Below are 61,089 nucleotides of genomic sequence, written 5' to 3'. Positions count from 1 at the left end.
AGCAAGTACTCACCAGCATCAGCATCCTCAGGGCACCACCAGCCCTGATTGTCCCTGCCTGGGCCCCCAGGGCTCCCCCACAGCCCAGGACCGCACGTCAGCCCCCAGGGCCACCAGCCCCTGACCCAAGAATGCCACAGCAGGGCTCCCCACAGCCCTGCCAGGCCACGGGCCTCACTGAGCTGCGGGCCCAGGAACCTCCCCATAAAATAGGTTTGCTCGCTCTTCATCCCCTCCCTCAGTTGCTATTATTCCAGTTACCAACGTACACTTACCAACGTACACTAGTGTCTTCCCTTTTGTCTCTGTTCCGCAGTAATTTATTGTTGTAATGTAGGACTGAGTGACAATTTCTAAGTGAATTTTCTTATAGGAATGCCAAAGGCTCACATAGCAAACTAAACATTGTGAACTGAAACAGCCAAACCACTACAGCATAAGGGCTAACACTCCGAAGGCTCCCTTTGCTACTGCACACCATGGTTTTCAGCAGCTCCATTGAACCCACAGGGGCCTTACCCTTCCAAAAGGGCTGAAAATGGTGGAGAATCAGACACAGACAAGTAATTAATCGATTTGTAAAGACTAACAAATGGTTGAAAGGATTGCTGTAAGAAAAAAAACAACAAACACCTTCTTACTGTAAATCGCTTTCCAATTTGTGTATTTACAGCTGTTTTAAGTCCCTAAGCATGGATCCACATATTTCTCAAGATAAATATTGCCATAGTTTTTATTGAAGTGATATTTGTCATTAAAAATTAATTTGACTAATTTTCCCTTTCTACAGGGCTAATTGCCCAGAAATCCACTCTGGACAGACCTTTGTGCCCCTCTCTTTGCTCCCAACAGCATTTCACCTCATGAATCGCATCGAGGTTTCCACCATCACCACTACTTTGAGAAAGCATTTCTTGGTGTTGCCTTTTCCGGTGTGTGATTGCCCACGGAAACCAGATGGCATCTCCTCTGCTTCACCACAGTTTCTAAACCCAATAGACTTTTTAAAGCAACGACACAAGCACGATCAGTGCGAGTACTGGCACTTAAAGCCACTTGAGACAAAAGGTTTGCATTAGTTCCCCCCTGGGTGGCCTTGCTTCCATCACCTCTCACGCAAACACCTGCTGCAGAATCATAGAATCACAGAATATATTGGAAAGGACCTTTGCAGGTCATCTAGTCCAACCCCCCTGCAGTGAGCAGGGACATCTTCAACTAGATCAGGCTGCTCAGAGCCTCATCAAACCCAGCCTTGAATGTCTCCAGGGATGGGGCCTCCACCACCTCTCTGGGCAACCTGTTCCAGTGCCTCACCACCCTCACTGTAAAGAACTTCTTCCTAATGTCTAATCTAAACCTACCCTGCTCTAGTTTAAAACCACTGCCCCTCGTCCTATTGCTACATGTCCTTGCAAACAGCCCCTCCCCAGCTTTCCTGTAGGCCCCCTTCAGGTACTGGAAGGCCGCTGTAAGGTCTCCCCAGAGCCTTCTCTTCTCCAGGCTGAACAACCCCAGCTCTCTCAGCCTGTCTTCATAGGAGAGGTGCTCCAGCCCTCATCTTTGTGGCCCTCCTCTGGAGCCACTCCAACAGCTCCATATCCTTCTCGTGCTGAGACCCCGAACATCTCACAAGCCCTGCTTGGGCCTCCACCCTACCCAATACCCTCCTGCCTCGTTCTTCGCGGGCATAACCCGCCGCCGCCGCCATTGTGCCACAAGCCTTTGCTCTGACAGACTGACGGGCACGCGAGGCCGCCGGCGCCTGCGCGCGCCACCGCCTAGTTCTTGGCCCTCCCCCAGCCCCTCCCCACTGAGGGCAAACCGCGCTTTCCACGCCCCCTTTGCCCACGGTGCCGCCTCTGCGCCTGCGCCGCTCCCCGCCCGCCAATCCCCCGCTGTTTTTTCCGCTAGGCGGGGCGAACTGTCACCTTCCCCACATCCCATTGGCTGCCGGACGGGCCAGGGCGGGTGCGCGCGCACCCCCCTGTCCGTCCCCGCCCCCCCTCCCCTGGCCGGGGACTTCTTCCCGCTGTGCCACCGGCCCAGGGGTCGCCAGCCCGTCCCCCGACCCAGCCACGCACCCCCAGCCGCCGCCGCCGCGGCCGCGCAGGGGGGCCTGCCCCAAGCTGGGAAGGAGCCGTGGCTGCTAGGGCTGCAGCGTTACCCCTTCGGTATGTTGGTGGTGGTTGTCTCTGTTTATCTCCCCCCCACACACCTCACCCCCGCAGCTCCGGGGGCCGCAGCCGGGGGGCCATCCCCCGGACCCGGGAGGGCGGTGTCCGGCCGGTCTGCCTGCCTGCTCGCCCTGCGGGCCCCGCGACCTGCGGGCCGTAGTGCGGCGGGGCGGCCTTGCGGGGTGGCGGGGCGGCAGCGCGGCCGGGCGTCCCCGGGGCCTGTGCGATGGGTTTCTCCGGGCCGGCTGCTCGTTTCTCGGCTGGGCCTGGGGGGCCGTGTGGTAACGGCGGGGGTTCGCAGCGGTGGGCGGGTGACCGCGGCCTCCAGGGCGTTCTCCGGCATCAGGTGTGGCGGGAGGTGAAGCGCTCTCCCCCGCTGCTGGCCGCTCCTTCCCGAGTTTCAAGTAACTTTCCTCGTCAATGGGCAGCGAGACCCGCCCGCGTCCCGGCGACGGAGCGGGGTCGGGCGCCGGGGGCTTGGCAGCGGCACCGGGGATGGGGAGCACAGCCGCCGGCTGCTTCTGCACGCCCGAACGAAAGGCAGCTCTAAAGCCTGGCCCTCGGGCAGCGTTACCTGCCGCGCTTCGGTTCGCAGGTGTGTTGCTTCGCGTTGGAGGCACGGCCGTCTCCCGGCCGCCGGAGTCTTTTAACGGATCTACTCGCGCGGAGCAGTTCTCCCTGGTTTACGCGTCGGAGGGTGGTGCTAAAGTTGGTGCGCGAGTACAGACCTGGCGATGCAGGCGTCCTTCTTTCTTTGGTGTAAGTGCAGTGTTATGGTACGTGCGCTCGCCGTTGGGGTTTGCTTCGCTTAGTGTCAGCAGCGCTCTGTGAGGGAGTACTGTTCTGAAAAACTCAGATGTTTCCTTTCCCTAATTCTGTTGTGTTTGAAATTCACAAGCAGCAGGATTTGTGTATTTCTGAATGTTTCTTTTGACTTTCCTGAACTATAAAATTTAGAGTTTGTTTGGGTTTGCTTTATTTAGTTTTTTGTTTGTTGGGTTTGTTTGTTTTTTGTTTTTTTTTTTCAGGGGGCCCTTTTAAAATTATTCAGAATTCTAGTAATTCTGTCCTTTTCCAGCATAAAGCCTTTTAACACTAGGATGTGATACACTGGATTTAGTAGCTTAGAATATTTGCCTTTCATCTTCCTATATTTCTTTAAAAATTGTATGCAGAAGCTAAATTGACATGGACACCTAAATATTTTCATGTCTTTGCTGACAAAGACAGAGCTGTAATATGAGGTCATAAATCTATTGCTGTGTTCAGTCTCCTTATAAAAACAGTTGTGGGTTGTTTTTTTTTAAAGTTAAAACTTGTTTGAGTACTTAAGTGTGACCATGTAGTTTTGAGTATGTAGTTATTAGACACATCTGGGAAACTAATATTCCATAATCTGCTTCTTCATGTGTATTGTTTAGCATGTGTACTTTATTTTCCAGTATTTTATCCACAAAATCTGTTCAGTGCCCACGTTCAGTCAAGGAGTTGTACTTGTATCTTGACCAAGCCTTGCAGTTAGTCAAAATCAGTAAGACTATGCTGATTTGCTGATTGGTCATACTTAAATGCACAATAGAATAAGTAAGGGCTTCTCTGCAAGCGGTTTGTATATCCGGGTCCTAGGATGCACAGCTTCCTAGGAAAATAAAGGATTTGATTCTACTAGGAAGGCCGTTAGGGACTTCTAAGGACAGAACTTGATGGCTTAGGCTCTAAACCATATTTTATATCATGTCAGCTTCAAACTACCCTTTTGCCAAATTTGCTTAAAGTTTCATCTCAATGTAGGCCTTGAAAGTAAGGAAGAACGTTGTGTATTTTCTGCACACCTGCCCCTGAATCTCCTGTACTTCCTGCACTTTTGTTTGTGGAGTTTCTTTTGCTGTCTCCTTCCACCCCTGCCTTTGAGGGATTTCACAGTTTCTCATTTTATATCTGTCCCACAAGATTGTAACAGTTGTGAAATATAGCATTCTTGTTGATCTCTGTAGCTGTCAAAATGGTAAGACAAATTCTTCATGTCCAGCTTTTTGTGATGGCACAGGGACGTGAGAGGCTCTGTAAAACTAGGTCTCTTTTGTACAGTTAGATTTCTTGGTGCATATGTCTATGTCCAAACCTTTTGCAAGTTTAGTGGCCACTGCATAGTGAAATTTCAGTGTGGGCATTTGATTTTGTAATACTTATCGCTGACTAATGTATTTAATCTCACAGAGACTGAAAATACGTTTGAGAAAACGACAAAATGAGTAGTCGTCGAAAACGTGCACCTCCATCAAAAGTAGATGAGGAGAAAAAGAAAAAGCTCTGCTGGAATATGCATGAAGACCGGATAAATGAGGTGATAACATTAGATGATGAAGTGACTAATGACGACCACGTTCCAGGTCCAAGCACTTCTTCTGCATCCTTCATTGTTATAAATGATGATAGCACTGATGAAGATCTCATTCAAAAAGAAGGCAGTGGCTCAAAATCTGTTAAGTTTTTGACGGTTAACGATGAAGATGACTCTTATTCCATCTTGCCTCCCGTGTCAGTACAGCTAAATATTATAGTCTTGCCATACCGTGCAGATGGGTCCTGGAAAGCTTTGTTGGGAGAATTTGCTCTTCATCTTCCTTCTGAGCAAATTCTAACTGATGAATTCCATGAAAGGAGCTTTACTTTGAAAGGAGACTCTGATGATCAGCTGCAGGTCTGTGTTCATGAAAGAAGTGAAGAAGAGTGCAGTAATGAAACAAAAGAATACCAGGGTGCTTATGAACAATGTATTTTGGTGGAACCAACTTTAGGTGGTGAAATATTGGAAGGCTTGAGGTGGTTGCAAAAGAAAAAGATAATTGGACTTTATCAAAGACCTGGAGAAGCTCAAGCTTTAAAGGTATGGGTTCATATATTTGTTTTGCATTTTAGAAATTCTTCTATTTGGTTTGAAATATAAAATAAAAACCTCTGAGCAATGAAGTCTGGCAGCTACCATATATTTTTATAATGTGATGAACATATATAGTTTCTACATGCTTATGTAAATATTTCCAGTGTTTTTTTTCCTAAAAATTTCTTTTTACTGTTGCACCGTTAGTAATGCATTACACAAAGGAATCAAAGAAGCTTTTAACTGCAATGTACTGTATCCTCTATATGGTGACTTTTAGTAGATTTATTATATCTGTCTATGTCTGCTAACTTTCAAAGCACTGTTGTTATTTTCATACTCTTCTGTTTATAACATTCTGTCATTGCAAAAGTTAATTAAATTACTAACTGTGTAACCATTTCACAGGTCGGAATTTACCTGCTGGAAGCTGGGCTAAGTAAACCAGAGTTTCTCAGTGATGGAGGTGGAAGACCCAAAAAAGCTAATCAGCTGATTCAGAAACTCATGGAAAAGTTCTATAGTTTTTTAATTCCAGGTAATGTGATTCAGCTGAATGTTGATGAATATTTTTTGTTATTAAAGTGTATTTTTTTTAGTAGTTTTATATGTAAGAGAAAATAGTAAGTTATTCCTGCCATGTCGAGCAACTTTATTTTCAAGGTAATATTATTGGGTAATTCTCTCCATATTGTTGTCTGTCCAGTAATCATATGCTAATTAGCTTATGGTCAAATTACAGGTGTTAACATTCCTTCTCTACAGATAAGGCACTGAGGCACATAGAAGTTTGAGTCCTTACCATTTTGGGTGAGGCTGCATCCGGAGTACTGTGTCCAGTTCTGGGCTCCCCGGTTCAAGAGGGACAGGGAACTGCTGGAGAGGGCACAGCAAAGGGCTACCAAGATGATTAGGGGACTTGAACACCTCTCTTAGGAAGAAAGGCTGAAGGATTTGGGTCTGTCCAGTCTGGAAAAAAGAAGACTGAGGGGGGATCTTATCAACACTTATAAATCCTTAAAGGGTGGGTGTCAGGAGGATGGGGCCTGGCTCTTTTCAGTGGTGCCCAGGGACAGGACAAGAGGTACTGGGCACAAACTTGAGCATAGCAAGTTCCACCTAAACATCAGGAGGAACTTCTTTCCTGTGAGGGTGGCAGAGCACTGGAACAGGCTGCCCAGGGAGGTGGTGGAGTCTCCATCTCTGGAGACATTCAAACCCCGCCTGGACTCATTCCTGTGCAGCCTGCTCTCAGTGACCCTGCTCTGGCAGGGGGCTTGGACTAGATGATCTCCAGAGGTCCCTTCCAACCCTACCATTTTGTGATAAAGTAGAATACTTGCTTATGAAACATATTAGAGAAACTGAATTTTTTTAAATAGTGCAATGCCATCTGTTTCTCAAAGGTAAAAAAATACTAAGATGAAGGCAATATAACTGAATTACATTTTGAAATAGTTAAACGCATAATTAAATATTCACTGTCTAATAAGTAACTGAGAGGTAAACTTTTTCAGTATAATTTTAAAAATCCTTGTGGTACATAGAACCATTTAATTAAAAAAATATTTGAGAGAATGAACAAAGCAAGAAAGGTATGGACAAACCACATCCAATTGTATGAGAAAACATTTTACTTTAGAGTATATTGTAGTATTTGCTCCCCTGTAAAATTCTGGGTAGACTTAGTTTATACAGAAGTCAATTTATTATGCTCTGAAACATGAGATTTGAAAATCTTATATTAGCCAGTATGATGATAGGTGTCATTATAGATCAACTTAATTGATCAAAGTTATACTCTGCAATGACTCTAATATCTCTGTCCTTTCCATGAAGTGAGGCATGTGTGTGAGAGGAGCCCTTGAAACTGTTTCTGTAGTATATAAAGCTGCATGCTCTGCTTGGTGCTTTTCCTTTGGCTGGAACATTAACAGCCCCACCTGTGCACTCTGGTTGCCTGGTTTAGATTACAAGTCTTTATAGTTACAGTTTTCATGAATTTGTAGAAACTTAATGTCTTTCAGAATTCTCTTTTCCCTTGTGAAGCACTGGAATTGTTCCATTGACTTAAAGGGATTAGGGGAGGGCGCTGGTGGCTGCCATACATAGGCACATCATTTCCTGCTGTTTGTTTTGGAAACCATTCTTCACCTTCACCATTTATTTGAATGAAGAAAAGCTTTTTCCGTAAAAGAATCCTAAAGGCATCCTCCAAACTTTATTTTAAGATTAAGCTCTCTAGTGTTTGTGCCAGGGACATCTCTTTGTTAGCACGAGGCATCATCGTTATGTGGGGCATCATAATTTGATTGGATTCTGCCTGCTATTATCTGTTTTCTTTTTGTCAGTATGATATTATACTTTTAAGTATACCTTAAGGTCACTTTGTGCTGAAAATGCTGATGCCTTGATGGGCTTCTGAATTTATATTAATTTTTTTTAAGAAAAATTCTGCAAGGTGGATTTATCTCCAGTACTAGCTATGGTTAGTGTCTTTCTTTAAACTATAGAGTTGTACAGCTGTTCCTAGGTAAGTACTAAAAACAGTTCTATTGGTACCAATGTTTGTAATTTGAGACCTAAAACACTGTTAAAACTTGCCCTCTAAGTCTTTTGTTCCCTCATCTTATGTCAGTTTCCTAAAATGCTGACCCTTGAATTTTTTGTTGCTTTTTGGTCTATAGTGCTTAAGTTCTGTGTATGCCCATATATCCAAATCATGTGAAAAATATACGTAAGCACAAGACCTTCTTTCCTAGAGGCTAGAAAAGAAGCGTAGGCCTTCTGTCCTAGAGGGTACATACTTCTCTTGAGGTGGGATTTTAATTTCTAAAGTATACCATGTCTGAATTTCTGCAATGGTGCAAGTGGTGAGAATTTCATTTTGTCCTACTGCTGCAGTTTTCTTATTCAGATGGATAATTTAAAATTAACATGAAAGCTCACTGAAGAGAATCTCCTGTTGTGTTTTTTTTTAATATGTTATCATAAAAAAAATTTAGAGATCCTTGACAACCCACTGTGATTTCACCCCTTCTATAAGATCATCAGCCAATGTTAACATTCACATCTGAAATGTGAGTTATTTGTGGTTCTGTATCAGTTGGAAATGTTTGGTGGAAGGTCTTTATTAAATAAATCAGGTCTGGTCATTCTATCTCTAAATTCTAAAGGAAGAGCTTTGCTGATTGTGTATACTTCTGTGATGGTGATAGCATGTTAATCTTAACTTTCAGGAACGTAATGCTCATTGTTTCTTACTGCTGCTGTCTGAGTCAGGTGCAGCCATGACATATGTTTAAATGATGTTTTGCTTTGCTTGCTTTCATGTGTTAACTAAATAAGTTGCAGCAAAATTTACTGAAATGTTGACCAAAGTTGATTGATAATGCATGTCTTGAATGACTTGGTGTATGCAGATGAGCTGGAGGAAGATGAGGAAGAATCTGACACAGAACTAGAGCGACAAAATATTGAAGAGCTTTATGACTTTGTAAGGCACACCCATCAGCAGGATATCCAGTTACTGAGAGAGGATGTGCAGCATCCTGCATTAATTCCTATCCTGAGGCCATACCAAAGTGATGCCGTCAACTGGATGCTTCACCAAGAGAACCTCACAAGCAGTGGCAAGTATTTAGGTCTGGAAAAATTGCATAAATTGAGGAAGGTGGCATTGTATTGTCAGCAGTAATGTTTTCTTGCTGTTTGATTAGAAGCTTTGTTAATTCATTACTGTTTTTATAAAAGCTGTTTTTTTTGGTAGTATGCTAAATGATAAACCAAACTGCTGAACAGGAGTTGATGTCTCTTGTTGGTCATGAAGCACTGTGGAGGTAGACATCTGCTTTTTGTCTCTAAATGTCATAGTAAGGCTGTGAGTAATTCTAAGCAATGTGCTGTTTATAGAGAAACCTCATAATGGTAACATGAACTCTTTCTCCATAGAAAATGCACTGCACTTCTTATGGCGGGAGGTCACCACTCTGGATGGAGTAAAAATCTACTATAATCCATTTACTGGCTGGTATGTTTTTATAGTTATCTCTTTCTGAGAACACCTCAAGGTTGTACTTTGTGAAAACCTTATTGGCAGCTTTTGCTTGGAGGATATAAGCTAATCCATAACTGCCACTTTTCGGTTGGCAACTAAAGAATTAGAACAGTGATATCTTTAATTTGGAAAAAAAAAAGGGGACAAACTGGACTATATAATGCACAGGTAAATATGTAAATCTTGAGTTGAAGACATAATTCTTAAAGCTTTTTTTTAATTTCAATGCAAATTTGTAGTTTTAAGATTAACATTTTTTTAAATTAGAGCATTGGAGGCTTTGACCTTCTGATCCAATGTTTTTAAAATGTAAGGGAAGGAGGCAGTGTAATGCTTTTTATTGATGCTGGATATTGCATTACTAATTCTGTTTCACTTTTCTCATTAATTTGGTTAGAACAGAACCTTTTGATTGCTAGTTTGCTTCTTATTTTTTTCCCCTACATAACTTTCAGATATTTAACACATGTGAATATAAATATATTTCAATTTTTTGGAGACTAATTTTATGCAATGCTAAGGTTAGCAAAGCAAGGCCTGTTAGGAGGGGAAAAAATCCAAAAGCTTCTGGTGTACATATTTGTCTTGGTCAGATTTGTACACCCAAAAAGCTTGCTAGCTTTTGTCAATCTCAGCTTATCTAATAAGAGATAATGCCTTACCTTACAAACTTTGCCTTGCTGAAGCTATTCTCTCTGTCTCTCTGAACATTTGCATCTCTGTCACACCATTCTGTAGTTACTGACTTTCATTTGGGAATATACTTGAATTTTAGTATTATCCGTGAGCATCCGATTGCTGGACCCCAGTGGCCTGGAGGTATTTTGGCAGATGAGATGGGTCTCGGAAAAACAGTAGAAGTGTTGGCTCTTATTCTGACTCATACCCGACCAGACATTAAACAAGATGATCTGACATTACCTGAGGTAAGAAAACCAGAATAAGATTTAGTATGAAGAAAATACTTTTCAGAATTAATAGAAATGCACTTCTCTTGAGTTTATTGCTTTCTGCTTTATAGAAGTCCCAACTTAAAGCAGGATTAAAGTACAGTGAAAGTTTTTTCCTTTGTAGGATGTGACACTTGGTGGCATAAATAGTGGGATGGTTTGCATGAGAAGCGATTGGTAGTTTGCTGTTGTTGAAGGGTGTTAGCAGACAACTGTGCTGTTAACAGGCTGTTGGTAGTTTATGTGCAATCTGGGAGTGTATAAATTTGTAGTTTAGTCTACTATATGGGAAATCATTCTCCCTTTCACATCATTGTATTGATGAGTATCAAACATTCATTAGACATACGTTCTGTGCTAAAAGAAGGGATGATTTAAACTCACTGAATAAAGATTTTTGCTTTACCTCTGTTTCATATAGCAAATAGGCTTTTTTAGCAACAGTTTTCCGTCTTTCCACTTTCCTCATCATACATCCTGTGAAAACTTAGCACATTCACTAAACCCACAAAATTCTCTCTGAAGGGAGAGAACCTTTATCCTTTAGTAAACTCTTAACACTTCCCTGGGTTCCATCCTTTTGAATTCATGGCAGTGAGTTTCATTGTACATCTATTCTTAACGATCTCCTGCCTGCTTGTAATTTTATCAGTTAAAAAGACCTAATTCTCAAAGAGGGACTAAGATTCTTCTTAAATGTGTCAGAGGGTCAGCACTGAGGAGTGTGAAGAGGGGAGCATTAGCACTAAAGCATCTGGACATCAACTGGCAGCAATAGCTAGAGACGATAACTTTTGGAGAGCTGGAGTTATGAAACTGTTTCATGATATGAGTAGTTGGGACAGACGTCCTAGCTAACATTTTGGTATCTTTGTGAACAGAATTATATGACATTGCCTGTGGTTAAAAGGCACTATTCCACTCATCCAGAAGGCCTCTTGTCATCTGTATTTTTCTTGTCTTTGTATGATGTCCTGGGAAAAAAACAGACAGACAAACAAAACAAAAGGGCTTTATTCCAGCAGAGACTTTCTGGATGACTCCTGGCTTGTGTAAGCCAATGTCAGAGTTACTCCAAGTATATCAACTCAGTGTAGTGATCAAACAGTGTCTGGAGTTTCATTGCAGTTACTGTTTAAGAACTCTGCAAAGCAACCAATTGGACAGGGCAGAGTGAAGTGTTGATGAATACAACTATAAAACAATTAATCATAGATATATTGGCACTATGTTTGTTCCAGCTTTGGGATTCATTTTTATATCCCTGTTCTTGAGTATACATCTCCTTGAATTAAATATCAGTAATAATTATGTAAATGTTTGGGGGGCAGTCCCTAAAAAGAGAAACTTACTTGTTATACAGCTAACTAGGGCTTTTCAATCTGTATTGCTTACCTCCCTTTCTGTTTCTAGCTACATATTAAATATTATATTTTTCTCACCCCATCAGTAACCTAGGTCACTTAACCTAGTAATCGCAGAACCTAGTAATCTATGGCTATAGATTCCTGCAACTTAATTCTGAAGTAGTGGAGGACGTAAGCGGCTTGCAGGACTGCTCTTTCTTTTCTCAGTGTAGGGTGCTGAACATACTTTGCTGAAAAACTGAACTGAATGGGGTATCACTCTGTACACTAAAAAGGAGTTACCTGAGCAAATTACTGAGATCAGAGCACACATCTATAGCAGATGCTTATTTTCAGATGTGAAAGGATTAATGAAGTTCAGAATTACTGTGAAGAGACATGAGCTAATAACTATTTAATGTTGTCTGCATTAGGGTAAGCTTGTGAACTTCTTTGTTCCACCTAAACCTTTAGAAGGAAATAAAAAGAAAAAAACAAAGGAGATGGAGCTTAAACTGAAGGAAAAAATACAATATCCCAGTAAGTATTTCTGATGACTCTTTAAAATACACTTTGCTTTTGGCATAAGTCTTATATTGGCCACTGACCATGAGTTCAAGGCTACTCTTCACTTCTGCAGAATGAAGTGATTCTTTTGCTGAGCGCTGTGATGTAGGATTGCATGCTGCAAGCAAGTGATCCACATTTAAAAATAAACTTACCGATTCAGCTCCCTGTGCTACAGAGCTCCATGTAACTTAAAGGTCATTGTAAGAGAGTTTATGCATTTAACTGAAGTACACTGTCTTTTTATAAGGTTCAATAAGAAAATTGAGTGACTTGTTTCTGTTGCTGCTCAATGTTGTCTTAGAACCACTGAAAAACAGCGATTTTTGGGGCTACCTTAAGTAAAGCATCGCCAAACTTCTGCCTGTCTCTTCTTTTTTTTTTTTTTTAATTTTTTAGGTGAACATGATGTTTAGCGCTCTCTTTAATATGCATTCTCTGAGGTAACTTTCATTTTATCTGAGCTGTAAATTTCTTTTGCTTTGATTCTACACATAGGCTTACGAGTGATGATATTAGCAGCTGTAAAGGAAATGAATGTGAAGAAAGGAGCATCCATTATTGCAATATTTAAGTACATCAGTTCTATATATAGGTATGACATACAGAGAAATAGACGGCTTCTCAAAAGAACTCTAGAAAAACTACTTGCAGAACAAGTAGTAGAGCAAGTCAAAGGACATGGTCTGGCTGGGTCTTTCAAGCTGGGGAAGAATTACAAGGAACAGAAGAAACGAGAAAGAACCAAAGAGCAGGTAAAAAATGCTGCCATAGTTACTTCAAAGAATCTTGCAAAAACAGATCTTATTTCTACCAATTGCGTGCTGCTGTCTGTGTTGTCTGTGTGCGCTAGTTCAGTGCCACTGGTTTATTGATAAAAATGAAGAAAACTGCAGCATTTGCTTTGACGTTCATGAACAAAGCAGCAGAAATCATAAGTAGATCAAATTTGGGGCTAAAATATTAACTACATCTGTCATAAAACTTTTAAAATAGTGCTGTGGGGTCTGGCAGATGTATTGTTCTTACTGTGAAGTTGTCTTTTAAACACTGGTAAACATTAACCAAATCCTCAAACTGGAAAGTGATATAAAATCTTAATATCTATCTCATGATGTGTTTATATGTTCCAAAAAAATCAGATGAGGAGAAAGTCTGACATTCTTGTTTAATTTTGCTTTGTAGATAGCCAGGACTTCAGAAAGCATTCAGAAGAAGCAGTTAATTGATGCTAAAACTCAAACCAAAGAATCAAGAAACAGTGAAAACGTCCCTAAAATCCCTTTACAGGTGGCTATCACCATGGAAGAACATGATTATTGTACAACTAGCAAAAATAACAGGAAATCTGAAGCAGATTATGAGAACTCTGTAAAAGAGAATAACATTCAGGAAGAAGCCGTGGTCCCGAAGTCTCCTGATTTGCATGGCAACGTCCTTGTCTGCAGTGACGTGAGCAGTCATCCCGACTTTGATGTTTCTAAAACTACAGCCGATGTCCAGCAGGAAGTTCCAAAGGACCAGTCCTCACATTCCAAAGAACATGCTGGCAGTAGTGTACAACATGCCAGTTCTGTATTTCCATTTAATACTTCTGAATATCGTTTTGAATGCATCTGTGGTGAGCTTGGATTGGCCGACTATAAAGCTCGTGTGCAGTGCCTGAAATGTTACTTATGGCAGCATGCAGAATGTGTAAACTACAAAGAGGAAAACCTGAAGATCAAGCCCTTCTACTGTCCCCATTGTCTCGTGGCAATGAAACCAGTTTCCACAGGAGCAACTCTGATAATTTCTCCAAGTTCTATTTGTCATCAGTGGGTAGATGAGATCAACAGGCATGTAAGATCATCTTCTCTTCGAGTTCTGGTAAGATTATGTAGCTTCATATTCTGGAGACTTATTTTTATCAAGGTTCGGGGCTTCCTGTCTGATACTCTATTAAGTAAAATTCAGAGGTTTCTTTGTCCTTTGTGTCAGAACTCTACGTTTCTTGCTATGAGACCAATGCTGTGGCAATGCACAGTGCGTTTGTGTCCCAGAAAGTGTATCTGCATTTAGTTCTTCATTTTTTCATATCAGTTGGTCACTAGGAGATGATACAGTGGACTAGATATCCTTATCAAATGGAAGCAAATTTTGAGCAGTTGTAGCAACAGGTGGTTTCTGAGAGGGAAGGCTGTTTGTGTTGGTTTTCTTTCTGAAAAATTACCAAGGAAATTAGAAAGGTTTAACTATAGGTGTTTTGGCAGTGTCAAGTCACACTGTACATTTGCAGCAAAGCATCTCTCTGACAGTTGCTTCTCACTTTGTTCTAGATAAAAACAAATGCTTCAGTAGGTAAAGAGTTTACTTTTGAATTTCTGGTTTGAAGGCTTTACAAAAACGTCTTGGCCCTTGGTGTTTACTGAGAATAACACCATTGCAACTTGGGTGTTGCCTCTATAACATCTGCCGTATTTATTAGGATGTTGCTTGTCTGAATACCTTGTGTTGTCCTTTTATTGATTTCTAATAGCTCTATCACTAAAATAAACCTAATTAAACCTAATTGTACATATAGTAACTATGGCTATACAAGATTTTTTTTAATATAGTTAACACAGTATTCAAGGGTAGCCATTGTCTTTTATTAATGATGTAGTCAAGTTTTGTCCTTTGTATTTTTGTTAGACAAGAACCTTTGTAATGATACAGTGCTTTAAGAACTGTAGATGTTTTGAATAAAATAACAGTAGTAGTAGGTTGATTAAAGAGGGGGAAGCTTTGTATTCAGGGATATATCTGATACTTTCAGCTGTTCTGCATAGATGCCTAATGTATAAATGAATTGTAGGCCTCCAGTAAGCCATTTGTGTGAGCAGTCTAATTAGCTTTAGCGCAGCTACTAACAAATGTGTAAAACTTCAACAGTCTTTGTAGGACCCAGTGCAAGTTTTATACCAGCTTTGATGAAAACTGTCAGAAATAGATTTACATGGTAACAGTAAAATAGCTTAAATACTGAATGTTAGTACTTTACGCTGTGTGACACCTTCCATTCTAAGACAGTTTTCATTTTCTTTTAACTGCCAACTGTAAGTCATCCGGACTTGCTTTCAGTGTTGCTTCAAAATGAAAATTTGTTGGGCTTTTTTCTGTAAAGTTAAAATGAAAATAGTGCAGATGTTTCAAAGAACCAGTTTCCCATGTTAAGAGGTTTTGCATTGCATGTGAAGGGTGTTTTTTATTCTTTCAACTGCCTACAACCCATGGGAAATTCTAATGGTTTTATGTAATAGAACAAGGAATTAAAATTTATCAGTAGGTTTTGCTTTGTGGCAGGCTGTCTTTTCCTGCTGCTGTGAAAACAACCAAAACTTGGTCAAGTTGTAAACCTCCAGAAAATCTGTTCACAAATACTTGAAAGAGATCATTAGAGTTTGACAGCTATTTTTTTTCTTCTTAACAGTTGCTTCAGCAAGCATGCTCTGTTGTTTCTTTGGTTCCCCCCCTATTCTCTCTCTTTTGTTCATGTGCATTGACCTGGTGGCACATGTTCTGTTGCCACACTCTGGGGCTGAACAGAAATTTTCTGCAAGTGTTTCAGTCAGTTGACAGAAACATTGTTGTCATAAGGTACAAATGTAGAGGAAGATTATTATTGGAAGAAAAAGTATAGTTAACAGTGAAATCATCAGTGAAATCATGTGCTGAAATAAGGGGGAAATCAACTAAGGTTTTATAGAGTCACATTAATTTGGTGTATTTGACTATTAGTTGCATGAATTAAGAGAACATTAAATTTTGTGACACTGTGAGGGACTGAAAGATGGTGTGACTTTCTTAAATGGTAAATGTGTTTGTAGGTAGTTGCGGATAAACGCTAACCAAGATAGTCCATTCTTATATAATAAATCATGAAATCACAGAATGAGAGATGAATAGAAAGATGCTAGCACTTTGAAAATGAGATTAGAATATAGATTTTCTTTAAAAGATAGGGATATTCCTTTAACTGTCAGAAGAAAGCCTTATCTATTTTAATATTGTAATTAATATACAGATCTAGATGAGTGGTAAGAAGTCACTGAAGATAAAATTATTAAAGTAAGCAATGGATGCCTAGAATTTTGAAGTAGGTTTCTGAAGCAAATTGGAAACGAGAAATAATCTGTTTGAGAAGGGGAAAAAAAGGCAATTGATACGTAGCTCTAGTAATAATTGTTCTTAGTAGCTAAAAATTCTGGAGATTAAAAAGGCACTTCTATTCTGAAAATATATTTTGATTGTGTACAGTACCATTATTTGATATTATTTTAACATGTTTTGGTATTGTAAGTGTATTGGGACTCATAATACATACTGTATTTATTTTCTTTAGGTACAGAATGTTACCATGGGGAAGCATATAGTAAAATCTCTGGTTTAGCTTGTTATTTTTTTTTTTTGTTTAAACTGCTGTGTGTTTCTGAAAGTATTATACTGAAAATGACAAGGGATAGAAGAAGAATACTTCTGATATTAGAACAAATGTCAATATGAAAGACTTATAACAATATTCTGTTGGTGCACAGGGATTGTTTCTTTCTAGGGTATTCTTTCTATCTCATGAGTCTCTGTAGAGATCCTTTTTGTAGACAGAACATTACCCAGAGTATCATTTCTGTTGTTTTAAATATTTCACTACATACTTCTGTCTTTGCCTAATCATCCATGAAATTTTTGAGGCGATGGGGAGAAAGGTAAAATAAATCTACAGTAAAGGAAAGGAGAGGACTGCACATGTAACTCTGACTTACATAATGTTGCTCTGTACAACATTACAGAATACTTAATCTTGCAAACAAGTGGTATAACAAATAACTGTAGCAGAGAATACTGAAGCCTTTTCTTCAAAGGAGAAAAAAAAGGTTTTGCAAAGATACAAACAATCATACATAAAAATGTTGCATCAGTGTCCATGTTGTGTTTACTATCTGTGTTACTTGTATGAAGTTCCCACCATGCTACTATATGAATACAGGTTTTATGAATGGTTTCATATTATATGAGCAATAGTGCTAAAAGCATGCATGTATTAAGCTGTACTGGTATTTTTGCTTTTTTCATTGAAGTGTCTCTTACCTTCATTCTTTGCTGTTTTGCTATTGAATACAAATCTATATAGGTGTATCAAGGTGTGAAGAAGCATGGCTTTTTGCAGCCACACATGTTGGCAGAGCAGGAGGTGGTTATCACAACATACGATGTCCTCCGCGCTGAACTGAACTATGTAGATATACCCCACAGTAACAGTGAAGATGGGCGCCGTTTCAGGAACCAGAAGCGGTACATGGCCATCCCAAGCCCCTTAGTAGCAGTGGAGTGGTGGAGGATCTGCCTTGATGAAGCACAAATGGTTGAATGCACTACTGCAAAGGTATGACATTCCCAGTCATCCGTTTATTTAACTTGGAAAGGTTTTGACAAGCTTATTGTAAATAATGCAATAGACTTCCCTCTCCCTTCTCTTAACGTTCAGCGCGCTCAGGTAATTTGTCCTTGTAGCTTGTTTTTCAGAAATGAATTTTCTGTTGGAGTTATTTACTATTAAATGGTTCTCCTGTTGGAATTTTGGCAGACTCTGAACTATATCCAGCTCAAAAAACACTTAACATAATCTGTACTGACAGTTTAAAGAACTAGGTCATCATGTTGTATATGGTGTTTGATAGTTTCAAACAAGAGACTAGCCTGTTCAGAGGCATAGATATGTCCTTTGGGCCCAGAAGCTAAAATAGTCAGCAGTCTGTCTGCAGACTCTAGGGCTGCAGTCTGCAGAGGGAGATTATTTTAATTAGTACTTGTCCAGTCTTTTTGCCCAAGACAGGAAGGCAAAAATGCTGCTTACAAGGCTTTAATTTTTTTTTTATTCATATACAGTTTCTTTTGCTCTTTGCCTTTTTTTGAATCCTTAATTGCACTTGATTACTTGGAAGTGGATATGACTTTTATCAACTTTCAGTTTCCCTTCAAAAAATCTCAATAACTTGATACACATTTTTATAATATATTGTACAAATGATGCTTATAGGCTTGCTAATTTTACGTATGGAAAAGGTGTTCATACTTCTTAAAAATAAGGTCCGTGTGTTTTCAGTCTGTGTTCCACTATGTCTTTGTTTTTTCTTTCCTACCGTTGGTTCTATTTTCTCTTGCAAGGCTGCTGAAATGGCACTCCGTTTAAGTGGAATCAATCGCTGGTGTGTCAGTGGCACTCCTGTGCAGCGAGGATTAGAAGGTGAGATGTTATGTAGCGGTGTCATCTGTGGGTTTTCCTTGTACTGATAATTAGGTAGTGGTTTGAAATGCTTAAAATGTCTGCTGGTTTTACTCTGAATTCATTAGGTGCTCTGACTTGGTAAGCCATAACCTTAAGCATGTAATAAAGCCATCAATAAATGTATCAATATAAAAAATGCCGAGCTGAACTTTCTTTTTCTTCCTGAGTTAGATAACACTTTGGGGAGTAGAGAAGCTGTGTGTCGAACAGCTAACTCAAGTCTGTTCTTCAGTTTTCACTTAGCAGAGTGGGTAAATATTAACCCCTCTCTATTGCAGCTAAAGATACTCTGCTCTGGTTACGGAATCCTTCTAACTCTCAAATACAGCAAGCAAAGCTGTATTTGCTTTTTGCATAGCCCTGTATGAACTACTGTGGGCATCAGCTGCCGTGAACACAAATTCTAAAAATCGTTCTAAAGGTTTATGAAACTGTCTAAGTCCTTATGTAAGGACTTAATGAATTGAGATGTGTGGAGTAGGGAGCTGTATGTTAGCAGGTGTCATTTATCTTGTCTTTTTGTGATGTTCTCAGTTTCTGAAGACAGGCTTAGGCAGAGATAAAAAAAAAGGAACTGACTAGCTTTATCTCCCTGTGTTCTTTGATGGATGAGTTTGCAATGGTTTGCATGATGCAATGAGTTTGAAAGTGGATAAATCACTGTAAGCATTTGTGTGTGCGTTTGTGAACTATTGTTCAGATACCAAACTATTATAAAAGTCAATATTGTAGATTAATTAATTATGGAATTGTGAACTAAATTTATAAATACACATAATAGTTGTGAGAATACATAGGTAATAAAGCAAACACTGTAGAAGGAAGTGATTGATTTGGCTGTCATGATTGACTTGTTCAAGTCCTTATGTGTGATAATGTTGATTTAATACGTATCTGAAATGTCACGTTGTCCATAATAACGTGTTGGCCAGGTGCTTAGGCTATATTGAGGCAGTGCCCGCCACACGGGATGAAAACTGCTGGCTAATTTAAATCTGTGCCACTGCTGCTGTAATAAAGTGGGATAGGACCTCTGGGTAAACAAATGCTTCCTGCAGAGAAATGGTTCCCAGGATTTTTCTTCTCCTGGCCTATGATGTATTTGGTGAATGTCTTATGGCTCTCAGCTGAATACCAAAATTACCATAAAGCTAACAGAGCAAAGAACGTAGCCATCAGATCTTTAAGAGCTATCTATGATACCGTCATACAGTTCTATTTCTGTATTGTCCACGTGCAGCATTTAAACTTGTGCTTCTGTATTTTCCAGTAAGATTTAGATACAAGCTTAAAGTCAGTATGTCCTTAAATTTCATCCCCAAGATTATGGCTTTCTGAATTGGGCAGAATTAGCAAGCTGTATTCTCTCAATTAGTAAGAAAACTAATAAAAGTGTGTTTTGTTAATTTCTTCTGTCTTAGTAGAAAAGTGAAAGTCTTCTGAATTGCAGCTCCTTTTAGAATGGTGGGCAACAAACAGTTGGTGCACAGCAGGCTGTGAAGTAATGATACTGAGCAATATTGTTTTCGAAAAACCTGGCAAACCCAGTTAACCATATGCAATCGTGTAACTTCTGCCTCTCACCCCTGCTCTGAATAGGTTTGAATTCAATGCTCTGTTCTTCTAAACTTGAAATTAGGGAAGTGTCTCACAAATAGTTATACTCCAGCAAGTTCTATCAAAATCAACAACCAGCTGAAGCAGAGAACCCCCACCTTCCCCCACCCAGTCTCCTGTCTCAAATTAGCTATTTTCGTGAGGGAATTACTAGAAAACAAGCGGGAAAGATAATGGCCAGAATGTATTTGCTTTATGCCTGGTAACCTTTCTGTGAAAGTTAGGTTTTTTTGGAGTCATACTGTGAAGTATTAACACACAAACACTGTTACTAAACCACTTTCTTTTCTTGGCAGATCTGTATGGATTAGTCCTTTTTCTTGGAGTTGATCCTTACTGGGTCAAACATTGGTGGGACCAACTTTTATATCGACCGTATTGTAGGAAAAATCCCCAGCCTCTCTACAGTCTAATTGCCAAGATAATGTGGAGATCAGCAAAGAAGGATGTGATTGACCAAGTAAATAATCTTTGGGTTTTACAATCCCTGAACATTATTTATCAATAGCTTTATTTGCAAATTACTTACTTTATTTTTTAATTGCAGATTCAAATTCCCCCTCAGACAGAAAATGTGCATTGGCTTCACTTTTCTCCTGTGGAGAGACACTTCTATCATCGCCAGCATGAGGTGTGCTGCCAGGACGCGTTGGCAAAACTCAGGAAGATTTCAGACTGGACTCTTAAGCTTAGTAGCCTAGATAGAAGGACTGTGACTTCTATTCTGTACCCTTTGCTGCGGCTGAGGCAGGCCTGCTGTCATCCACAAGCTGTTCGGGGAGAGTTCCTGCCACTGCAGAAAAGGTGAATTTCTGCCACTTTCTAAATGGCTTGCTTTATCTAAATCAAAACTCAATTGTCCCTAACAGTGCAAGACGTTGTACAGTTCTCAGCCAAGCCTAATTTTAAGCTTCTTTTATTTAAATATCACGGAATCACGGAATTTTCAGAGTTGGAAGGGACCTCTAGAGATGATCTAGTCCAACTCTCCTACTAAAGCAGGATTGCCTAAAGCACATCCCTCAGGGCTGCATCCAGGCGGGTCTTGAAAGTCTCCAGAGAAGGGGACTCCACAACCTCCCTGGGCAGCCTGTTCCAGTGCTCTGTCACCCTCACTGTAAAGAAGTTTTTTTTTCTCATATTTGATCAGAACTTCCTATGTTCTAGCTTGTGCCCGTTACCCCTCGTCCTGTTACTGGGAACCACTGAAAAGAGTCTGGCTCCGTCCTCCTCCTTAGACCCACCCTTTAGATACTTGTAAACGTTAATAAGGTCTCCCCTCAGCCTTCTCTTCTCCAGGCTAAAGAGTCCCAGCTCTCTCAGCCTTTCCTCATAAGGGAGATGCTCCAATCCCTCAGTCATCTCTGCTGCCCTACGCTGGACTCTGTCCAGTAGTTCCCTGTCTCTCTTGAACTGGGGAGCCCAGAACTGGGCACAGCATTCCAGTTGTGGCCTCAACAGTGCAGAGTAGAGGGGGAGAATGACCTGCCTTGACCTGCTGGCCACGCTCTTCCCTAAGCAGCCCAGAATTCCGTTGGCCGCCTTGGCGACAAGGGCACATTGTTTGCTCATGGATAATTTACTGTCTATCAAGAGCCCCAGATCCTTTTCTTCAGAACTGCTTTCCAGCAGGTCCACCCCTAACCTATACTGGTGCCTGATATTCTTCCTCCCCAGGTGCAGGACCCTACACTTATCCTTGTTGAACCTCATTAGGTTCTTCTCTGCCCAGCTCTCCAGCCTGTCTAGGTCACGCTGGGTGGCAGCACAGCCCCCTGGGGTGTCAGCCACCCCACCCATTTTGGTATCCTCAGTGAATTTCCTGAGGATACACTCTGTCCCTTTGTCCAGGTCACTGATGAATATGTTAAACAATACTGTCCAAGTATTGACCTCTGGGGGACACCACTAGTTACAGGCTTCCAACTCAACCCTGCTCCATTAATCACAACCCTCTGAGACCTGTCACACAGCCAGCTCTCAATCCACCTCACTGTCCCCTCGTCTAGTTCACACTTCCTCAGTTTCTTAAGGAGGATGTTATGAGAGACAGTGTCAAAAGCCTTGATGAAGTCAAGGTAGATGGCATCTTCTGCTGTGCCCTCATCCAGCCAACCAGTTATAACATCATAGAAGGCTATGAGATTGGTCAAGCATGATTTACCCTTGGTAAATCCATGTTGACCACTTGCAGTAACTTCCTCCTCCTGAACGTGCTTGGATATGACATCCAGAACAAGTCGCTCCATTACCTTCCCAGGGACGGAGGTGACACTAACCGGTCTGTAGTTCCCTGGGTCCTCCTTCTTGCCCTTTTTGAAGGCTGGAGTGATATTTGCCTTCCTCCAGTCCTCAGGCACCTCTCCTGTTCTCCATGACCTTTCAAAGATGATGGAGAGTGGCCAAGCAGTAACATCTGCTAGCTCTCTCAGCACTCGTGGGTGCATCTCATCAGGGCCCATGGATTTATGGATGTCTAGTTTGGCCAAGTAGTCTCTAACCTGATCTTCCTTTACTGGGGAAAACTTCCTCTCTCCAGACCTTCCCCCTTGCCTCCATGGCCTGGGATTCATGAGGGACAGCTTTAGCAGTGAAGACTGAAGCAAAGAAGGCATTCAGTAGCTCTGCCTTCTCTGTGTCTTCCACCCCTAGGGCACCCATCTCATTTGTTAGTGGGCCTACATTTTCCCTAGTCTTCCTTTTTCTATTGATATACTGAAAGAACCTCTTCTTGTTATCTTTAACCGTGGTGGCCAAGATGAGTTCTGCTTGAGCTTTGGCCCTTCTAATTTTCGCCCTGCAGAGCTTCACTACATCTTGGTATTTTTCATAAGTAGCCAACCCCCTTTTCAAATATGCAACTATGCCACACCAAGCTATCTGACCTCAGAAGCTAAATGGGATGCAGTAGGGTAGTTACTGTAATTCTTGCGTTAAAGAACATGGTACTGAGAGGCAGTTTTTTGTGCTGTAACATTTTAACCTTACAATGCTGACGGATACTGGGGTGTTGCAGGGAATAGACTGAGTGTGAAACAAACCAGATTCTTTTTCAGTTTTAAATAAGCCCATTGCTTTTCTTTGTGTCTTACAAAACTCATGTTCATAAATGAGAAAAACGAACAGAATGAATAAACAGAATGGAAAGATTCTTTAATTCAAAGAAAATGTTGTTAAAGTGAGGTTGCAGAATTTGTAAATGTAGATCCAACTTGAAAGCTGTTCAGATGCTTTTTTTTTTTTGCATGCTTTCAAGATCATCTTTCTCACAAGTGCCTTGCAAATACCCGTTAGGTCTCGGCCTTTGTTAGGCCAAAAGCGTGTTGCTAGCACTCCTTGCAAAATGTAGCTGCTACTTTTTCAGTCAATTAGAGTGGGGTTATGAAAGAACAGGCTGTTTCTGTTCCAGGCTTTTGGAGTACTGTCTGTGGTGTTTTTGTTTTTAAGCTATACATGGGGAAGAACTTTTTAACACTGCCAGTGTTATTTCTACTGTTTACTGCTCTTGTTCATCCATTCTATTCAGTCTCTTTCTATCCTTTTATGAAGTTTTGTGGCTTACTCCTTCTCCTTTCTCATACAGGGCACCTACAGTGCCTGTCAGCTCTAACTGACCGCATCTAATTCAGCAGGGACCAGTAGTAGGCACCGTGCTGTAGAACGTTGTGTCTAACAGTCTGCTAGTGTGTAAGCAAGGACTCAAGCACTGGAGACATCGATATTCCCGCCAGCCCATACAAGATTATTTGCATTAAAATGAGCCAGTGGAGCACCAACTGAGCTGAGTATGCTGGGTACAGCCTAGTACAGTTGATTTTGGTGGAATGCTTGCAAAGGGACAGCTGCATAGTAACTGTGATGGAAAAAAAAGCAATGAAAACTAAATATTTCTTAAAATAATATGTACAAAGAAAAGTTGTTTCCAAGCACTGTTTACATATCTCTTGTGAACCAAGCTTGACTGCAGCATTGGACATTCACAGAACTGAGAGATTTGGCTCCTGGCTTTGCTTATATGTATGAGAATAATGAAGACATTTGGTGCTAGGAACTTCGATGAAGAAGAGAAATTTACTGAAACAAGAAAGATGAGTTTGGAGCATATTCTATGCTAGATGACTTTTTTCCCCACCTGTGTAGTGAAGGCAGTAGATGAGAACATCTACTCAGCAAAAATATAGCCCTCGAAAGGGAGTTTTTCTGGGCTCCTCTAGTTAAACTGAGTGACAAAAAACAACCCTTCTTTTTGTCCTAATTGGTAGTCTCAGGCTATGTATCAAATTGTATACTTTATACATACATCCTTTTGCTCTTATAATTTTTCTTGAATCTGCTGATGGTTTTGAAAACGAAAGGTAGGGTAGGTAGGTAGTGGTAGAAGTATAAGAGCATGAGCAGCAGGTGCTATGTGTATTTGCCAATACCTCTGCAGTATTCAACTAATTGTAAATAGTTATTATATTGATTTAAAGCCTGCTCTATTGTAACACTGTAGTGTAAACTCAAGGAACAGTTTCTGCAAATGGAACAGTGTTACAATGAGAATAAAATAAAGTCCTAGTCAAGGATACCCTTCCAGCATACCTTGGGCTCAGACTGCACAGGAATTATTTCATCTCTTACTCCACTCTGCAGCGCTAAAAGCTAAATGGTAAATGCTTCTCTAGAAGGTGAATGAGGCTGAGAAGAAGAGTTTTGGGGAGGGGGTAGTGTCTGGTGTCACGGCAGCAATTGGTCACAGAAGCAGTCTCAGCTCAGGTGATGTAGACTGTTGTTGCAGTTTAGTCTTGTCTCTTTGCATCAGTATTCTTCCTGGCTGGATTCTTTGTCCCTTGGCCTTACTCCAAGCTATCCTTCATGCTTCTTTCTCATCTCTATTCTTGCTTTTCCCTCTTACCTCTCCTTTTAATGTATTTTTATGTTAAGCTAATTCTCTTCTGACTAAATTCCTCTCAAGAATTACAAATACTACAAACAAATGTAGAAAAGGAAGTTCAAAATGATACTTGTTAACCTTCGCTGTTCTCATTCCACAGATTTTCCTCTTTAGCTTGACACCTCACCTGTTCTGCATGTTTAGATAGGTAGTAGAGGTGAGAAATGTAGTCTCTCAGCTGTTTTCATTTGGAACAGTGTCAAGCGAAATGAGGTTCTTTTTTTTTGTCAGTTCACCACTGTAACAGAAAGAGCAAAATATTTTGCCCTGTGAAGGATTATTTTACCTAGTTCTCATTTTCCTCTTGTTTCTTATTTCTTTCTATTTTTAGATGTCAGCCTCTTGACATACTCAAGTTATGGTAAAGCTCTAGCTGGAAGAAAAGTCGACAACTAGAGTCTGTTTTTTTTTAATAAGTAAATAAATCTCAAACGGTATTTTGGATGCATGTAACAATCTTTCACGCTGCACAGCATGACAGTTTTACTTCTCTGGTATTGTTGGTTTGTTTCAAATTTGAGCCATTTGGTCTCCATTTCAGCACCATGACGATGGAGGAACTGCTAACATCTCTGCAGAAGAAATGTCGAACAGAGTGTGAGGAAGCTCACCGACAGTTGGTGTGTGCTCTTAATGGCTTAGCTGGTATCCATATCATCAAAGGTAAGAGTGGATGGCTGTAGCATATTCCTTACTCCTTTTAGTAGGCTAATTATGGTTTAGATGACACCATCAAACAGTGGGTTTTTTTTAATTCCGGGAAAAGCTACAGTGAAATCCTGGGAAACTAGAGAGGCTTGTGACAGTGTTTGTAACAAAAAACAACATTCATTCTAGGTATGGTAGAAAAGGACAGATGTAATTTGGCGCATCTCTGAGATGTTTCATAGCATTTCTGGCTCTTTTGTTTTATATTCTGTCTTGATTCTGCCATCTACGTCTATTGGGAGGATAAAAGAAGTCATACTTATGTAATTCTACTTAACCCGCTTTTGTTTTGTCAGTGTCATATTTAGATGGCAACTAGGACCATGTAGCTGTTTACTCATTCTTCCTCCCCCCCCTTTGCCTTTGGAGAACAGGGAGCAAAAAGAAAAAAAAAAACTCCACCACCTTGTGGATTGTGATAAAGACAGTTTAATAGAATAGTAACAGAAGAGGAAAATAATAATAATAATAATAATGGTAAAAGAATATACAGAATAAAGTGATGCAATACAGTTGTTCTCACCACCCCATGATCGATTGCCCAGTCTGTCCCGAGCAGTGATCATGGATCCCTGTACCCTGGCCAACCCCTATTTATATACTGGGCATGACGTCTATGATATGGAATATTCCTTAGGCCAGCTTGTCCTGTTTATGCTTCCCCTCAGCTTCCATTGGAAGCTGAAAAAGTTCTTGACTAATATAAACATCACTTAGCAACAACTAAAATAATATGTGTTATCAACATTACTCTCATACTAAATCCAAAACACAGCAGCTATTAGGAAGAAAACTAACTCAATCCCAGCTGAAACCAGCACACTCAGTACTGCTTTCCAGGCTTCCTTTGGCCCCCTGCTATGCTGACTGTGGAATCTGCTGCTGCCTGCTATACAGCTCTGTCAGTATAGATTTTGTCTGAATTGGGAAGAAAAAAAACTTGAATGGGAAACAAAAATAACAAATTAATAATAAATTAAAACAACGTAGTTATGAATATGAAAGAAAAGCCTCTTTGCTAAATAAAAAGTCTTCTAAAGTTGACAAGCTGCTTGAACTTTTCCAGCTGATGTGGAAGTCTTCCTTCAAAGAGAACAAGCAAACTGCCTGTTCTGTCACTTGCCTTACAGAAAGACTACATTCAGGTTCTCTGGTCTGTAGTTAGTAGGTTTGAAATACTTTGATTGCAGGATGGAGATCAAATTTTTCAGATAGAATTAGGTGCTTGAAAAGACTTTTGTGCAGATTGAATACTTCTAAAATACATTGGTAGCAAAAATTAAGTTTGGCCCTTTTTGAAAAGCAGATTGATGATAATTGCATCAGGTGAGAAACAAAAGCAGGACTGAGGCGAAGTTCTGGCTTATAACTTCAGCCCCTCAGCATTATTGATATGCTCAGTTTTCTTTATCAGCAAAGAGGAAGCACACCTTATATATAAGTAAAGCCATGAATTTATGGTTAGTGTAATTGAAGTCTTATAGGTCTAATTGTTATTAGTCCAGGTGTGATTGTTACAGGCAAAAAAAGAATCACACTTACTTGTTTCTACTGCTTGTCTTGCTTCTATGCTCGCTTTTCTACTGCCCTTCTGGGTCCTGAGATCAATGGTTTGATACTGGTGGTGGCAGTGCTATGGCTAGGTGTCACCACCTGGAGTTCTTCATCAGGAGTAAGATGTTTGTGTTGATGGTTTCTTCTTTCTAACTCAAGGATCCAATTAGGGTCCCTTTTATGTTTGCTAGCACACTTCTACACCTTTTTCTTTCTTCATTGGTCTGCAGCTCCATGTTAATACCAAATTTAGTGTACATGATGCCTTTTATGAATGTTACATTCTATTTCTTTGTTCTCTTTGTTGCCCCTAAAACCAGTTTTGTCCAGCTCTAGGTCTGCATTTCTTTGGCTGTGGGTGAGTTGTTTATAGCCATGGCTTCCTTAGTCACTGCCAAGCCTGTGCACCATCTCTTAGCATCCCATGGCTGTACTCCTCTACACCGCATCCTATATCTTTACTTTTCAAGGTCTCTGCTGCTGTTACTAGGCCTGTATTTCTCTACACTACATCATTGTGTTAGTTGTAAATATCTCATTCTACATAGAATAACTGCTTGGTACTGCTGTCTATATAAAGCTGTGATTGTACCACACAAAGATAAACAAAAGTTTAAAAAAAATAAAATAAAAAAATTAGCCATAGACACCTAGTGAATTAAAGAAATTGCTGTCACAGCTAAGCCAAGTAAAAGGTCCAGGCAGGTCAAGAAAATTTCAAAGGAGCCCTGACAAGCCTCAACCTTGAGACCTTGCAAATTCAGCACATAGTCCTTTGAGTCCTGTTACTAGTAATGGCAATAATATATTGCAGGACTACAGCCTTAAAACAGGCAACTCTTTCAATGTAAGGAGCAACAAATCTTGTTGAAATAGGGTTGTTCATCTTCCTGTATCTCTGGAAGTGTATTTTTGTTTTACTCTGCTATCTGTTTTTATACATTTCATGCCCCCGTAGTTCTCCAAGTATAAGAGTCTTCTAAGACCATTACTGGTTAAGTAAATTTCTGTTGATTGAGAAAATAAAATAAAAATTGATTTTTCTTTTTGCTGCTTTTCCATATGCAACTTCAATTTTGTCTTTCTTTTTTAATGTATATAAACTATTTTCTGAGAAGTGATTGTGATGTTAGCAGCTTACATCAGTAGTTACGCTCCCTGCATGTACTTAATCATTTCTGCAGTACGACACGACTTTCATTGTTTTCACTGGAAGAGTGAATAATGTATTTGCAGTGTGAATTTAGTAATACATCACTGCGGTGAGTTGTAGATGACCCTTTTTTTTTTTCTAGTGCAACATGTGAGATTTTTTTGGACTTATGCAACTGTGAATACATATTTTAAGATCAAGAAGTCTACAGAACTTGCAGTCACAAAAGATATTTAATTTGGAAACTGCTTTAGTCTTTGTAAAATAGAATACTCTTTTACCAGTCTTTTTGGGGGGTGGGGGTGGGGGTGGGGCAGGGAATGAATAGGGAAGATTTGCCTGAAGACAAGCAGGTATTAAATAGCCTCTCTGAAAACATCTTAGTGTGTAACAAGTGATGGCCAGTTGTGGCTGTTTGTATATTTTACCAACACAATATATGTATGTTTTTGTTATTCTTTTTAATTCAGGAGAATATGCACTGGCTGCAGAGCTGTACAGAGAAGTGTTACGATCATCTGAAGAGCACAAAGAAAAGCTCAAAACAGATTCCTTGCAAGTGAGTGAGCATTCAAATGTAGAGAGACATAGTTAAGAACTGGAATACTTTAGATTTAATTTAACAGGTCAGTCTTTTCTTCCTCCCAGCAATGTGCTGAATGACTCTTTCAGCCTACTGTCACTATCATAATGTTTAGATAGGAATCTGTCCAGTGACCTTCACATTTGCTTTCTTTTTTTTTTTAAAAAAAAAAGCTACTGTTTTTCTAAAAACTTTTGCTTGTAAGTCTTCCTGATATCCCAGAAGCAGTGTATGATCTCCACCTGCTGTTCTGCAGTAAACTTAACATGCTGAATTCCTAGACTTGTGTACATGACCATGACTGCTCGCATTAATGTGCTCACATATTACATCCTATGAATACAGGATGCTTGGTTTGCATTGAGAATGATGTTACCATGCCAAATGATAGAGAATAATAAAATCGTTGCACTGCAGAAGGTGTTCTCTGAAAGGGCATCAAAACGTGAAAAAGAATCAAAGTTAATTTTCTCTTCAGGAAATATATTAATATATTTTGAATACTATATTAAAAATATGAATCTGTTTTCCTGATAAAAAAAGCAGTGGTTCTTTACATCTTTATATTTCTTCAATAAACACCAGTTCTAAATTAACCAAAATTCTGTAAGCATAACAAGATATTTAAAATGTTAGAGAGATACATAAGAAGTGATCAGTTGTTTGTTTCTTTACTTTGCTTGCTTCACTAAGTTATTCTCTGATTATCTTGCGTGTGGTCATCTGATGGCTCTATTGTACTTTTTGATCCTTCCTTCTCCTTTGTGACTTCCCAGGGGCATTTTTCACTTAGCATAGCTGTACAGCATAGCATAAACTTGTTAAGCTACTCATAACAAGATCATTGTTAATTAAGCTGTTTCACTGGATTACGAATCCAATAAAGCTTTTATTTTTTTCTCAAAATGTACACTGCCTAATATTGCCTCTGTGTAGTAAAACTCAACTTAAAAGCTTAGTTCTTTAAGATAATGGCAAACCATTGTTGGCCAGTGCTCTTCAGTGGCTAAGATAGTAACAGGGCAAAGGTGAAGTAAATCCAGGAGGTGAGAAGGGCACAAGTTCATGATAGTGAAAGTTACTAGTATGAGTTTTTGGGCGATATGTAGTCAGTGTAATATCAGGGGTCTGGTTTGGGATATGTAGGGTGAACCTGGGGAGGAGGAATAGACTTGTCTCACTGACAATCAAGTTTATTTTCCCTAAACATAGACCAAATGGTCATGTTTTAGTCTGTCAACTTTAATTTCAGAAAAGTGAAAAATAAGAAAAATGTTTGAAGCTCTTGGGAGCTGTTTTTTTCCATATACTTTATTTTGCTTTAGATAAGTGTATTGTCTCCTTATAATATTCTGAAAGGTATTTACAAAAGATTGTGCTCTGAGATAAAGTAGTTGTTTTCCATGATAGTCAGGGGCTGTTTTAATTAGGAGGGTGAGTACAGGACAGAATCTGATGACTTGGTATCAAACTTTCCTGCTGATTTGGTTTTGAGTTGTTGAAGAAGATCTTTTAATGTTTCATTTCCTGTCTCAGTAAAATGAAGAAAAGAATGTTTATTTTCTTTATAAGATGCTTCCAAATTAATAGAGGAAAAAAACCAACCCTAATTTTAAATTAATACTAATTTCTTGTTGTAAGCTTTCATTGCTGTTTAAGCTTTCGTGTCACAGATGTTGCTGCAATGTATTTTTTTCATGATTGCTGTTGACTTTGTCTGTATTTAGAGACTTCATTCTACACACAACTTGATGGAATTGTTGTTGGCAAAGCACCCAGGAATTCCCCCAACTTTACGTGATAGCCAACTTGCAGAAGAGGTAAACATTGTTCATTTTTATATAAATACATTTTGAAAAGCACCTTTTAATTTTTTTATTCTTGAATATATTCTGTAACTAAAGAAATAATGTTAAATAGCTTTCAAGCTAACTACGTACATTTCTTTTCAGGTTAGTAAAATCAAGAGTTGTTTAGTGTGTGAGATGGGAGCAGAAATGTCCAGTAAAATGCTGCTGTTCTGAATGCTTGGTGATCTCTGTTATGTTGTGAGTGTGTTTATTGGAAGTTATGTGATGGTGATCAGTATTTGTCGTCTTATTTGGATATCTTGTGATATTTTATAATTTTTACACAAATTTTATGCATAGGTAGCTTTTTTCTATTTTAATGAGACTGTTCTCTTAAATATTTTAAGAAGTTTCTATCAGCCTTTATAGAAATACTGCCCTCTTTTTTTATTGGCCTGTAACTCTAGTAATTTTTTAATATCGCCTTCTCCTGACATTATTGTAAAGAGGAGGATTGGAAAATTTGTATTTTGCTTATAAATGTGAAGCAGAGATTGTTTTTCATAGCTATCTTTTGGCAGTAGCTCATCCAAATACCTGAGTCCTGCCTGCTCCTGGTAAACTGACTTCCATCTGTAACAATAATACAATTAGCTTGATAGTAGCAAACAAAAAGAGGGAGTTAAACTCACCCTAAAATGCACAAAATAAAGTTATCTAGTGAAATCAGAATGTAATAGTGAAAGATATTTATTTTATGGATAAATTTTATATGTAAGTAAGTTAAATTGTCCTGTTCTCAGATTGTTCTAGCATCTTTTCATTGTTTACTTACTCAACACAATATATTCTAAAGTAAAGAGAAGTAAGAACTATGAGTTAATTCCAGTTCCTTTTTGTAATGCAGTGTATTCCTATTGTGGTGTTTGGGCTTGTCTAAAAGCAAAATTGCGTAGTTAGCATCTTTGTAGTACTTTATCTTCTCAAATGTTTTTGGGCTTACTAATAAATGCTAGATTCTAGAGAAAAAATTAATGCTAAATATTGTTTTCTAATGAAAGTGGGTAGCATGCAGTCAGCTAACCATTTTAAAACATTATAGTAGCTGGGGAGGCTTTGCATTTTCAATTATTCCTCATAAAGACGAGTTGTGCGTAATTTAAGCTCTCATTTCTGTACAGGCAGAACAACTTCGACAGCATTATATGAGTAAATCCAATGCAGAAGTTGCAGAAGCCCATCAGGCATTACAGCCAGTTCTTCAGACCATTCGGGAGCTCCAGAGAAAGGCAGGTACCTCTTACATATTTGGTCTCTGAATTTTGAGATTTTTTAAAAATATTATTTTCATCTGTTTATCCAGAACTCCAGCTGTTTATTATCTCTAACAGTTCTCTGAAGGCCTATTTGGACACAGCCCCAAAACATATTCTGTGTTCCCCGCATAAAGGCACATAGCACTTGATGACTGGGTGACTAGAACCAGAAGTACATGGTGGGATGATTCTAGTAAAGTTTAACACCATGCTTGATTTCTATATTAACCGTGCTTTACCTGTAAGTTACGTAAGTAAGTTGTAGGTTTTGGCCTTGAAACACTTCTGTAGGTGTATCAGATGATATTTCAGTTACTTTCAAAGGAACTGTTGTGCTTAGTCATTGTGCTTAAGGCTTAATTGTATTTAGTCAATGTGACAATTCAGATTTCATGGAAAGGTGCAAATCCTTAATGAAGTGATAAACAGCTGAGTTAAAATGCTGCTTATCACTTGCATAATAATAAAGAAATGGGGACAAATGACAAATGAGGAAGTAAAATTCTGTATCTTCTTTCACCTTTTGGAAATTATAAGGTCACTTCAGCATTGCTCTATTAATTTGACCAAGAGCTTGCTTTCTCTGATTAAACCATCCTTTCATCTGCTTTTGAGAGTGATAAAGAAGAAACTTTGAGATCACAGAATAGCCACATAGAGATACTGTATAGATGGCCTTGGTGAATCTAACTCTACTGAAGCAATTTGAGGGTGTGGAGTAGATGGAAATGTAGAAAATTTCTTGATCATGTATTCACTTAAACAGAAAAGGAGATATTTTTAAAGCATACTCTCATCTTCCACTTTCCAGGAATGTACCAGTCTCTGTTTGAGTGTGGCCTAAAGACCCCTCATAACCCTTTGCTGCAATGAGTAAATTGGTTGGTTGTTGAATGTTCATGGATAAATCTGTTCTTTTGCATACAGATACATTCAGGTTCTCCTTGGTGGTTGGATGTCATCCAGACAGCAATACAGTATGCCATCGATGAAGAGCTTGTTCAACGTGTGCAAAATGAAATAACCAGCAACTACAAACAGCAGACTAATAAATTCTCCATGGCAGAGAAGTAAGGGAATAGCTAAAATAGGCTAATGAATGCAGTTAAGTCTGCTCAAATCCTCTTACCGGTTTGTGCTAACAGTTGCAATTAAATAGCACGCATTTTTGCTTTAGATCATCTGGGCTGCAATTAAGTTTCAAAAACAGTCCCCCAAAAATTGTAACGAGATAGAAGAATTGGAAAGAAAAGCAGGAGAATTACAGGGTTTTTTTTTCTAGACAAGCATTCTTTTAAATGTCCCTTTGCATTATCTTCTGTGGTTTTACAGTGTTCTGTACTCATGCAACTGCTGAACAAGAAAGATTCAAAGTTTATTGCATTAAAATTGAATCACTTCTAAGAGAAACTGACTTGCTTAAATGGAAAGTAGACAGACAATATCAGAAAGTCCTTGGGTAACAGCATAAAGCAGGATTGCTGTTTTTCTGAGCAAAGAATTTTCGTTTGGTTTCATGTTAGAGACAACAGTACCACCATTGCTGTTGTGCAATTCCAGAATAATGGATTGGAAGGGACATCTGGAGGTCACCTAGACCAGCCCCCAGCTTATAGATCCAGGCCCATGCTCAGGGATTCAGCCCGATGAAGTTTCACAGTGATTTGTCCTGTTGAGCTTAGGGTATCTCCAAGGAGGGAGACTTCATAGCCTCTGTGAAGCCTGTTCCAGTATTTGACCCATTTGTTGGAAAAAACCCTCAAATTAAAAATCCTTCTATCTAGTTAATATTCCCTGTGTTGCATCTTCTGTCCATTGTCTCTTGTCCTTTCACAATGCACCTTTGAGAAAAGTTTGTCTCAGTATCTTCCAGTTAGATAGATGTAGAAAGCCATAAGGTCTTCCCTGAGAGATCTTATTTTAAGGCTGAATAAACCCTTTTCTCCCAGCCGCCTCTTGTACGTTCTGTGCTCCAGTTCTGTAAGTTCATCACAGAAAAGGGAGACATAGGAAGGAGAGTGCTCTCACAGTTTAACTTCAGGCAGTTTTCTCGGATACATGAACGATCCTTACACTTTTAAATATAATCTTTCTGAATCATGTTTTAGTTAAATACACATTTGTTATTATATATAAAAATAGATGTATGTAAATGCATATGTATATAAATATCTAATGTGTATATAAAATATATATATTTGTATAAATTTAAATACTTAAAATATGCACAGATTTTAATTAAATATGTAAAGACATATCCTCCAGTATAACTACTCTGTTATCATGATCCCAAAAGGTGGCAATTCCTTGCCCTAGCTGGAAGAAAGCATATCTCTTACTTTTCTGTACTTAACATAATTCCATTGAATAATCTAAATGAAGATACAAAACTTTACTTCTTCTTTCTTCAAAACTCAGAATTATGCTGCAAAGGAAGGAGGAGATTCTGTCTGTTCAAAATGGGCATTGGGTCAGCTGCAGAAAAGGACCTTAGGGGTTCTGGTGGACACCTTGACCATGAACCATCTATAGCCAGCCTTCATTGCCTCAGGGGGACAATGGTATCCTGGCTTGCATTAGAAAAAGTATTGCCATCAGGTTGAGGGAGGTGACCTTTTCCATTTACTCAGTGCTGGTGAGGCCACACCTGGAGTAACTCTGTGTCCAATTCTGGGCTCTCCAGTACAAGAGAGAGATGGGCATGCTGGAGAGAGTCCAACAAAGGGCCAAGAAGCTGATGAAGGGACTGGAGCATCTCTCCAGGAAGCTGAGAGAGCTGGGACTGTTGAGCAGTTTGGGGGCAGGGGAGGGCAGGAGGGGGGTGTGTCTTCTCAATGTATATAAATATGTAAAGGGAGGATGCAAAAAAGATGGAGCCAGGCTCTCTTCAGTGGCACTCAGTGACAGGGCCAGAGACAATGGGCACAAACTGAAACACAGAAGGTTCCCTCTGAACATCAGGAAACACTATTACTGTGAGGGTGACTCAGCATTTGCACAAGTTGCCCAGTGAGGCTGTGGACTCTCCATCCTCAGAGGTACTCAAAGCTGTCTGGGTGTGGTCCTGGACAACGAGCTCTAGGTGACCCTGCTTGAGAAGAGAGGTTGGACAAGACAACCTCAGAGGTCCCTTCCAACCTCAATCGGTCTCTGAGTCTGTGATATAAACGTTTCACAGTCAAGTGATTTAAGAATGATGGCATCTCATTCTGGTCAAAATAAATGTTATTGCTGAGCTCATATGTCTGTGCATTACCCGTGTCATACTGGGAAAAAAAATTGATTTTTTTTTTTCTCAGTTGAAATTAGCTATTTAGGAAGTATCTTTTTAAACTGTTGCTGCTTACAGGATGTGTAACTTTGGAAAAGCTAACTCAATTGTTTCTTTTACAAAATCGGGATAAAACATTTCCTTTTTAATTTATTTCAGCATATGCAATAAAAACTTAAAAAGCCGTGTCTTATGAAGTGTTACTAGTTAGTGGTGGAAACAACAAGTGCTAATCTCTAGCTCATTATGAGAGGTGTTATTAATCCAGGGTTATAGTGTGGGAGACTTTAATAAATCTGGAATATTTGGCAATTGATAATATTAACAACAGACTTGTAATTGAAATTTACATTTATTTTCAGACTACTTACTTAGGCAAACTTGTATACTTTATTTTAAAATAATACATATAGCTTAAGTAAGTAATTTTAAATGCCAGATTTTAGTAGTGTTGTTAAACCTGTGCTTTTCTCTCCACACTTGAGAAAGAGATGCTTTGGATCAAACTTTCCATATGGGGTAGAACCACAGTCTTGTAATACACTGTCTTGTATATGAATGCCAGACCTTGCATGAGTGGTGCATTCTCAGCAAGAGACCTCTGCTAACAGGAAAAAGACAGTATGGGAAGTACTTAACTGGTGTTTGTATTCCTACTCCAACCAAGACAGACAGCTGGTTTTAGGAAAATAGTTTACTGTTGTGTCCATTTAATAATTTTAACTTTGAAAGCTGACTTGCAAAATGCAGTGTATTTTTGTAATGGATGCATGTGTCTGCTGTGAATTGCACAGGAGCATTGAAAACCAGTTTGTGGGCTAAAAAGACTGTAAGTATGTGCAGTTGTTTACCTTTAGTAGATTTGTGTTGGGGATCAGAATGTTGCAGGTTAGTGGTGACTACTAATATTTGGTTGCATCTCTGAAGTCTTGGAAAGAGTCTTTACAAATACGAGGCACCATCTCAGGGGATACAACGGAATGATTTCTAACAGCATTACATGTAGTAATAAGCATTTGCTTATGATGTGAACTTCATATATTGTTCTATATTGCTATTTAGCTATTTCTCTTCTACTTCAAAATACTGAGTTAAGTTTGGATTTGGTGGCTCAGTGTGCAATTAGTTCCCTCTTTCTTTAAATCAGATTCCGTGACTGCAGAGGCCTTCAATACCTGCTCACAACCCAGCTGGAGGAAGTGAAGAAGTTCCAGAAGATTGTGAGAGAAGCAGTGAAAAACTTAGAAGGCCCTCCCTCTAAGCAGGTTATTGAGGCTGCCACTATCTGCCATTTGCGACCTGTTAGACTTCCACTCAACAAGTATGTCGTGCAAATAAAAAATACTTTAGAGGTGTATTATTAAATTTTCCTTCATTTGAAATAAGAAGAGATGAAAGTCCTTATTCTGTACTCAGGATTTCTATGTACACAGATATCACAGATCCATTTGTTAGAGTCATGACCTTACTTTGGTTTTATTCTTATAAAATCTTTTCCTGTCAGTTATTACATCAAGTGTACATAAGACTGCTTAGTTGTTGTTTTTTTTAAGGACTTCATGTGTTTTTATATGTTGATAGGGAATAACAGGAATTCCTTTGATTTCTGATGAAATTCTGAATGCTGCTGTTTTCAATTTTCTGTATTGCAGCTGTGTCTTTTGTAAGGCTGATGAGTTGTTCACAGAATACGAGTCGAAGCTCTTTTCTCAGACGTAAGTTCATAGCTTTATAAACTTCTCGCTATTAAAAAAAGTGAAACTTTGGTTGTTTTATATTTTCTACTTTAAATTTTCTGAAATAACTGTGTGAACAAATTACAGCAACTTCTTGTTAGAGGCTTCGATAGCAACTTTATTAGTCAAGTTTAATTTTCTATGTAAATTCCATTTGAAAAAGTTGTGTGCGAGGTACAAGTACATGCTACTTTTTCTCAAGCTGCTGTAATATGACCATACATTTGAAATGAAGTGTTGAGGTGTTCAGAAACTGAGTCTATAAGTACCAGTCTGCTAATTAAATGCATATTCCTGTTTGTGCAAACATCTATTTGCAATCCAGTTGCAAATGGTATAATACCATACTCATTCACTGATTAATTTTTTTTAATTCTGTGTAATTCATAAAGTAACCAAATTTGACTAAAGCCACAATGAGAGAGGAGATTGCAGACACGAGTGCAGCTGTGAGCTGGAGGAAGGGTTGCACCAGCATGTGGTGCGAGAGAAGTATACATCCTTACAGTACTGAGATGCATAGATTACAGCCCTCTGCATGCTTTCTCTTTGACTTTTATCTCTCCTATCCCTCACAATATCAAAATTGGATTAAAAAATCTTGAGGTCACTGAATTGAACAGTCAATTTGAACAAACACTGAACAGTCAATTTGAACAAACACTGAACAGTCAACTTGAACAAACACTGAACAGTCGTTATCAGTGGGAGCTCTGTTACCTAATGATTGGAATCTTTAGGAAACGGAGCGTGCTTCTGAATTAGCGTTGTTTGCCAAGGAAGGAACTGGAAAACTGTAGTGTTCTTAAATGGTGCAGTACACAGCAGATTTTGCACCTGAGCTTAACTGCAACTCTTGCTGATTTAAGAAGTCAGAATTGCAATTTTTTTTGAAGAATGTGACATTAGTCATTAATAACTACTGAAAGATAATTAAGATGCATAAGCCTTTACAAAAACTATTGATTTTGAGCTGACAACATGGCCTGTACAGTGATTTCCTTGCTGGTACTGAGGCCACTGTGCTCAAAGCAAGCTTTTGGGATATCAAGTAATAAAACAGCTGTTTGTATTTGTTTGGTTTGCTTTGTCCTTTAATCAAATATTAGAAGGGCACAATGGCACAATGTGCCAAATGTGCCAATGGGCACAAACTTGAACATAGGAAGTTACACCTAAACATGAGGAGGAGCTTCTTTACCCTGAGGGTGGCAGAGCACTGGAACAGGCTGCCCAGAGAGGTGGTGGAGTCTCTGTCTCTGGAGACATTCAAAACCCACCTGGACGTGTTCCTGTGTAACCTGCTCTGGGTGACCCTGCTCTGGCAGGGGGGTTGGACTAGATGATCTCCAGAGGTCCCTTCCAACCCTATGATTCTATGAAGGCTGAAATACATGATGAATAAGTAGAAATGGATGTGGAAGTATAAAATCAGTGGTAAGAGTTGTGTTGGGTTTGTTTTTAAGTGTTAAAGGCCAAATGGCAATATTTGAGGAGATGATAGAAGATGAAGAGGGGCTCGTTGACGACCGTTTGCCCACCACAAGCAGAGGACTGTGGGCAACCAGTGAAACTGAACGTGCCTTGAAAGCTATTCTCTCCTTTGCCAAAGCTCACCGAATGGATGTTAAACTAACTGAAGAAGGCAGCATATTTCTGGAACTCTTTGAAGCATGGAAAAAGGAATATAAGGTACAGTAAATGAGACGGTGACAAAGGAGTTGTGTAGTCCATTTAATGTAATATTAAAAAAAAAATTAGGCTGAACATGAACAAATCTAAGTTGTATTCCTGAAATTAAGGTTTGCCTACACAAAGCTTTTTCACAGTTCTTATTACAGGATTTGATTTTTAAATGGCTTATATATCATTTAAAAGTTTCTAAAAGCTACACTGGCTATTAAACAAATTAGTAAGCAATGTAATTGCATCTGTTAAGGCAGTATACAGATATAATTAAATGTGTTCACCTTTTTAGTTAAATTAGAATGTAGCAAAACTTAGCAAATCAAATGTTGCTCCGTTCTGTAATTCAGTTTACCTTCAGTCTTGTGCTAGCTACAGATGTCCCTTCACTATTACTTTTTCCTGCATCTTGTTTGCTACACGATGTAACTTGAAATAATTAGTCTCCTGTTGTTTGGATCAGAGAGAACTACAGTAGTATCCTGTAGCTTTCTTCATGCATCCTTGTGTGCCTGTGCTTCCTTGCAGTGAATACATACCAGTGATGGAGAAGGGAGAAGAGCTGTTGCATACAAGGGTCTCATCCTGTCTTATAGCTTAGGTGTAATCAGAAGTGTTTTCTCTTGAATGCTTCTCCTTCTCATTTTAAATTAACACAGACTTCAGCTTCAGTAGAACACACTCGGTACGCTAGTTTCAGGTTTACTGGTGCTTTTGTATACTTTTTTTTTTTTAATGTGGTCTGACATCAGAACAAATTCCTGCTCCTTTTGCTTTTTACTAGGAAGTTTTGAAAAAGCAAAGATGCTTCTTGCAGAAGTATCCAAGAATTTAAACATTTGTTATTAGCTTTAGTCCACAGAAGAAGAGAACATACTCTAGAAAGTAATTTACTTTATGTATCTTAGATTAACTAATGGAATTCAGTCTGGCTCTGGTTTTCAGCAAACTTGGTTACTGATCACCTACTTTCCTTAAATTGGTAGCGCTGCTTAGGAGTAAGACTTAATCTGGAGCTGCTTTAAAAAAAAAAAAAATTTAAAAAAAAAAGGTTACAGTGTAGCACAGTGCAAAACCTTTTTAAACAAAATGACATCTCAGCCAGCATTTAGTTATCTGATAGTTGAAGTTATTAAACACCTAATACATTTGTGCTGCTCTCGCAGAGTCAGATCACTCTCTTATGGTACCAAAATGCTGACTGGAGAATAATGACCCTAGCTCTTCTCATGCTTCATTATTTTATGTCCTCGGCTTGTAGCAGTTCACAAGAAGAGGAGGACATAAGGTAACCTGTTACCAAGGCATTGCTATGTGTTGGGGATTTTCTGCTGCAAGAAGGGAACGCAGTCTTCTCATGTTCTTTTACCTTAAGAAACAAAAGGTGGGACTATTATGGCAACGAGAATGAAAACAGTGCCATTATGATTCCATTTGTCGTGATATGGAAATACTGATTCAGTTGTCCATACTACTCTGATCTACATTGAGCTACAGGGATGATGGTCTGTAAAATAACCCTTAAATCTAAAACAAGCTTGCATTAATGACCAGAAACTGGCCTTTTACACCCCACCTCAAACTACCATATTTATTAACATAAAAGGAAGCACAATTTGTGGTTAACCTTAATGAAATGATAAATTCTCTGAAAACAAAAGTGAGAAGATTTTTTGTTGTTGTTTGTTTTAGTCACACAGACTTTTTTTAATAGCGTTTTTCAAATAGAGGAAGCTTTGTGCAATTCAATCAAATGCTTAATGTGCACAAACTCTGACTTGGAGGAGATAGGAAAAGTAACAGCCAGGCTTTTCCACTAGAGATACTAACTGAAGAACTTTTGTGCAAGTTTAGTGAAGAAATTGTATGATGTGCCTGCTTCAAGGCAGTCCTAGGATTTCTGAGAAAGCATCAGGTGGCAGTGCAATTATTAATATCACAAAAAGGAAACTTTAGTTACTGCTGATGTTACTTGAATTATCTTTCAGACTGGCAACCAAGAGCCTTACTAATTTGCCTTATTCATGCCTTTTTTTTTTTTTTAAGAAAAAGTAATTTTAGCTTAGTTTCTCCCTAGTTTTAGTTTAGTTTCTTTAGTTTTGAGGGAGTAAGCTGCTTTCATCCATTCTCTGTCTTCGCCCTGTGTGCCAGGTTTAATACACAGTAACTTTATGTTTGTAATCTAGGCATAGCTCAAAACAAATGCTTCAGTAGTCTTTCTTGAGCTAAAAGAAAAACTCCAAACAACCAACCAGCACATTCCTCAGGAACTGAATGTTTAGAAATATCTTTACAATTGAAAAATCAGAAATCAACAAATAGTAATTTTAGGCATTTGCAAAAGGTCTTAGAATTTTGTAAGGTCCCTGAAGATATTTTTTTTTTTATAAAATGTGTAAATAGTGGAAAGCTTGGGAAGAAGTATTTTACTGTACTGTCAGTTTATATGTATAGCATACCTCCAGTATGTATACTTCCAGTGTGTATATATATGTATATAGTATACATTATTTCTTTTGTAGAAAGCCAGAATTTACTTTTTCTTGGGAGAACTGAATCTGGTGTTATCGTCACCTTGTGCTCATCTGTGCGTTTATCAAGACTACTCAAACTGTTAACAATTCTTTAAAATATGCTTCATCTTTAAGAAGCAGTCTTAGTACTAAAATAGCTAGCTGTTTAAAACTGATTAATCATTTTTCCTTATTTTATTCAGCGTTTGTTTAGTCTTGCAAGGCATTTTGTTTCTGAACTTTTAGTTGCATTATTTATTGTAACAGCAATAGTTGTAGAAGAAATGAGAGACAGCTATTTATGGTTGCTCATAAAGAGAGACTGGAAAAGAAAGCAGGCAAGATGATCTCTATACTGTTTGTTGTCCTTTGTAACTTGTTGTGGCTGAATTACTGTGAAGAAATATTATCCCTTACTCCAAAAAGATTTTCACATAATATATTGTATGGCAGTCATATAAAGGGAACTCAGCTCAGTTCTGCTACTAATTTTTTAGGCTTTTCTTACAGTTACTTCATGAATATTGGATGGTACTGAGGGATCACGTGTCTGCTATTGATGAACTGGCAATGGCTACAGAACGGCTGAGAGTGCGCCATCCTGATGAGCCAAAACCAAATCCACCAGTTCTCCACATCATAGAACCACATGAGGTAAAGTACTTGGCAGGAAAGAAATGTTTGATTTTTTTTTTTTTTTTTTCTGAAAGAACCCACCTCCTACAAAATAAAATCTGTGTCTAGATCTGTGTCTATAAGGTCTATAATATGCCTCTGTTTCCATTTCAGAAAGCCTTTGTGGAGTAAAAAGTTGTAACGTATTTATACATTCAGTGTATGGGCCTTTTTGAGCTTGTAACTCTTATTTTGATAGATTTTTGTCAGCCTTCTGACTGTGAGTGGCATGTTTCCAACAGACTGCTGCCCTTCCAGCAGCAGGTGAATGGCTCTGGGACCTTTCTCTGCAATTGCCTAGTTTTCCAAGCTGGTGGAAAAATTAAGTTGACCTGATTTCTCTCCCATACTGCTACTTCCCACAAGGACCTAAAAAACAACAGTGAAAACCTAAGACAAATCTTTTTTCAGTATCTTGGAATTTCTGAGCTATGCCTGAGACACTTTCAGTTCATGAACGTAGAGGAAATGCTGGATTGATTTAACATCTTAATTTTTTTTTCACCTATAGAAATATGTTTTCAATAGAAACATTTTGTGCTTTTTTCAGTGAGATTCAGTGTTACATAAAAGTGCTTCTTTTCTTTCTGTAGGGAAATGGATATCTTATTTGTGTATTAAAGCAGTTTTTAAAATGGAGCGCTTTGCTTAACAAACGTTTAACAAAGTGTAAGACAGATGTATGTATTTGCAACAGTAAAAGACACACCCATTACTTTGCCCTTCATCCTTGGAGTGCTTGCCTCTTCTGCAGTATTAATAACTACACTGCTACCAACTGTAACTAATCTAAAAAGGAGTCAGCTTGACGTTTCTATCTTTGTATAGGTAAAATGAAAAGTCTTCTAAGAATTATAAAGAAAATAATTTTTTTTCTTACACATTGTTTTTGGAACTAGCAGTAGAGTCTAGGATCTATTTGGCTGTAAGAAGATAAGTGATAAATCGAATGAAATTTCAAAGAATTTTTTAAAAAATTAATTTATTTTAAATTGGTTTTGTCTCTGGAAAGAACTAATGATGCAAATAAAACAACAAAGAACAAGTTTGTATACCTCCTGAGTCTCAGCCTATTCACAGTACTGCGTTCATACTGGGTACAGGAAAGGAATAGATAATCATTTTTAATTGGGGAGCAGCGCGTCTTAAATTTACAGAATGAGCTGTTCTTCTATCTGTCCCCGGTAAATTATTCAGTTGAATTTTGCCAAAAAATGAACTTGAGCCTTATTGTAAAATTTAACTATTTTTTCTTTTTTTTTTTTTAATATGTGTTCAATACTGTTTCCATAGGTAGAGCAAAATCGAGTGAAACTTCTGAATGACAAGGCAGTTGCCAAATCACAGCTTCAAAAGAAATTAGGACAACTTCTGTATCTCACTAATCTGGAGAAAGTAAGGTTTACTGTGCCTTGGTCTTTAACAAAGTGATGTATTCTATTTACCTAGTAGAAGAAACATACCATTATTGTTACCTAAAATTTATATTTTAAAGAAAATATTTTTTCTGTAAAGATTCATTACATGTTGAAATACAGTGTGGTGTTCTTTGTGTTACTGCATAGTCATAAAGTTATTTATTACATTATATATTTTGGCTATTTGCTTAATTACACAGGTATAAAACTACAAACTAGTTTTAGATGGTTAAAACTTTCATTAGAACTAGCTAGGTTATGTTTAGTAGAAGCCTTGTAGAATTATGTACCTCTCCACATACCCTTGCTATTTTACAAAGAGCTTACCTTCTTAAACAGAATGACAAGCAGGTCTGGGGCGGGGGGAGGTGGGGATCATCAACAGACAAACCCCATGTATGTTACACTATTTTAATCATAATATTCAAGTAAGTCCAATTATGCTTAAGTAAATATAGTTAAGCATGATTAATTATATTTAAGTGGTTTTACAACAACATAAAGCTGATAGAAAATATGAGGAGCTTCTTATATGAAGCTTGTATTTTACTAGGATTTTTCAAAGCTGTAGTAGAGATGCAGATGCTGTCTGAAGGGCTGCAGGATGAACAGGGCTCCTCCTACTTACTGTAAATGACAAATTTTTTAAACTCCTCAAGATAGACTTACTTATTCATGAATTAAAACATTTTTTTAAGGACTTGGTTATTCATTTTTTCCATTCATTTTTTTTAAATAGAGAATAACTTTTTATTTGTTGAAACACAAAGTTTTCTTCTTTTTTTTTTTTAGTCTCAGGATAAAACGACTGGGGGAGTTAACCCAGAACCATGTCCAATCTGTGCACGTCAACTGGGAAAACAGGTAAGATATTTAGTCAGCAGGTTTTGGTTCTAGAATGTCTTTATCTAGGTCTTACTCAGTTATATTTAAAATTTTTGACATCTGATTTTAAATGAACATTATCTCAAAACAAGAGAAATAAGCCCTTTCCTATAACATACCAACCAGCCTCTCCCCTGAAATAACGTCTTGCTCAGATGCAAGCACCTCTACTGCCTTTAGCTGTTGACATCAATGCTCAAGTGTTTTGACAGAAGTGTTCCAAGAATGTGTGTTGCTGATTGTTTTATAAGTCAGAAGTTTTGCTTTAATACTTTTGTCAGAAAAATTTCTTTGACATTTTTAAACCAATAGAACAAAGAAGTAGATAAGCTTCTGTAGTATACTGTTGTGTTTTAGTGTAATCTTATTTGATAGTATTCTTTTCTTCGAGTCTTTAAAAAATGGATATTAGCTACTTAAACAGTAGTAAAACCCAATAGAATGAAGGTTGACAATCTGGATTTCTTTTCCCACCACTTAAGTCCTGAACTGCAGGAGTTGAAGTTTAAGTGAGATTTAATCAAAATTGATATATATGATAAAGTACAAAGCCATAGTTTATACTTTACTAGCCATGCATTAGGTATAAACATGAAAGGACTCCTGTATAGTCAAACTAAATTGGCTCTTTTTTTTTTAGAGTAGCTATTTTAAGGTGTGTTAGCTTTATAGACATGTGTAAGCATGAATCAGTGTCCTGCTGCGTTTCCAAAATCCCCTCTATCCCATTCTTCTAAGGGGGATACAGGTTTTTATAGACAACAGTTGTTTCCCCTGTTAACTAATGCTTCATCTCTGAGCTGGACGCGCTCACGGCAAAGAAAATAGCAGTCATGTTGCAAGTAACTATTAAAATGCTTTGCATCCTGTTTCTGCATGATTGAAAGAACCTTACAAAGCCTAAAAGATCTTTCACTTGATCATCGGTCATTTAGTCAATTTCCTCTGCTACTTGGACCCATGAAAACTGGGTTTGTTTGGGTTTTTTTTCCCCTTTTAGAATGGCCTATAGGACAAACTAGTACTGAGTAAGACTCTTTTCTATGTGCAAAAACATTGGTTTACAAATTACTTCTCTGTTAAGGAAAGTCACAGCTGACACGTAGATGTTCCAGGTCCTCAAAGGAAAGACAGTTTCTGCAATGCCGTCTTCTGTTTCTAATGTATTCTGTCAAAAAAAGATTAAGACTCTCTGTTCAAAATCTTTTTTTTTCTTCTTAAATCCAGAGATGTTGTCTAGGACTTAATAATATGTAAAAGTCAAAGCGCTTCCTTTAGGACTCTTTTAAATGCCCTGGTTTGAGGTATGATCTTGTATGAATATATAGATAAGACTTTTACAGAAGGCTAGTACAAACATTTGTGTAATTTTTTTTTGAATGTTGTAAATACTTAATTGGTGTACTTAACGTATGCATTAGGAATCATTATTTATAGAGATGAAACACTGTAATGTCTTACTTCAAGTTTAAAACTGGGAAAATGCAAAAAATTAACAATAACTGTAGAGAACTTCTATGGACTGTGAATCTTTCTGTGCTGGAAAACTTTGAAATCCATGCTTTTTAGCAGCTGGAGTGCTGAAAATTCTAAAATCTTCAATTTTAATCTGATGAGTTTCATGAAAATAAAGACATGTTTCTATGAAAACGTAATTTATTATGTAATCATGTATTAATACACTGGTTTACATTTGCATTGATCTGAAACTGATACTGTGTTGTGTTGTTTTTTTCTTAATTCTCTGCGTAGTGGGCAGTGCTGACATGTGGACATTGTTTTTGTAACGAGTGTATAGCTATCATCATAGAACAGTACAGTGTTGGCACCCGCCGGAGCTCCATTAAATGTGCCATTTGCAGACAGACAACATCTCATAAAGAAATATCGTATGTCTTCACTGCAGAAACTGCGAATCAGGAGGATGATATTCCTGTAAAGGTACATTGTTTTATGTGATTTTCCTGGCCAAAACTTTCAACAGTGAGTATCTGTTGTGCCTTGTTGCGTACTGGATTTAGGCAGACAAATCTACCATATAGTTTTATATGTAGGTTCACTTTTACAATCGGTTTCGTTTATAACAGATATAGTTCTCTTTCTTTTGAATTGGACATGATGTATATAGGCGCCTCTTACAGCGAAATCAATGCTTTTCCATCCTTCCCCAAGGAAGGATACACATTTTCCTGTCAAGTAAAAGTTTTTTTTTTGTTCTTTGTACTAATCATACTATTAATCTGGTTAGTATAGTTAAAAGTAATAACAAAACGTGCCGACAAAGAGTTCCATGGTATCTGTGCAAGGCTCCTTGAACCTTGTGGGTGTACCCAGGTGTTGCTGGCCTCTACTGAAGTCAATGCTACTATGTTCACACTACTTCGGTCAGCCTCCCTGGACAACTGGAATTCCTTTTTATGAGTAGATGCTTCCTAACTCAAATCATTAGATTTGAAGTAGTTGACAGCATGTGGCACCAGGGGGAGTAAATAAGCTATATTTTTAAAGTGCTAGTTATTAGGACCTCACTTCACACATATTTTTTAACAGATTATTTCCTCAGGATTTGGAGATATCACCCTGTTTCTAATAAATTTCAAATAGTTTTCATAAATTACATTAAAAAATAAAATAAATAACTAAATTTCATAAATAAAACACAGAAGGAACAGGTCATCTACTGTCCCGTGTAAAGGTTTGTAGTGTTTGAAGTATTTCTGCATCAAAAACTTCAGGCAAAGCAAAAATATGAATTCTGTGTGAATTCACATGTCATCTTGAGCCAGGCTGTTCTTATTTCATGAAAAACTAACAACTTATACTGTAGCTTCATTGTATGTACTATCAAAACAAGCAGCATTGGTAAAAAAATTCTACCTCATGTTCCTTTGAGGACAGTTAACAAAGGATAACTAACTTACTATGGTTTCTATAGAATGCTGAGGTTATGATCAATATCTTGCAGTATCTATATGAAAATTGTGTGATTAATCAGCTTTCATATTTTCATCTGAACTTTTTCAGTCCCTCTGATATCTTTCAGTATTCAGTACCTCTCTCCTTTTTTTTTTTTGTTTCCCTTTTTTCTTCTGTTGTGTCATACATCTTGCTCTTTATTGTACCAGCACTAGCCATCTTAAGTTAATGCCTTAGATGGAAAAAGGACTACTGTAAATGGGAGCATTTTGCATTGAGAGAGAGAGATTATTGGCATCCCCACATGTTTTGGTTCTGTAAAAGCTTCCAGTGTCTGGTCAGTATTGCAGTGGGTATTGCCAGCCTGTCATTTGAGACAGAATTTGTTTGTTAGAGAGTAGTTTTGATTCTAATGCGTGCTGCTCCATACTTAATTAGAACTAGCTAATTTGTTTATAAATACTCATCTGGATAGTCAACAAGATGACAAACTCAAGGTGTATGGGTAATAAGTAGGGTAATATCTTTTGTTTAAGACAGACTGAAAACCAAGAACTCATAATAGCAAGGGTACTTCTATCAGTTTCATCTCTCCATAAATATTGAGAACAAAATTTAATATTTTTTTTGTGTGCTGTGAACCAAAGCTTTAGTCAATTGTTAGTTCAATGACAAGTCTAATACAATTTATCTAATAAAATGTTAAGTGGAGGGATAGAGAACTTTGCACACTTAGTTATCTTGTTTAAAAACTAAAGCAAAAAGATTGTAACCACTTCGAATGTTGTCCTGTTCCTTTCTATGCCATAGTTTCTCTGATACTGTACCAAGTCACATTAGTAACACCTGAGTCACAGGAAGTCTGAAGGGTGGAAAGATCAACAACAGTGGCTAAAGCTACTATCTCTTTTGGCAGGGAAAAATAGGACCTATGGTAAGGTCCAAAAAAAAGTCTCTGAGGAAAACAGCAGATTAGCAAGAGCTGTCATCATTGAAAAGCACATAAATGACCCTGGCATGTATAGGAAATACCAAAAGGTAGTCTCGTATGTCCTAACTGAAGGTGGTTATGATTGGCAGGCAGCTGCCTTTGGGCTGCAAATGTGTCATTCGTCCTTGCAGATCACAACACCTACTGACATAAGCATTTTTAATTGTCTGACTTTTGGAAACAGTGTACAGGTACAACAGAGATGTCGTGAAAAAAGCTGGCTTACTTCTATGTCTATGATACAGAGTTGGAATCACTATGGAAGACCATGGGAAATAAAATGGTACTGCGTATTGCAGCCTCTCTGGTCTGCTGGAAATCTTCTACATGTATTTCTGGAGCATTCATTTAGCTGCATTACATCTGAATGACCAAGCAGCCCAGCATTGGTTCCCAACTTGTGCTTAGACTTGCTGACATCCTTCTTCGCCAATTCCGCAAGCAGCATAACTTCAGTAAATTTGATCTGTCATTGTAGCAAGCCAACATAGTTAATTCAGAGACAGGTGCAGACAGAAATAAAACAATATTTGTCCATCTGAATCTAGTGCAGCTTGAAATTACTATGCATGTAAGAACTAGCAAGGAAACTAAGTAAGGGCTTCTTAAAAAAACACATTAGGTAAAATTGCTGTAATATGAAGTACACGCTAAAGGAAATAGAGGGAGATACTAAAGAGCTGTTTCTTGGAATCCCCTTCCTGACTTCAGGGGAAAGGAAGGAGTACAGAAATCAAAGTGGACAAGAAGTAGAATGTAGTATTGGATTCATTATGCGCTGAAATATTTCTGAATGCAGAATATGAAGAAGTTTTCATTGCAGCACGCAATCCTTTGAGAATTAATTTGATTATATTTACTGATTTCTTATTATTTTAAATATAATTAACAAGCTTCATAGTACTGAGTGTAAGTGGTGTTTTCAGAGTGAGAAAGAAAAGCAACAGAAATAGCGTTCAGGTAGGTTTTCCATTGCCAGTTTTCAGGATATTGAAGGGAGGGAAACTTAAATGTGTATTTGGAAGATTTCTTTAAAGATCGTGCCACTAAGTTAAACTTCAGGAGGCCGAACTGGCGTGTTTGGTGCAACTGCACTGCTTGGGCTGCCCATTCTGCCTCATGCAGAACTAGGTTGGTGTATCTGTGTAGCACTTCATTCTGACACGCGCTGCCCACGCTGTAGCACATGGCTTGTCCCGTGGCAGTGCATTATACGGGAGGTGTAAGAGCAGTTCAGTGCTACCTAACCTGCCCTTCCTTCAGGTTGCTAATTTTTAATTTGTGTAAGATACGTAGAAGTCCTAATAGAACATTATTTAATAAAACGAGTACAGAAGGAGTTGTTTAATATCCTATCTTACTAATACCGTTCTTTGATTTTTTCAAAGGGAAGTCACTCCACCAAAGTGGAAGCTGTGGTCCGAACACTGAAGAGAATTCAATTTAAAGATCCAGGGGCTAAGTCCTTAGTTTTCTCAACGGTATTAATCACTATTTTCTGTCTTTTCTTTGTGTACGTGTGTGAGTTTAAAGCAGTCATGCTAGTTTCAGGAATTAGTTTGGCTACCAAAATGTTGACTCACTCTGTACAGCCACTTGATTGTTTTGAGAATTTGTAGGGCAATTCGTGTAACTGGGACATGAACAATGGCTGTAGTCAACAGATGTAAAAGCTTGTTTCTTTAAAGGGCAAACACTTAGATTTATATGGGAGCATTAATTCTAAGTATTTTTAAATGGAATGTCCAGGTAGTTTTGATACATTGTAAAATTGGTTTTGTGATAGCTACCAATTTCTTTTATTCAAGCTGATCTTTTTAATAATGTTTCTTATTTAGTTTTATGAAAGATTAGGTTCCTGGCACACAAATACTTCTTTCTTTTTCTTTTTTCTGTTTTTTTAAATTGCAAACACTAGTATTTTGAAAGGCCTTTTTATCTACTCTTTCTTAGGGAAGTTAATTAGTATATTTTAGTTGTCATTGCTGTTTGGGATGTTGAGTTACTTTTATTGTCTCGTGTGGTTTTGTTTTGTTTCTTTTTTACAGTGGCAAGATGTGTTGGACATAATTTCAAAAGCTTTGTATGACAACAACATGATTTTTTCTCAGATCAATGGAATTAGTAAATTTCAGGTACATAAAGGGTATTTTTCTTAAAATTATTTTGAGTGGGGCAAATTACAGTTCATAGAAGTTAATTTGGTCCTTTTACTTCATTGCTTCACTTGAGAAATTGAAAGAGCAGCAAATTTGTTTGGCAGAAGCCTTGATCTCTAACTCTAAATTAATTCTAAAAATCATAATCACAAAGAGCGACAACTTAAAGCCTTTGGAGATAAATGGTACATTCACTTTTGAGAAAGAAGTGTTGGCATGGATGTTAAGGATGAGACATGCTGATCAGCGTTGTAAGAAGTTCTTGCCTTCCTGATATCTGTCGAGTAGCTGTTTTAGGCTGATAGGTCTTGGATGAGTCAGGCTGCAAGGTTGTCACTCTGGGGCCTGTAGTAGTTGCTATAATTTCTTTAAAATATAGATATGTCCCCCATGCTCTTTATTGAGGAACTTTTGTCACACTGCTGTGATGTTTCCCTTTTAGGAAAATCTCTCTGCATTTAAATACGATCCCAACATCAATATTTTGCTGCTTCCTCTTCACACTGGTTCCAATGGACTAAACATCATCGAAGCGACTCACGTTCTGCTTGTGGAACCTATTCTGAATCCTGCACATGAGCTACAGGCTATTGGCAGAGTACATCGTATTGGCCAAACAAAGTAAGAGTTAAACTGGCGTTGAGTGGTTTAGATATGGTCCAGAATAGAACTGCATACTGTAATCAGAATAAATCTAGTTCACCAAACTTCTCAGTTTTGGAGATGAGTGTATTCATGGAAATTCTATTTTTGAAGATGAACATGTAAGGGTCAGAAAGATTAAAACTAAAAAAAAAAAAAAGTTTGCTGAAAATACACAATGTGTATTTTAGGCAGTTCTTTTGTTCTATAGGGGTAAGATGCAGAAGCAAACTGCATTTAGGAAAAGTGTAAGCACTTGAGTCCAAAATCCTGAAAAACCTTCTTGAGCTGCTCTGTATTTTATGTGTGCTGTTTTTAACTTCAAAATTCTGCTTGCAAGCATGTCCAGAAATGTCTTAGCTTTGCAGGTCTGAGCAACTCACCATTTGTGTCATATGTGGCTAAGTTTAGGCATGGCCCTTCCTAGTTTCCTTGAGAGACTCCTCCTAGTTGGTCATTCCCAGCTGTGGATGTGGAGCTGCGTAAGTTGTTGGGGAGTTTTGGAGGAGTTTTTGGGTTTGTGGTTCGTTTTATTTTCTTCCCTCCTCCCCCAAAAGAAATTTATAGTACACACTTTTTAGAACACTTTTTTTTGTTTTTAAGTCACAGTTCTGCCCTCACTCCTGTCTAGATATTTTCGAAGACATTAATGGATTTGCATATCTTTTGTTTCTTCCAGTGTTGTAGATTTTACATGGTTAGCACCGAGCACCTAAAGGTTTTGGAAAGTTTGTCCTGAACAGATAAGATGTATATGTTTTTCCTTAGGTTTCATGTCACTTGAAAAAATTATTTAAAAAAAAAAAAAAAACCAAAAAACCCAAAACCCTGTACACGAAGAAGAAAAATAGTAGGCATTAATTCTGGAATGGTATTCTAGAATAATAGTGGTCTTTGTGTTCTGGAAATGGTGGTAAAGCGAGAGGGCATGAATGAGCATGCATGTGAAAGAATGTTTATGAACAGGTGGATATTTGGGTATGATGGTAAAGATTTTGAATTAACTGTGAGGGCATAAGAAAAATTGATTGCAACAGCCTGCATTATAATTTTACATGATGCTGGCATAAAAGGTCTGGTAAAAACCTTGCAATAAAACCAGCAAGAATGTGTGCTGTACTACTTAAGAGTAAGACTTCAGCAAGGCTTATTTGAAAAAAGGGCTGTGCTCAAGTACAGTGAGCATAAGGGAATACTCTGTTTAGTTTCACTGGTGCAACTATTAGCAGTTCAGTTGAGTTCTTATTTACTCGTCTTTCTTTGAGTAGACCTTTGCCTATGAATCACAAAGTATTCCCCCAGAATTCCTCTGTGTAATGTTACCTGCCAAAGTTTCAACTTAAGATCTGAAAGCCATCCAAGCACTTTCAAGGGTTCATATCTTGAAAATTGTTTATACTGGGGAGCCTGGAGTGATTTTTCATTTTTATCTTTGGAGCTGACTCTTTTCAATTTCACTTTCTTGTGCCTGATATTTCTTTTTTTATTACAGCTTTTGTTTTTGAAATCTTATTTCATAAATGGAGTTCTCGTTTTATGTTTATTGACGTTTTGGGTTTTATGTTTTACTGGTGCTTACAGTTTCATGTTTACTGACTACAATTACTGATTTTTATTTTTTTTTTAATTATAGTATTATGCCACCTTGAAAAAACAATGTTGTTAAAATTCTGGGAATGAGCTTTAATTATCCATCACTCTGAGCTCTGTCTCTTGGACTGACTTGTGACAATGCAGTATAAACATTGTATAGAATCAGCAGGCCAAAGTAATTTCTTTAAAGGACAGGCTAGGCTCTCGAGGACTGTTTGTTTATAGTAGGGACACAGAAAGCAGAACTTTGCCCAGCATCTGCTTTAGGATTTCAGTTAATACAGCTTTTCTTCATTTAGTGTGTGACCCAGCCAAGTAGAAGTGTACGCTCTGGGAGGCACTAAGCATGTTTAAATGTCAGTGGAAATTGTTAATCACCTTGTAAGGCTTCTTTCTTAAAATACTGAGGCGTTTTTTTCAGCATTATTACAATAATTAGCATGAGACAAAAATGCGGTCTTGAACTTTGACAGTAACAGCATAACTTCTGCTCACTTCTGGTCTTGTTTTCTTTTTTAAACACGATCAGATCTACCATCGTTCATAGATTCCTGATAAAAGCAACAATAGAAGAGAGAATGCAGACTATGCTGAAAACTGTAGATAGAAGGTATGTGTTGAATTTTTCTAAAACGTCATTATTGCACTGAAAATTAAAAGGTCGTTCTCAACCAGACTTCTATTACAGTTAGGTATGCATATCTTAAATATAAACTTCAACTGTTTTTCCAATTGTTTTGATTGACAAATAAAATTTTAAATGTTGAAAAATTGAGATTTTCACCAGGTTCCAGTAACTTGAGGCTTAAGGTATTTTAGTTCTCTGGAGAGTATTGTGGTTACATTTTGTATATTTTATTTCATAAAAGCCCAATTAATTAATAAATTATGTGTTATGATTTATCTCTTCAGTTTACCTATTGCCATTAGCATAAAAGCATTGCAGTTAATTGAGTAACACTAAACCTGCCACTGGAGTAACACATATGTTATAAGCTCTAATTCTTTCATTGTTTTTAAATTCTACAAACCTAGTCTGTCAGTTCTGTGTTACACTGGTTGGTTTTGCAGTCAATGCAAGAGTTTTCCAGACGCTAGCTCATAAGTCAGTCTGGTGTGTAGACACAGAAAGCAGTTTTCACTGTGTTGGGTTTGGTTTTTTTTTTGAAAAAAGTTTTTCTTTTCAAAATTTATAAGCAATAACAGACTGGGAGTGGAACAAAAGTGGTATTTACACTTTTCTATGCAAAAAGTATAAGAGGTTTGTACCTCTTTAACTATATTGTATACACATAACAAATCTAGGAGGCCTTAGTTTGAGAAAATTAGTTATTTTTCCTTTTTTTTGGCTGTTACAAATTATGAGACTAAAATTTTTCATGTATATCTTTGGCTGTAGTTATGGAAGGTTTCAGCTTTAGCTTTGAAAAAATGACTTAATCAGTTTCCATATCTATGAAGTAGCGCTACTTTTGCATATAAAATTCCGATAAATATACAGTGGCTGAATGATCCAATGAGGGCTAAAGTTTTGAAAGTGATATCAAACCTTATGCGTGGAAGCTGAAGCCAATCCCTTAAATGTTAAGAGGGCAAAGCGGATTATCCCATGTTCTGCTGCCTCTGCAGTGTTTGGTGTTGCCCACCGTTAGGGACAGTAGATGGACTTTGTGTCTTACTCGGAATGTGCAAGAGAAGTAGCTGATGAGTGTATGTATTTCTCCTGACGGAAAGTGTGTTTTCCTACTGAGCTTCAAAGCTGAACAGTTACTGGACTCTGAACCGTGTGGTCTGTCTTCAGTGCATACAGCTTGTTACTTAAGTTGATTCCTTCTCTGATGTCTGCATGCAATTTTTCCCCACAGCCATACGAGCTCTTCCATGAAACAGTCAGAAGCCTCAGTTCTGACAGTGGCAGATTTGGCTGACCTTTTTACAGAGGAAACTGAAGAACTTGAGTGAAAACACTGGTTTGGCCTAATGAAATCAGAAAGTACCTGACCTAAAAAGCACTGGTATATAATCCACTTGATCTGTCATCCTGTAACCATCATCTACCATTTGTATGTAACAAAGTTATTGGAAATCAAAGTCTTAATTGTTACTGTTTTAGTCTGTGGTGAAATTCTTTGCAGCACACACTTACGATAGCACTGGAGGAAATTTGCACTTTGCACATTATACAAAAACGTGGATTTTATTCCCAAAGAGCATTTGACCTGGATGCTAAAACTGAGATCTTGGACCCTTGGTTGAGAGGACTTTTACCATCAGGTTTGATTGGCTAGTAGCTCAGTCTGAGCAAAACTATGTGGGTGGTTGGGTGGGAAAGGGAAGCAGAGAAACACAAATCTAATTTTTTTTACTGTACAAAGAATTGTTAGAAAGAATGACTGTAAATTAATATTCTTCTAGAAAGGGCTTGTTAGTATTTAATGCAGAGTTATTGAACGTCTTATTGGTAACACTTTAAATGAATAATATTTACTAATAATTTGGATATTTGTATTAGGCTTTTAGATATTCATAAAGACTTGTGACAGTTAAAAGTTTCATTGTTAATGCTTGCTTACTGCAAAATAATGATAATTAAATTATGCTTTTTGTATGTGTGTTGGTCTGGCAATCAGTTAAATACTTGAACTTACTGTACATGTTTCCACTTATTCTTGAAGCCATGACTAATTTAGCACTTTGTTTAAAAAAGAAAAAAAAAAGGTAATGCATTCATTACAGAATTTTTGAAAAATTAATTGGTTAAGCTGCAGATCACTTTATAATAATTTGGTGCTCGTGTACATTTTTCTCACCCTGATTTTTTGTTGTCTAGTTCTTCCCCTTAAAGATGCAGCAATCTAAATATTCAAAATAGATGAAATTAAGGTAGGCAGTCAAATTAAGTACCTAATCTAAATTAGATAATCAGTGGAGAGAGATGTAACTTTTGTGAAATTTCATCCTTAGACATGAGCGATCACTCTACCCCATCTCTATTGAGAGTAGAGAGTTTAGAAAACAAATCTAGACTAACTTTGACTGCTGAAAGTAGGTAAGATAAATTTTAAGCCTTTTGGCATACGTTACGGGTACACATTTATGTAACACCATTTCTGAAGGTATTACAGAAGCAAGCTCAGTTACACAGTTGATGTTAAACACAATTTTGTGTTTAGAGACTGGCAAATGTATATGCATAAGCAACAGGCTACTTCCCTCAAATTACAATTATTTACTGTTTCAGTAGACAATGGGGTTTTTTTGTATGTTTTTGAATCTTACTTGAGGTTGAACTTAAAATGAGTCCTTTAAGAAATCTCATCTTAGAATTTTTATTCTAATCCTGTCTGTTAAATAGATTTGCCATATAGTTATTGAGCTTCTTGAGTTCCGTTTTCAGTCATACTGCATTTGAGTTGCACCGTTTGGGTATTAATCCTGTCTGCATGGCAGACAAGTTTTCTGCTACTGACAACAAATGTGAATAGAATTTACATGAATAATATTGTGTCAAGAAGTGGGTTTTTGGCATTTATAGTCTGTTGTCCTTCTGGACCAATGAGATACTTTGTACTAAAGACTATTTGAGTAAATTTAGACAATGTATCTTTATTTCCCGTAATTGTAATATGTATTAGTCTTATATATACATTTGTTTTGGAGATGACTGATTTTTTTGCAGATCACAGTTTGCAGCAAGGGAAATAGAATAGATAGTAGACTTTTTTCTAAATGAGATTGATCAAAAAGTTTGCACAGAAACTGTGACATCTCCATCCTTGAATGTATCGGGAACTCGAATGACCCTGAGCAACCTGATCCAGCTTCAGAGTTGGCCCTGCTTTCAGTGGTGTGTTGGACCAAATGACCTGCATGGATCCCTTCCAGCCTAAATTATTCCACAGTGTACTGGAGATCATGCTGTACAGACACTCCAGGAACTCTGAGGGCAGCAACATTCCAGTTTCTTCATCGTCCTCGGAGAATTTTAACACCGTACAACATAATGTGACTGAATATTACAGCTGCTGTTCACTCTGATAAATGTGTATCTGTGTCAAAAACTGTGGAACCACATAGTGTTTACATTCATAGCTCCCATTTTAAATAACCAGATGTGGGAATAATAGTTACCAGTGAATGTGAAGATAGAGAAGCAAACTGAAAATTATCTGCTATGAGAGGTTTCCCAAGCTCTGCAAGTTTTTGGCTTGTTTATATAAGGACGGTGGTTTCACTGCTTATTTACAAAAATGTGGTGTTTGGATTCCTAACCAGAAGCATAGCTTCTCATCAAGCAACGCATGAGTCCTGACTTACGTTTTTTTTATGCTCACTTAACAGCATGGAATGTCAGAGATCCGGCATGTTGCTGTGAGTTGTCCCCTGTATCAGCCGAATGTTCACAAGTCCATGAGGCCTGATGGGATTCATCCCAGAGTTCTGAAGGAGCTGGCGAATGTTATGGCAGGACCATTCTCGGTCATCTTGGGAGTCTGGGGAGGTCCCTGCTGACTGGAAGCTAGGAAATCTTATTCTAATTCACAAGAAGGACATGAGGGAAGACCCAGGGAACTACAGACCTGTTAGTCTAATGTCAGTTCTTGGAAAAATTATGGAGATTATACCAGGTACTACTGAAAGGCATTTACAGAATAATGCAATCATCAGGCACAGTCAACATGGGTTCACAAAGAGAAAGTCCTCTTTAACTAATCTGATGTCCACCTGCCTAGTGGATGGAGGGAAGGCAGTAGATGTAGTTTTTCTGGATTTTAGCAAGGCAGTATGACATACTGTCCCTCACAGTACCCTTTCGGACAAGTTGTCCAACTGTGAAATGAGCGGGTTCACAGTGCACCGGGTGAAGAACTGGCTGAAGGCTGGGGCTCAAAGGGTGGCAGTGAATGGGGCTACATCTGTCTGGTGACAGGTCACCAGCGGTGTTCCTCAGGGCTCGATTCTAGTGCCAGTTCTGTTCAATATGTTTTTATCAATGATGTGGATGCAGGAGTTGAATGCACCATTAGTAAGTTTGCTGAGGATACCAAAGTGGGAGGTGCTGTTGACTCTCTTGAGGGACAGGAGGCCTTGCAGAGGTATCTAGAGAGATTGGAGCATTGGGCAGTGATTAATGGGATGAAATTTAACAAGTTCAAATGCTGGATTCTGCACCTAGGGTGGATTAACGCAGTTGACTTGGTTTGTATTCTGCACTGCAGGCTTTGAAGCAGCACTAGAATAAATGGTAAGAGAATAGAGGGCACATTTGACCTGAAGCGATGAGCACCTACTTTTACATCACCAAATTGCAGATTTAGTTAAACAAGGTAAAAGTCAACCTAAATCTTTTGGGGGTGGGGGTGTATTTTTGTGTAATTTCCAAACATTACTATATTAGGCTGTGGAACAATAGTTCCTGGGAATGCCTCTTGTACTTCCCCGTTGGCAACCCAGGTTCTGCAAATGGAGAAATCTTAGTTGCAAAAAGTTTCTTATCTTCTCTTTGTTAACATAAAGGCCACTTCCTGCTAACAAAAGGACATTTGCTCTCAAAATGGCAAATAGTTATACTAATTCTTCGTTCTCCCATGTATATTAATGCACACTTATAGTATAAGAATGTATTCAGCAGCTGTAAGCAGCAGAATTAGTTTCTATTCCAGCTTGTCCCAACATACTGGAAAGTAAACGAAGTAGTGCAGGTGTAAAGCTAACAGCTCCTCCCTGCAAAATGTGTTCTTTGATATGGGTCACTTTAAAAAAAAAAAAAAAAAAAAAAAAAAAAAATAGGCAGTCTTTATTCTGCGGCAGGTATACCTAAATATGACATAAGTTCTTCCATAGTGTACTGCTGTTCTCTTAAATGTATGCCACCTTCATAGCACTAACCTTCAAATACCAGAGAGAGCATGCTGTGTGTCTGGCCCACACAGGAGGGGGACCATCAAACAAGGAAAGGACAGGACGTACATGTGTTGTTTCTCTTCTAGTCTTCTAGTTTCTCTTCAAGTCTACACAGTCTTAGTCAAGCAATGTAGGACTCTATGGAAGAGATTATACTGTGCTAACCCCTGCCACCAGAAAGCAGATCTGATGAAATGATGTTCTGTCATACAGCTCCTCTTTCAGAGGTAGAAAGCCCAGAGCATTTTACCACCAGCCAGAAAGGAGATGAAGGGAAGATCTCTGAGTCCTGGTGATCCATTCAGAGCTGCTGCTGCTGTTGCACATGCTGCAGTGGAGCTAGACCTTGCGCTGGATGGAGTTGGAGGAAATGGGAAGGAGGTTGAGGGGAAAAGTTGAGGAACGGTTTTAAACCCTTCCTCTGTGTGCCCTTCTACTGATTTTTCTGTGGGAGAAATGAGTCACTGCTATGAGCAATGAATAAACAAAGGGTGAAAGATTCTAAGTGTAACCTATTCATTGGAGCTTAATGTTTGAAGACATTTAGACAAATGCAGTGGCACACTTTTGTGTGTTCATGATTTGAGATTATAGTCATTTTCTTACTGAAATCTATGAATATGCTGGGCTTTGCAGTGGTTGAGCAAATGGGAATATTGAAAAGTTTTGACCCTATGATACATGTTTTAATGTGCACCTAAGGAAAATCATAAGATTCCCTAACCAAATTTATGCTCTGGGTTTGTGAAGGGTAACATTTCAAACTCCTAAGATACATGTTTACAGACTACCCTGGAACAAACTGGCAAGTTTTGCTTAATAAAGTAAAGGTACTGACTCACTTCTGCTGTAAATGCACAAGTGTCTCTGAAGGGGCAAGACGGTGGACTTTGTAATTGCACTTGGGAAACTTTGCACCTCGCAAACTTCCATGTCAGCAGAGGGGATGGAAGGCAGTGAGCCGAGCCCAGCCCTGGTGTGCAGGCAAACGGAGCGCTGAGAAGTCTTGGCAAAGGTTTGAGCCCGCTGTACGGGAAGAGGGTCAAGTCAAAGGTATTTCTGGGGAATCTCCTCTTTTGCATACTGTAATCATCAGGCATCTCGCATGCACAGATTTTCTGTAAAGTTTCTGTGACTTTTAACATACGCTTCCTGCATCAGCAAGCTAACGCTATTCAAAAGGACTGTTCTGTTTTCCCTGTGGAGCATGAATCTTTTTTGTTACTCATTCTTAACAAAAGTGTCTCAGAATCATTTACATCTCTCATTAAAAAGCCTCTGAAGTAGAATCGAAGGACGTAACAACAGGAAAGGAGGAGACAAAGTGAATGACGTGAAGGGGTCCTGCTTCTGCCTAGCAGAGGGCACACGATGCTGCTGCTGTAGCACAAGAGAAAAACATGCGGAGGGGGCACAGTAAGGGATGGGTCCAGCCCTGTCCTCTGGAAATTGATTCTAAAATTGGTAGGAAAGGCTTTCTGAGTAGCCTTGATCTCCACTGATTCTGGACTTTAGGAGTCCATTTGGTCTTTTTTTTTTTTTTTTTTTTTAAAGCACTTGATGCTCCAGAGAGATTTTAAAGCCCAAAACCATGACCTTGGACTTGATGTCTTGAGAGATTCTCTCACCTTCCACTGAACTAAAAAAACTCCACCTTTAACTCCCACTAGAGAAAGAAGTTGGAAGGGCAAAGATACAGAGAGGTCTTCAGAGATATCTTGATTTTGAACTGCAGAGGGAAGTTTGACTCTGCCTGTGCTTTGCAACATGATGTTTGCTGGCTGCTTCTGCGCTGATTTCTTTAACTTCAGCAGATGCCACTGACATGGGACAGGGTGAGTTGTCTATTTTTTTCTTGAAGAAAATACCGCCATTGATTATTGAAAAAGAGTATTTCCATGGAGCACCTATAGCAACACAGAAACCCTTTAAGCCAAGTTCTTCAAGTGTGCTGGTGTAATTGCCAGCTTTAAAACTTAATATTAAATCAGAATCCACAATAGGCATGTAATAACAGAAGGCAGTACTTCCTTGGTGTCATGCTGATGTACAGTGGGACACAGAATAATCCTAGATAGTACCAAAACAAAATTTCTTTCGTAACCTCTGAATTAGTTTTCTACTATAACTTTGTTGCTTACAAAAGGATAGCTAGAGCCTTTGTAATGTTTTAAATCGAAACAGATACAAATTTAAAAATAAAGCGGTCAGTGTCAGCTGTGCCAGTTCCTCATTTATTCATGTTATTATTTGGTTACTATAATAATGTTAAATTTAAAAATCATTTGCAAGTTAATCCTGAGATAGATCTTTGAATTACATCTCATTTTTTAATTTTTTTCAAATATTGTTTTGGTAATCAAATTACTATAAATTACACGCTTTTTGATAGAAAATGTTTTCTTTTATATTAATACAGATTAACAAATACTTTGTCAGGTATTTGCAAGCAATTTGATGTCCTGTAACTTAATTATAGATTTCAGTGTGGAAACAGAGTCTAATTGAATTGTTCTAGTAACAGAATAGTGAAACTAATCAGCTTTTGCGGTGTCAAGCTAATGACTTTTAGAAAGCAGCCCATGGGAGAGAAAAGAGCAGTTTTCAATTGTGTTCCAAAACTGAAATTCCTGGATGATAAGCCAAGAAAGAGCATTTTGATTACCTGATCTGTTTCCTTGCATTATATAGACGTAATTTCAATGAAATAATTTAGCTAGAAAGTAGCAAAATCAGATTTTTATTTGAAAATTACCAGGGG

General features: G+C 38.3%; 1 protein-coding gene across 8 annotated transcripts; it reads left to right on the top strand.

The window, feature by feature from the left end:
* Positions 1 to 1,959: 1,959 nt before the first annotated feature.
* On the top strand, positions 1,960 to 55,032 carry SHPRH (SNF2 histone linker PHD RING helicase). Of its 8 annotated transcripts, none has more exons than XM_074571520.1 (31): positions 1,960 to 2,174; positions 2,773 to 2,936; positions 4,395 to 5,064; positions 5,467 to 5,596; positions 8,481 to 8,690; positions 9,010 to 9,088; positions 9,891 to 10,041; positions 11,846 to 11,951; positions 12,477 to 12,733; positions 13,164 to 13,847; positions 17,128 to 17,379; positions 18,162 to 18,240; positions 20,196 to 20,359; positions 20,447 to 20,703; positions 25,377 to 25,498; positions 28,721 to 28,809; positions 30,561 to 30,653; positions 31,805 to 31,912; positions 32,867 to 33,009; positions 36,358 to 36,531; positions 36,863 to 36,925; positions 38,413 to 38,638; positions 41,656 to 41,799; positions 43,114 to 43,215; positions 44,031 to 44,102; positions 45,876 to 46,064; positions 49,419 to 49,511; positions 50,079 to 50,165; positions 50,632 to 50,810; positions 52,954 to 53,034; positions 54,290 to 55,032. In XM_074571520.1, the coding sequence occupies exons 3-31, from the start codon at positions 4,426 to 4,428 to the stop codon at positions 54,384 to 54,386; spliced, it is 5,070 nt and encodes a 1,689-aa protein (XP_074427621.1). In that variant the 5' UTR covers positions 1,960 to 2,174; positions 2,773 to 2,936; positions 4,395 to 4,425; the 3' UTR covers positions 54,387 to 55,032. The 8 variants fall into 8 exon arrangements, with proteins under 8 accessions (XP_074427621.1, XP_074427617.1, XP_074427624.1 ...); XM_074571516.1 differs by having other exon boundaries at positions 8,481 to 8,702; XM_074571522.1 differs by having other exon boundaries at positions 2,041 to 2,174; positions 2,773 to 2,953.
* The last annotated feature ends 6,057 nt before the right edge of the window (positions 55,033 to 61,089 follow it).

Source organism: Larus michahellis, unplaced genomic scaffold, assembly GCF_964199755.1.
Source record: "Larus michahellis unplaced genomic scaffold, bLarMic1.1 SCAFFOLD_275, whole genome shotgun sequence".
Lineage (NCBI taxonomy): Eukaryota > Metazoa > Chordata > Aves > Charadriiformes > Laridae > Larus > Larus michahellis.
The sequence above is the reverse complement of the archived record's forward strand: the minus strand, read 5'-3'. Positions and strand labels throughout refer to the sequence as shown.

Excerpts from the sequence above, each read along its gene's own strand:
- SHPRH (XM_074571516.1), top strand. The coding sequence starts at position 4,426 with ATGAGTAGTCGTCGAAAACGTGCACCTCCATCAAAAGTAGATGAGGAG. Across the intron at positions 9,089-9,890 it reads TATAATCCATTTACTGGCTG|TATTATCCGTGAGCATCCGA; the intron begins GTATGTTTTTAT and ends CTTGAATTTTAG. Across the intron at positions 30,654-31,804 it reads ATAGCCAACTTGCAGAAGAG|GCAGAACAACTTCGACAGCA; the intron begins GTAAACATTGTT and ends ATTTCTGTACAG.